This window comes from Aythya fuligula, chromosome 6 (assembly GCF_009819795.1).
Source record: "Aythya fuligula isolate bAytFul2 chromosome 6, bAytFul2.pri, whole genome shotgun sequence".
NCBI lineage: Eukaryota > Metazoa > Chordata > Aves > Anseriformes > Anatidae > Aythya > Aythya fuligula.
In genome coordinates this window covers 15,144,169-15,205,116 of record NC_045564.1, presented here as the reverse complement: position 1 = coordinate 15,205,116, position 60,948 = coordinate 15,144,169, and the positions used below count along the sequence as shown (strand labels likewise).

At 38.5% G+C, this 60,948-nt stretch overlaps 1 protein-coding gene across 4 annotated transcripts; it reads right to left on the bottom strand.

The window, feature by feature from the left end:
* Nucleotides 1–8,755: 8,755 nt before the first annotated feature.
* On the bottom strand, nucleotides 8,756–33,242 carry CWC22 (CWC22 spliceosome associated protein homolog). Of its 4 annotated transcripts, none has more exons than XM_032190232.1 (20): nucleotides 33,213–33,242; nucleotides 32,701–32,796; nucleotides 31,484–31,551; nucleotides 30,542–30,661; nucleotides 30,175–30,432; nucleotides 29,465–29,593; nucleotides 27,726–27,894; nucleotides 27,276–27,329; nucleotides 26,174–26,309; nucleotides 25,878–26,084; nucleotides 25,696–25,758; nucleotides 25,170–25,265; nucleotides 23,802–23,883; nucleotides 23,404–23,464; nucleotides 15,585–15,662; nucleotides 14,341–14,493; nucleotides 13,303–13,430; nucleotides 12,302–12,403; nucleotides 12,002–12,198; nucleotides 8,756–9,593 (listed from the first exon to the last, which is right to left on the bottom strand). In XM_032190232.1, exons 2-20 carry the CDS (start codon nucleotides 32,725–32,727, stop codon nucleotides 9,007–9,009), a joined length of 2,715 nt encoding a protein of 904 aa, XP_032046123.1. In that variant the 5' UTR covers nucleotides 32,728–32,796; nucleotides 33,213–33,242; the 3' UTR covers nucleotides 8,756–9,006. The 4 variants fall into 4 exon arrangements, with proteins under 4 accessions (XP_032046123.1, XP_032046126.1, XP_032046125.1 ...); XM_032190235.1 differs by having other exon boundaries at nucleotides 30,175–30,429; XM_032190234.1 differs by having other exon boundaries at nucleotides 33,209–33,233.
* Nucleotides 33,243–60,948: the final 27,706 nt, after the last annotated feature.

The following is a 60,948-nucleotide window of genomic DNA, read 5'->3' as shown; positions in this document are numbered from 1 at the left end:
ATGCAGAGAAGAATGAATGAATATTCAGCTCAGACTGAGAGGAAGACAACGTGATGCTCTACTTTGAGCTACACCTACACAAAGTCCCTCTCACACAATTTTAGATCATTAGGGACAACTTTCCATATTTATTTTCCCAACAGTCACAGGAAATAGACTGTTTTGGAAATACATGGCAATCTAGCAACTGCATGGCACAGACAGGCTGTTTTGTCTCAGCAAATGAAATGATGTATGACACGGCTGTCTCAACTGTCAGCTATCATGCCATAAAACTGCACAACCCTCACTCATTCCTTTTGAAACCTTAAATCTAGTCAGCAGACTCAGTGTGGAGAGTGGCTGGCCATGATAGCCTGCCTTTAGTCTGCCTCTGCAGTAGAATGAGGAATACTAAATGAGCAAGTAAAAAGCAATTTTATCAAGAGCTCTTTGTAGCTGCCCACTGGCAGCTCTTGTTGCGTGGGCTGGTGGTTATGGAAGTGAGGGGTGTCTGTGTGTGAACCTACCACCATGTTCTCCCTTCCCATTGAATAATATAGGTCCTTAACAAAATAACCCCCCACCCCAATCTCTTTAGAACTTTGCAAAGGCAAAGCATTTCAAAGCATAATCATTGTTCTGCCTCCTCCTATAAGAGAAAACTGTTCCTTACTGGTGGACATGTCCCCCTCTCCACATGAAATCAGGCTATATTTTGAGGAGGCTCCATACCACTTGCAATTATGAATGTGTTTCCTCACACCACATGCAACCATTCAGATTACTGACAAGAGAAAGTGATACGAAACGAAAGAGCCTGAATTAGTTGAAAGGAGACCACATTGACAGCTGAAAGTCTTTGTTGACAACAACATAGTAATGAACATTAGAAGCAATCTGGTGAATTAGTCATACACATTTTTGGGTAGCAACTGTGGAAGAAATACCAGAGTTTCACTGTGGACAGCTCAGTGAACTTCCCTGGCCAACATGCAGTGACTGGCAGCAAGCAAATACACAGACTGCCACGAAGTACAAGGGAAAAAAAAAAAAAAAAAAAAAAAAAAAAAGACTGAAAATACAATGTCATTTTGAAAATTAGTGGTATGGTCCCGTCAACTGGAATGCCACGTTTGATGACCCTAGAGAATGCAGCAGAATCACAAAGGCCAGAGTGAAAGAAAGGAGAAGAAATAAAACTGATAATAGGCTGTAGAGGCTTTCCCTCTGAAGGGAAGGGAGCTGTGAAGAAGTGTTTACAGAACAGATGAATAGAAATGCACTTAGCACTGGACATCTACAATAATGAATATTATATGGAAGAGAAAATGAGCACTTCTTACCCTATTTCTTAACAGGAGAGACACTCAATGAAAATGAAAACACATTTAAAACAGATTGCAGCTTTTTTTCTCTTAATGTTGTGGATGATCCCATAATAATAGTCTGAGAGATTTGTGGCATCTTCTTCTGAAACACTGGCCCATAATGAACTAAATATTTCAGAAGTCATTCAAAACAGGGTGGAGCAGAAAGTGCATTAATATAAATAAAAGGGGCCTGCTAGCAATGGGAGACATCCTTCCTTCCCCCTTTAATTTATTTTCATAGAAAAAGATTACAATGGCCTTAAAAGAACAAGGAGAGACTGGAGTCATTAGGAACAAGGAAGAAGATGGAGTAAAAGCCAATGATAGGGTTCAAGTGCAAATTAAATTTGTCATGCAAAATGAGAATTTCAGACTGATGACAGCTGCCATGCAAGTAACCTTGAAAAGGTCTCCTTCAACTGATATATGGATCGTTAAAATGATTGGTCTTCACTCTATTTTCTTCATAAACTACAGTAAAACTGTAATTATGGAAATAAAGCCTTCCTATAAATACTGTGAAATGAAGAAAGTGTTTGATTATGTACGCGCCTGCGAGGCAGACCTTGAGCCATAGGTTTCTGCCCTCTGCACTAAAAACAGGCAGAGCTGCTTACCACATCTGCGGTCCCAGCCATGCAGACCACAGGATGCGCCACCCGTCAGCTATTGCCTCTCCCCAGCAGCCTTGTCTTGAGCATGCTGTTCTGGTTAAGCTTAAACTTAAATAACTCCTGGAAAGGAAAGTATAATTGCATATATACACACACACACACACGTACGATGTCAGAATGTGACTAAAACATACACTAACATTGCTGGTATCTGTAATCCTACCTGTTGAAATGTCTGTCATTAAGTACAATAAAAATAAACAACTTTCCAATTTAGCAGCATTATGTTATATCATACATCACAGAAAAACCATAGCTAACGTACCACATGCACTTTGTTTTCCCCAGGTGGACTTTGCAATATTAAAAATTATGAATATTTTGCACTAACACAGTATAGATAAAAAATACCATTTGGGATCTATTCAGATAGTATGGCGATGAAGCTCTTTATAAATAGGTGAAATTTATTGCAGTGAACTGTCTTAATTGACACATACAACTCATCTTAAGCTCTTATATAAAAAGAGAATGAAAATAGAAGACTTGGTATGCACCTGTGTGTATTTATGCATACATACAAAACTAAAAACCAAAACACATTTTTCCAGTATTTTTTTATTTGCCTCTCCGTAAATAGAGCACTAAAAATGAAATTAGAGGAAAGAATCACTTTGCTAAAATGAAACAAACTGACTTGGTGTAACCAGGGATGAATTTAGCCTGAGGAACACTGCGGCTGGGTCCTTCCCTGCAATGGGCATAGCAGCTGACTGATCCTCCCACTTTCTCTACATAGCCATAATCATATAAATGGGCTCAGCAAGAGAGGAGGAAATGATGGGCTGTGAGGCACTTCTGGATGGCATCTCAAAGAATTGCTGTTTCAAACAGGTACAATGATCAAAACAGGCTGATGCACCACCTTTCTTCTACAAAGAATTATAACTTTTATTTTATTTTATTTTATTTTATTTTTTCCTGTGAGGGGAAGAGAGGACAGGAAGGAACAGAGCTGCAAAGGGGCATTTTTTTTTTTTTTTCCTTTTCTAAATGCACCTTTTCAGTCTCTCATTTCAATTACTGATCAAGTAAGTCATTTGGCTCCAGTTTTTCTTAAGCACTTTTGTGTCTCACCTCTGGTGACTCACAATAGAGCGTGCAGCACCAGAAGAAGGTGCCCTGTGAACCTCAAAGAGCGGCAGCCTGCAGACCAGACACCCAACCTCAACGCCTGAACAAAGGAAGCATATTCATTACAAGTATGTGTCCCCTTTGAGGTAGTCCTCTCTTCAGTATTCTTTCCTCCCACGGAGCCACAAAAGCTGCCTGCACCCCTGCATAATGACATAAAATGTTAAGAAATCTTTCAGCTGGCTATTTCTTTCCCAAGATTAATGCAACTTTCTGTCCACCATCCAAGTCCCCTGACACTGATGAGCATTCACACAGGCTAGCAGAGGAGAGCAGGGTGCAGGGACACGTAGAACCATAGAATGGTTTGGGTTGGAAGGGACCTTAAAGTTCCAACTCCCCTGGCCACCTCCCACTAGACCACGTTGCTCAAAGGCCCATCCAGCCTGGCCTTGAACACTTCCAAGAATGGGACATCCACAGCTTCTCTGGGCAACCTGTTCTAGTGCCTTACCATCTTCACAGTAAAGAGTATCTTCCAAGTATCTAGTCTAAATCCACCCTCTTTCAGTTTAAAGCCACTGCCCCCTGCCCTATCACTACACTCCATGACAAAGAGTCCCTGTCCAGCTTTCCTGTAGGCCCCCACTGTGTACTGGAAGGCCGCAATATGATCTCCACAGAGCCTTCCATTCTCCCAGCTGAACAACCCTGGCTCCCTCAGCCTGTCTTCATAGGAGAGGGTGCTCCAGGCCTCTGATCATCCTTGGGGCTCTCCTCTGGGCTAGTTCTAACAGGTCCATGTCCTTGGCACAGCGTGTCTCACTTTATGCTACACAAGAAGTTAGCCATGCCACTTGGCCGACCATAGGCCTTTTCAGCCAGCCATTGCGCTTCCCGAAGGACCTCTCTTGGGTTGAACACAGGTCCACCCCTGCCAAGGTAACACATACTGTCTTCTGAAACTGAAACATGAGGCAGCATAGCCTCTGTCTGCCCTGAGGTGGTTATGGGTGTGCTGACAGACATGGCCTCTGAGGTGCTGCTCCGGTGGCCAGAACCACCCAGAAGACAACCTTACATCTTGTTCCTTTGGGGCCACTGAAGAACCAACAAGCCAAGGCCCATCAGCATTGCACCCACACCCCTATGGCAGCAGCACCCCCAGTGAGCACAGCACAGGCCTTACTCTGCCACCAGCACACTGCCATTGATCACCACTTCTCCAGGGAACTGGAGCCTCCTCTCCCAGCCCCTACTTCATAGAAATGGTGCAGCTTATTTTCCTCATGACAAAAAGTTACAGTCCCCACTTTATTTTATAGAAGAGTGAAAAAAAAAGAGAACATACAAAGGACAGAGTTTAAAAATAGAGTCAACATGTGACAGGTTATTATTTTTTTTTTTCTTAATGGACTTGTCTGTTTACAGTTTAACAAACCGGTTTGCCAACACAGTGCAAGGTTTTAATTTGTCATTCTCCTCCCCCCCCCCTTTTTTTTTTGTTAAAAGAAGTTAGAAGAAAGTGCTTAATGATAGTCATAAGGAGTAGAAAAGAATATTTCTAACTCCAGTCACAGCCAAATTATAGACTTGCTTGAGGAAAATATGCAAGAGAAAACTAAATATAAAAACCAAAGCATCTCCAAGTGACCTTGTTTTTCCAATGTATAAAGCAATATTTTGCTTGTGCCACTTTTAACCTTGTAATACATGTGTTATGTGGTTTTAATTAAAATGCTCCCTTGTTTTGCATTTTGACTCCATTTCTTAGAAAAATATTTTGACTAATAAAAAGTTTTTAAAAGTAATACTAGTTTCTCTAATTGAAAATATATTCAAGGACAAGCCTCCCTGTTTGCTGCACGTTATTAGAGTAACTGAAGTCAATTGTCTCTGTTGACATAATGGATTCCTGCTTTTTTAAATTCTCCAAGAAAATTAGCCTTCTGCTTAGGCACGTTTCCTTAATATTGAAGTATAATTCAAAGTAGTTTAAGAATAGTCAATGAAGATGAAATAGCATCTTTCTTCATTTTCATAACACTGTAAAAATATAATGATAGGGAGGCTCTTAAATTGCGCCCAGAGCTTAACAAAATCGTCCACCCTACCTTCCTTATTTATTAGGTGGCTGACATGTGCTAAGCTATTTTAGATTATTTCCTGCATTAAAACATTAAGAAAAGTTATGTTATTGCAGCCTTAAGTAAATTAAATAAACATCATACTCTTAGGTTAAAAGAATGCACTTTATCTAATTAGCATTGTGAGTAATTTTCAAAACTGAATGTAACATTCAGTATGTATGTGATCTGTTTTTGAACTTCAGTTAATAGGAGCAAAGCAAAAAGAAAAACATCTTTGTAGTCAAGTTCACATTCTCATGCAGTATGTTGGAGATGAACTAACTACAATTTAAGATGGCAATACTGCTTTAAATATCAACTAAAACCACTTTAGGAACCGTGACACGTTAATGACTCCTCTAAAAATATTTTTAACAAACAGCAGATATTTTTGTCACAAAAATTTATCTAACTGCTCTTATACTATTAGATTGCATTTTGGTGATTTGTGTAACAAGACTATCTAAACAGTCTGGCATTTTCACTCTTCTTTGGGTGAAGAGCACTTGAGACTGAACCTTGCGGCTCAGTAAGACTGAAGTACCTCAGCATTCAGGTTACCTGTGAGGCAGTCAGGCAGCTATCAGAACACAACCCAGATGTACCTGAATTAGGTGACTGCTGATAGCCGCAGTCTCTATACAAAGTCATAACCAGATCCACCTGCACAAAGCCACAGCTAAACTAATTCAATCCCACTTTCAAGTAACTTGGAATAGAACAGTTGAGCATAACAGTTAATACAACACAATCTATACTTCTTGAAGTCTTTTGGCCAAAATTGCTGTTGAAATACAACGTTGCACTCTAATACAGACTAGAGACATGAGTCACTTCATCACTGTGAATGGCCTAGTTAGCTAAAGAAAGAAATCCCAGGATCACTGTGGATCATTCAGCTTTACAACAGTTGAAAGGAGAGACTAAAAACAAGCAAACCCAATGGCAACTTTTACATCACTATGCATCTCCTGGAACACCTCATTTTGAATACCACAGAGCATTTTGAGTTCTTTACCTTTGTAAAGAATGTAGTAGAATATTATTAATAATAATAATTTTTAAAAAGGTAGGAAGAATGATCAGGCCTATGGAGCAGTCCCACATGAGAGATTAATCAGATTAATTTTAACTTCTGGAAAAGAAATGGCAGAGAATAAACAGCTTTAGGTCTTAAAAATCACAAGTGAGATGGCAAACAGGAAACCATTACACACTTATTCACAAAACAAATCAGAAGGAACCAAATAAAAGTGATCAAACAGAAGCAATGAGACCTACTTTTACCTGTACTGTACAGGTAAAACACTAAGTCTGTCACAGGATGCTGCTGTCACAGGGATGAGTCCTCCCTGCAAAAGCATTAAGTTAAGACACTTCATAGATGAGGTTTTATTCAGAGATGGACATAGAGCCTCTGGCTCAGGAAACAGTAGCCCGCTACAAAGTGGGAATGCCTTCTGTATACTGACCCGTGTCAAGACCACGGTGGGGCTGGGGACACGTGCGGCCTTGCTACAGCCCAGCCATTCTTCTGAACACCTATCTGTCACCAGGCATGTGTCGGAAACACTGCTCTGTTGCTGCTTTTAGGTAACTTTAAGCTGCTGATAGAAGCAATGGTAAAAACTACAGCTATTGTCAATAGCTCATTCTATTATGCATCTATTAATATTTCGGGGAATTAAAACAAAAACACAATAAATTGTGTATGCAGCAGAGACCCCAGCTCAAGCCCTAATGTCACTCTCTCCCTTTTTTTCCTCCCTTAGAGAGCACAGTATCTTTATTAGCTATATGAAACAAACCAGAAAAAAAAAAAAAAGGAAATGTTGTTTAAGCTGCCATCTCCTGATCAGCATCCCAAAGATCAAATGAGTATATTTTAAGTAAATGAGGTTTTATATTTTCACAAATACTGTTTTAATGCATTTCCATTTATTACAGATGTAATTAACAAGCTTTTGTAACTTGTACAGAGTATTTGAAAAAGCTATGGCTTCATAAAGGTTATGCTATTAAACCCATGATATAGTAAGGGAAGTATTAGTCTAGATGAATTAGAAGTCTACAATTATTAAAACATTATGAAATACAGGTAATTTTGAATAACACTACTGAACAACTATCAGAGAAACAATTATCAGCATAATTTTTGTTTTTAAAAAGCATTCTCTCATATTAACTTTCCTTGGAATTTGCACACATTTAGAAAAACGCACAAGTCATTTTGAAAATGAGAAGCATAACAGGGAAAAAAAAAAACAAAAAAAACGCACTACAGTTTAAATAAGAGATGCCACTAAAGCATTTATAGCTATGTGATTCAGCATGATGGAAACTTTGATTTTTCTCTGCAGCATGAATTTATTTTCTGTGCTAATCTGTTTGACTGGAAATGTTTTACTACACGAAAACTGGCAGAAATAAATTCTGTTAAATACAGAATAAAATAAAAAGTGTCATTTTTCTTAGAAAAAAACGTTGTGACAAGCTTTACTCCAAACTAATCTATTTCCTTAGGAATTGTTTTGATTTCTGTTATTAAACAGCTCAAATGCATTTCTATGATGTTACAGATGATGAAATGATTTACACATGAAATGTGCAGATTTTCATACACCCAGCAATTGCGTTCATTTTGCTGAGTGAAAAAATGCAGTCTTATGGCACCAATTGTATAATATACGACTATCACTTTCCTATTAACCATGTCTACACAATTTTCTATTTCACTCTAAAAGACTTTCTGAATTTTCCTTAGCTAGTGATGAAATCTAGTCTTAATTGGATGATTTTGATTCTTTACTCAATGAATGTTAGTTGCTTCAAGTGACTCCAGATAGAACAATTTTGTTATAAACTGCTGCAACTGATTTTTTGGGGCAAACGTTGCTTCCAATAAAGTTTTGCACTTCAGGCCACACAGTTCAAAGTGAAAATAAGATTTAGAACACCTTTTGTTTCCTTTTTTTCTTTTAAATATATACACTGGGAATTACTTTCCTTAAACACTTCCCTTGTAGAGCTAGAGTTGAAGTCTATATAACTTGAAATCAAATTCATACTTGAAATTTACCCCCCCCCCCCCCCCCCGTAAGATCACAAGTATAACTAGCTCAGGATGTTACAGTATTAAAAAACACTGTGAAAAGTAACACAGAACAAGTTGACACACTTTCAAATGTGACATTTAAAACAACAATATTGGTTTTCCAATTTTAACTCCTCAAGAAAAAAATAAATCAATTGAAGTTCTTCATGAAAATTTTGGCCAAACTTGCTTCCGTGTTTATGAAGATGAAAGAATATATAACCCTAGAAATCATGAAGTGTTCATGCTGATATTTCTAATATTCTTAAAAAATCCTCCTTGTATAACATTCATATTGTAATCCTAGATTTTTACGTTCATCACACTAGCCTCAGTATTTCTAATGTTTATTTAAACAAGGTTAAAACCCAACATTTTTATACTATAAAAGTTAAAAGCCAAATACTTGAAACTAAGTGACAAAAACACCCATTTCACTGAGATATTAACTGTTTTATTCACAAAATAAACAACTTCATCTTTCCAAAGGAGAAATTTAACAGAAAGACTCAATGCGATAGCTATAAAAAAAAAAAGCAGTATGGAAAATTTGAAAAAGTCTGATAAAATTTACAAATGCGAACTATCACTTTGTACAAAGTCTTCTTCTTAAGAAAGTTCATAGTTTTTAAAATAGTTTTTAACAGCCCAGAAATGCACATTTATTTCAAAATGGTTAGGTATTATTTTCGTCTGTGTGGGGAATTCTCTCTACGTCTGTCCTCATTTTTTCTTGATTCTCTGTACTGGTCAGAATAACGGTTGTGCTTCTCTCTGTGTTTCTCTGAACCATTCCTGTATCTGTCATCTTGTTCTTCCTCTCTTGGACTTGAATTATTACAGGGTCTCTCTACAGATTTAGATCTCTCTCTTTTTCTACTCCGATATCCATTATCTTTGCTCCAGTGTCTATAACTTTCATCATCAGATAAAGAAGCTCTTCTCTCTGCTTTCTTCAGTTTTGAATCACTGTATTTATTTTCTAGATCCTTACTTCTTTCATGGCTCCTATCCTTTCCACTATGGTAACTGTCTCTGCCATTGGACTCATCTCTGTGATAGTATTTTGGTACATCATCCCTCCTATGTGCTTCTCTGGGATTTCGGTGATTTCTTTCTGACTTGCTCTCAGTATCGCTTCTATCCTCACGCTGTCTCCTTCCGATTTTCTTCTCAATGGATTTCCTTTTCCTTCCTTGTTTTTTCCTGGAAGCTTTATCAGATTCTCTATTTTTCTTTTGTGTTCTCTTTCTTTTAGCTTTCGGAGCATCTGAAATTATAACAAGTCTTGTGAATAAGGTTGTATTTTAATTAACTTCAGTCAATTTATTGAACTACATAAAGAACATTGTACACATTGTAAACTTAAGTTTAAAACGTTAAAGTACATGCTTAGCTAAAAGCTTTAATAGTCCTAAATATATGTATGTTACAATTTCTGAATGAAATCAAAGTGTGCAACTGCTAAAAACCAGCAAAGATTACTTGATTTGCTTTCAATTAGAAGTTATATTTGTCTAATACTTTCTTTTCAAAAGCCGAGATTTACAATTACCTCTGAAACCATCTAGATTATGAACTAACATCTGTATTTCTGAATATACAGTAGTGCTTATCTCTATGGAAGAGATTTTACTCCTCCTGCTTGCTCTTTATAAAGAACCACTAGATTTCACTCAACAGATGTGACGAGCCTTGTAAATAAATAATGAACACCAAAGTTACAGCCATTTAGAGAATAACCATTACTATGGCTTATTGTATGAACTATGGTATCATATCATTTAACTGTTCCTAATTGCCTTTTGAAAATACTGTAGTCATAAATTGATTTAATAGTACATCAAATACCTGAGTTTTAGAGTAGCTGGCTAATCTGTTTGAAACTAAGGCTAACTGGCACTCTGATAATGTGCAAAGGTGGATCACTTCACATAGATTTTGGTAGATAGAGATTTTCTTCTCCAACAGTGTTTTCCCTACCATTTTATATCTACCAGAATGCAGAAAGACTCCAGAAAATAAGTAAAAACAAATATGAGTCTTTCACTACAAATTTCATCCTCTGGTAGCTCAGTTTTGGTTGTAACGGCCTGTCCAGAGCAGTGCAAAACCAGACAGTGAAGTTCCACACTAAATGTCAGTAAGGATCAATCTCCCGTTTAGCTGGATGCTCTATTTCTGATCAGCAGTTTTTCTGTTTTCTCATACGTTGTACTGCTGAAAAACTTAAATACTGTATAATACACTTACGAAAAATTCCTTTTTATCTCTACCAAGTTATTTTAGATTTAAAAAGTTGCAAACACAGTTATAACCAGTAATGGACCCTCACTTTATAGCAAGCCTGAATGAAGCTTACCATTACAGAATATAGTTATCTCAAATTATTGTTCCAACCACTGTATTTAAGTAGACAAGAAAAAAGTAGAACAAGAAAAAAGGTGAAACCAGGCTGCTAAGGTATCAGAAGTCTTAATGAATGTGTGTTCCTGAATGGAGGAAAGACAAGTAGTAAAAGAGAAGGTCCTAAGATTACAAAAATTAAGTGTTTGTACTAGCAGATTGCAGACTCAGTTGGTTTGTCACTAAGGACTTACCTCTTTGGTTCCTATCAAGCAGCTCAGTAGAGCTGCAGCTGTCTTTGCAGGAGCCATCTGGCTCTTTGCTGAACTAACGCCTTCTCTGACCCTGTTTAACTGTGCCCTCCTCTAGTGCTTTATCGTCATTAATGTGATAGCTTCATAATGACACCCAAATCAGATTTTGTACAGTAACATTGCAACAGAGGAAAGAAATGCAATTCCAAAGCATGAGCAGCTCACACTGCTTTTATTTTATTAATCTATATTTTTGTTTCCGAGGCACACAATAAATCAAATTAACTTTGAATCACCGAGCTTGTGAACTATAGGAAGTCATGCTGTGTTATCACCTGCTCACGTTACACAGGAGAGACTGTACACACTAATTCATACTAGCATGTACTTCGCAGAATAAGCAACATTTATGACACTTCATGCTAAACAGAATGCTATATATGAGCAGGATGATACGAGATGCTAAATAGCGATTATGATACAAAACTATAAAATATGAAGTTGTAAGTGAAAGCTGATTCTTCCTTAGAGATTTCTCTCAAGACTAGAACCTTCACAGTATCAACACACAAACTCTTTTTGAGGAAAGCTAATTAGGAAATGAAAATTAAGACGGAGAATAAAATTAAACACACTGCTAGAACTGAGTAACGTCTTGTCTGATCCATGAAGAGACGCATTTACAGAGGACATAGTTCACCAGTAGGCACCCCACAGAGATATTAATAGGGAACTATTCTAACCCCTCCTTCCTCCACCGAACTGAAATGATAACTCTGTGTAACAGGTATCAACTGTTTAAGAAAGCCCTCGATAACAGTGTTCCTCAAATACTTAAGTGTCTAAAAATAGAGTGTAGTTTTTCTGATTTCTAAAGTAAGTTTCCATGAGCAAGAGGTAGTATTTTGAAACACATAAGTTAAAGAAATTTTACATATATTTATTCCTATATACGTTTTAAACAAAAAACAGTAACACCTTCTATAGCTAGTTTGTCAAAACAAGCATATGTAGCAAGAGCAGTAAATAGAAGTATAGCAACAAATAAAAGGGAAATGAATAGTTAGTGTTTAAATACCTGAGTCACTGCTGTTGCTGCTGCTAGATGAGGAGTCACTGCTGCTGGATGACTCTGAGCTGCTGCTACTGCTGTCAGAATCAGAATCTGAAGAGGAGTCTGTTTCTGAAGATGAAGAGGAATCTGATGACTCAACATCTTGTTTTTGTGTCATTATCATCTTTGGTGCATTTTTCAGATGTTCTCGTAATTCATCCCTAATTTAAAAGAGGAAAAAAGTTAACTTTTTCCCCCTTCTCAGGGGGAGGCACAGGAAAAGAAAATAAGAATCAAATAGAAACAAAAAAACATGTTCCTCACGTTAGTCCTCCAAGGCCAATAGAAGTGAAGAAGTTGATGGCAAAGCGAGTGTTTCTTGGGTTATCCCGAGGCAATAATCCTTCAAAGAAAGGCTGCAATGTTCTGTTGAAAACAAACATCTAAATCAAGCGCTATGCCAGTTTAGCACTAATTCTCATTGACATTAATAAACTGAAAAAGGAACTGCACACAACTTCATAGCACGGCAAAAGTTTTCTCTTCGTGCATTTTTCAGCACTTCCATTATATCTGTGGCATATATTAACAAAATTCTTCTGTTGGTCTAATAAAAAAAATACTGGCAGGTTCTGACAAAATCAAGAGCCTAATTTTGCGAAGCCCTGAAGAGACCTCTGAAATCTAGCTTGTGATAGCAATGGATATTACTTGATGACCAAGAAGGTCAAAGATCTAGGTACCTATGACAAAGTTCCATCAAACAGGGCCCTAAGTATAAACATCTACTAAGTTCTGTTAATACACAGAGTTAATTCCTGTAATTGGGATTTCTTCTAGTAACAAAGATCAGTGTTGCCAAAATACAGTGTATTAAAAACATACATCCTTAAAAGAATATGTTATTCATATCAGATTGAAGGACAAGCAACTAATCCAAGAAAAACTAGAATTAGATGCTTTTTTCTAAGTTTTGCCAGAAGAGAAGTCACAGCAACTTTTATTACATTGCCATATAGCTGACAGTATCACAGAATCACATTGTCTAGGTTGGAAGAGACCTCAAGATCATCGAGTCCAACCTCTGACCTAACACTAACAAGTCCTTCACTAAAATATATATAAATGCACATACTTGAACCCAAGTAAATGGTAGGTAGCACTCAATTTAACAGGACTCTTGAAATAAATGAAGTTATACACACACTTACTCTTGAATACTACAGCTACAAAACTATGGTCTTGTTTGAATTTGAAAATAGAGTTCTCATTTTTACTTTTTCATAATAATCCAATGTACAGTTTTGAAATAGATTTCAACTTACTCATCTTTTAATCTTGCATTTAGATTTGGAAGTCCCATATATTCACTAAGCTCCTGAAAGAATATTTTGACAAAAATCCTACTGGAGGATGTGGTGGTTTCTTCACTCAGTATTATACACTCAAGGACCTGAAAATGTTTAGAGGGGGAAAAAACACACACTAAAACATACATTCTTTCATTTCTCTTAAAACCCATTGACCTGAAATAACTAACAGCCTGATTTTTATTTATTTATTTTTGTTCACAAATATAAATGCTAAATCTTGGTCAAGACTTTTTCAACCTTGAGAATTCTGTTCTACTACCTGCAGAAAGTTTCTGATCACTTCTATGCTAGTAATTGTTTTAGAATTTATTTTAAGAAAAACCCATGAAAGAAAAAAAAAGTCAGATGTGTGAACTTCTGGAAAGTTAAAGATTTGAAACTTCAGTTCTAAACAGATGAAATACTTGAACTGTGTGTGACAATTCACAACTGACTTGTGAATGACAATTAGATTAGGTTGTGTACTAAGAATAAAAGTGCATGAAAAGTTACCTTATAATTATTTTTTTAATGTTGTATTGTTATATAGCAGAATGTAAGATTGCCTTTATTCTTCCTAAAAGAAATCTTAAATAACAGAAATGCAGCATTTTTAAATTTATTATACATTAAAATGAAAAGCTTTATGTAATTATAAGCATAATTTCTCATTTTTTTAGACTTATTTTCAAGAGACAGTTCTACTACTTACACTGTGGATTAGCTAAAAAAAAAAGTACATTTTAATCAATCAATTCCAGCTGAGCTCTATAAAATAATAGCGCGAATCAACTAATTAAGAACTGCAGGGGACAGGGATAGGTTAGGAAGAAGAGATGATCAACACAATTGTTCAACAGTTTGCTTGAGAATATATTTAAATATATTATTTAAAATAGTAATAGCTCCAAAGTGCAGAAAACAGTAAAACTGACGCTTTACCTACCATTTCAAAATACTAGGCATTAATAATTAAATAAAAAGGATATGACAATAGACTGTTCTACTTACACTCCAGGGAATTGAATCAGTGTACAGTAGATGAGCAAACATCTTGGCAACATTCCTCAATTTGTTTGTTTCCAAACGATGGATAGTATCATACTGTTCTTTGAAAATAGCTTCAAATGATTCCATATACTCTTTTTTTAGCATGCAGAAACGCTGAAACAGTATTTTATAATTTAAACAGATTAAACAAAATATTAAACACACACATAACCTACATATAAATGACCTGTGCAATGTAAATGTAATGGTGCTAATATTTACTGCAAGATTTTCCTTTAAAGTAATACTTAAAGGAGAAGAAAACACCTTCAAATTGATATATTTTATTGCTTTTGGCAGTTTGTCAGAGCAAGAAACTCATCTGCATTGCAGAAGTAGTAATAATTGATTTTGACCTGCAGCAAATTATCCAGCAATTTATTTTACTTCCATACATCCAGTATTCTCACTGGATGTAACCCGTCAAATATAACTTTTTCATGACATCACTGAATGGGTATTCAAAATTAGAGAGGCAGCAGGGAACACAGCCAGAGGTAAGACATTTTGGACATAAACATTTCAAGGAAGATGGAAATTGACAATTATATTCTACTGCTTTTGAATATGCAGATTTATATGGTTAGTGCTTCACAATAGAATGTCAGCAGAAATATTGGATAAAAAAGTAGAAATGGAAAAAAACAAACCCTGTCAGTGTAACTGCTCGCTCCCTTAGGGCAACTATTTGAACTTAACTAGTCAGCTCTGTCAATACAAGACAGGGAAAGCTTGAACTAAGAAATAACTGCAACTATTAATTACTTACACATACAAAAAAAAGCCAACAAGGAGCTAGCAGTTTACTGAAAGACAAAACAAAAGAACAGGACTGAAATGACGGTTTTGTCCTCTAAAGACAATCTGAAGCATCTGGAAAAGAGGAGTCTCTAAAGTCAGTCTTTAGCGCCATGGAAAGGATTCTTCTAGTAACTCATAGTACATTTAACTTTTAGTACCATGCCTTGGCCTACAATTTACCTTTCTACAGTAATGAAAAAAGGGAGACAAAAAGTAATAACCTAAGGAGAGAATAAGTTCTTGTATTGCATTCACTGTGCTTATTACGATCAAAATGTTAATTCAATCAATTAGCATAACATTTTCAGAATAAAGACTATTAGTTTTACTTATCTATTAAAATTTAAGTTTGACACAAGAACTAAAGTAAAGCATACAGTATAAAATCTGAAATTAGAACTCACCCCTGCCAGTAACCCAAAGAACTTCTCATACGTTCTTTGCTGAGCACAGCAGTCAAGTATCATATTGCAGAGTTCTTTCTGATTTAAAATAAAATTTTCACTAGATAAATTCACTGTAGCAGTAAAAATATCATTATGAAGTACCAAAACATTGAAGAAATCCATACACTGATGATAGCTTTAAAACAAGACTATTTACATAAAACACATTAGAAACATCAGCACTCTTCTGAATTTCTTGTTTCTGAGGTTATTGGGGGCCTAAACATTAACTTTTTGCCATTTGTATTTCTTCTTCTGCTTAAGCTAAAGTTTTTGAGCTAACACACCATACAATGCAATAACGAAGTCAAATCTAATTTACCAACTGTCTTTACCACAGTGAGGAAAAGGAGTTATCACAAATTTTTTTTTTTTTTTTTTTTTTTTTTTTTTAAGATAAATAGCACCAATCCCCTACATCTATAGAAAATGAAGGTAAGAAAATCCACACTAAAGTATATCGTCCCCCTGTTCTCGGCTCTGGTGAGGCCGCACCTCGAGTACTGTGTTCAGTTTTGGGCCCCTCGCTACAAGAAGGACATGGAGATGCTTGAGCGGGTGCAGAGAAGGGCGACGAAGCTGGTGAGGGGCCTGGAGAACAAGTCCTACGAGGAGCGGCTGAGGGAGCTGGGCTTGTTCAGCCTGGAGAAGAGGAGGCTCAGGGGCGACCTTATCGCTCTCTATAGGTACCTCAAGGGAGGCTGTAGCGAGGTGGGGGTTGGCCTGTTCTCCCACGTGCCTAGTGACAGAACGAGGGGGAATGGGCTAAAGTTGCGCCAGGGGAGTTTTAGGTTGGATCTTAGGAAGAACTTCTTTACCGAGAGGGTTGTTGGACATTGGAACAGGCTGCCCAGGGAAGTGGTGGAGTCACCATCCCTGGAGGTCTTTAAAAGACCTTTAGATGTAGAGCTTAGTGATATGGTGTAGTGGAGGACTTGTTAGTGTTAGGTCAGAGGTTGGACTCGATGATCTTGAGGTTCTTTCCAACCTAGAAATTCTGTGATTCTCTGATATCACAGGAAAGCCCAGAAAAAATAATACTTAAGTATGGTTAGTACTTGTTTGTTACCTTAATTTCAGAACTCTAGGCTTTGAAACTAGGAAGTTGCATGTATGTACCCATCTTTATGAGCAGGAACTGGCAGCTCATGAATGGGAGGAACGTTAAGCATATATACATTTATACACATCTTAAAACAACTATTTCAATTTTAAACCACAAGATTTCTGTATGTAATTGTTATAATTATTCATATACATACATATATGTGTGTGTATATATACATATATATATATGTATATGTAAAATCATAAAGTGACCATCTGGTAGTTCAAGCTAAAGTCACGTTTTTAAATCCTACTGCTGGCAAGAATGAGAAAAAAGCTGTAATTTTGTGCGGGGTGGGAGGAAAAGCCAAACAAATGTAAAAAACAAATTCAATCCAACAAGAGCACTTTTACCATTCTGGATTTTGTTTTTTGTTTTTAAATAAGCTTTGGGCTATTTCAGGTACATTAGAAATTATTCAGGAAGCCTAAATTTAAGCCTCCTGAGGCTGATTTGCCTAGACTTCCTCCTTTATACTGAAGGAACGGAGAGAAACTCTTCTAAAGGAAACTGCTTTAGGCTCCTGCTTGGAATCACCCTCTAAACGAGCATCTCCCATTCATGGCTAGGAAGGAGCAGGGGAATCGGAGATAGATTAGCCTCTCAAAGCTTTTACACACACTCCATCACTGACAGTCTACCTTACACTTTCCTCCTGTCTGAGCGCACGTGGATATAAGTATCAATTACAGCAATCCCACTAAGTATCAGTTACAGCAATCCCACTGAAGATGCTCTCCTGCCACTGTTACCAACTATTTTAAACAACCAGCTCTGACCCCAAACTCTCTCCGCCCCCCCCCCCCCTTTTGTGTGCACCAACACCAGCAGGGATTCTGGATCAAAACCCAGAGGGAAATGTGATTGTCACCTCTAGGATCAGAGCACTTCACCAGCTGACAACCAGTGGTATAGGCAATAAACATACAGGATTTTTTTATATTATACATATACACACACACACACGTATATACATATATATATATATAAATAGAAAACTTAATTTCCTAGCTATGTGAACTGAGCAGATTGTGATACAGCTATGAACTGGCTCAGGGCACAATTTGAAACAGTAATTAAGACAACTGAAGCAAACATTTTTATGTAAATTAAGAGCCATGAAATATATAGCACAAACAGGACTGCAGTATTTCCCCCATTAACTTTATTTTAGTATTTTCTAATGTGACCTACTTCATACTATAAACTAGTTTATGGCATTCCCAAACAGGTTTTAGGCTATCAGTCAAGTATTTTTCATCATTAGTTCAGATAAATTTATATTTAAACTAACAATCCCATAAAAATATCGCTTAACTGAGGAAAAAATAAAATGAAGTTTTGCCTGAGCTGTCATAATTTCAATCATGTTATTTATTCTCTTTGTATCTGAAACCAGTTTAGTGTAACATCTACCAGACTCAGTATTCTCCCACTTGTGCCATTCTTCCAAGTACACATACCTAAAAGAAACATTTTGCCCATCACACACTGTACTCACGACAAACAAAAAGCCAACTATGTTTAACAAGAAATAATCCCTTCTAAATACTGAGACAGTAATGTATCAAACAGAAGCTTGCAAGTGTGTTTAAAGGCATTCCTATCAACACTGTCGCATTGTGTTAGCTTGGTATATTAAAATGCATATTAACTTTTTATATTATCCCGTTTTACAGTAATGCTGCAGTTAATCAGTTTTTAAACAATCAACAGGGGTAAAGTGCTGATGCCATTGCTAATAAAGTCAGCAAGACTTGAAAAAACAAATTACTTCTCTTCCTCATCTTAAATGCAATTACAACATTGGTATCCCCTGTGGTTTACAGTAATTAAATATTTTAACATTTTAATTAAATATTACAATGATTTCTAAGAGGGTATCTCAAATAACCACATGCATGAAAATAGACTTGCCCACAGATATTCTTGCTAGTGTTATCACAACAACTCAAGGTTAGGTCTAGAGTAACCGTCTTCCAGATTAAAAATTAATAAACTTTAAAATGATTTAATTGTTTTTTGAGAGATGTGACAAGTTCACATCGCAATTCTAGCTTCATTTATAGCTTTAAAAGGTTAGTTAACTCATTTCTTTGCTTCCAATGATAACACTTCTGATGATGTTTATGGCAAGTAGAATCTGTGGGTCTTAGCCCTTCATTTGCTTTAGAGAACACAATGAACTTGTTTCCCAGTTTTAATTAAGATATTGTGCTGTTTAAAGACTTCCATACAATGCTGAACAAATGACTATGAAGCTTAGCTCCGAAAGCACAGCTATCCAATCACGAGGTAAATAAATACTTTAAAAATATCTGATGTTCCATACAGATGAAGTGAACGATCTTTTGTAGATGTCTTGAATTCAATATTATACCATGGAAAAATAGCACTTCCCAAAACTGCTGACACAGATAAGGAGATATGTCTCTAAATACATGGCATTTCTTTCAGTTCTCCCTAAAGAACTAGTTCTTATCTAAAAAGTATAATGAGTTGGATGGACCTTGGTACAAAGCATCTAGTTCATTCACACCTAATGAACTCTGTTTAGAAACTGTTTTCATTTCTAAATACGTAACTTATATGATTAACTCAAAAGAAAGTAAACTGGTTCCTCTAAGGGGCTTTCTGATTTTTAACTCAAGATCCAGATTCTACAGTTTATCTTCAGTGATTATACTGATGTCAACAGTACTGCATGTTACACACATTAAAGCCACTGAATGAGTAAGACCTTGCCTATTAAGATTTTATATTCTAACTACAATGTTTAGAAGTAGTTTTTTTTTTTTGCTGTTATAGTTTTGAGGCTCCTACTATGCATGTAAAAATGTATCAAAATACTATGCAATTTATAAGAACTTCAATTAGTATAAAATGGTCAGACTAACCTAACATTATCCTTCAGATAGCAAATTTAGCAAATTCTTTAATATAAAAGTAAGGCAAGTTTTGTTTTGCTTTGTTTTTTGTTTTTGTTTTTTAGTTTTACTGTTCTTCACCCTACTACATTATCTTGAAACTAAGAGAGCTACTAACGTCTTGACCCAGGCAGATGCCTAGAAGAGTGGTTCAAGAATAAGATTGCTTTGATTTTGATTAAACTTGCAGATTTAAGGCAATGTATTTAAAAAGAATTAGTTAGATTTCATTAGAAGCCTGAATTAAATGATATGATCGAGTCCAAGCTGATATAGTACATGTTTCATACAATTAAGTATATTCAAGTATGGAAGTGTAAGTCTATTAACAACACTGATATTAACGAAAGAACGAGGGAAATACTACATGTATGTTATACTGCACTTATGCATTAACAGAACGCCAATTAAACATATAAAACTCAGTTTCATTTACTGTTTGGGTATGTACTATTTTTAAAATGGAAGTTCTGAAAGTTTACATTGATTCAGCATCTAGGGCTCACAAAAATATCTTCATACGGAAGACAGAAGAACCACTTGAGGATAATCATGTTTTACAGACAGCAGCAAGTCTGTGAAGTAATCACTGTGCAGTTGCCAAACCTATGTGTTGCAATGCCTTGTAGTGAGAAAGGAAAGCAATGCATTTAAGAAATCATCTACTTGACCAGAAGACAATTATCAGCTTTAGACCATCCCACTCCATACCAGCTTCCTGGACTACATTTTCAGTGAATGTCAAGTCAAAATTAGTACTCCTGTTATCTTCAAACACTAAATGCAGAAATAGCACAACAGAGACACTCACAACTCCCTCCACCCCAAAGTAGGACTGATTTGAAGAAGTGTGACACCATTCCGTAAAAATGCAAATGTGTCAAAAGCATGCATAATTCTTTCAAGAAGGCTGTGCCTAGAACAAGTTTTCTCCTTTCAAGTAAAAAATAAATGAATAAATAACAATCTTGTGACACATTATTTTTGAGATAGCTGTATTGAAGATGATACTCTTACAGATGAGGCTAATTTACTGAAGTTCCAAACTTTGCTGTAAACCAATGTTCACATCACATCACAACCACTGAAAAGAACAAACAGAAGCCAAATCTATTTTAGCCAAACTTCTAAAGAGCAAGAATGAGGTGTTTTTTTTTCCCACCGCAGTGGGCTGAGCAACAAGGGAAGAACACTTTATGCTCTCAGCTTGAACAATGCTTAAATCCTTTTGAAATTAAGTATTTTGTATGCAGTAAGATCTTTCAGAAAAAGCTCTGCATTCCTCATGCACTAAAGAAGGAATGATTCTCTAGTTAAGTGCTTCTTTCTTTCTGTCTAGATCTGTACTACCATGAAGATTCTCAAATCCTTTTAACTAAAACCACCAGAAACTGAAACATGCTCGTCCAAGAGCAGAGGCAACAAAAATCTCTTAAGGGAAAGCAAACTGAAAAGCCTATTTCTGACATTTTAAACAGGCTTGCTTTTTGCTTTCGTTGTAGTTCAGAAGCCAGCAAACTGGTAATATCATATTCCTCTACTAGTTTTAGTTTATTTTTCTTTGGCAATGCATTACATTAATGCAGTTTTAACACAGATAATAACAGTACTTTTTAAGAACAGAAATAGCACTCTGTGCCAAGACCAAACATATGCTTAAGAACTAACTGAAAGGCTTGTTTAGAACACCTTGTCACAGGCTCTAGAAGAGACTACAACAAAGCTCTTCAACTTCTGATCTGCAGGCAGCAGTTGGTCCCTTAGTACTTAAGAAAAGCAAGTCTCTTATTAGATTTACTGTAAAGAATATCAGTTATGATTTTTTCCCTTACAAGCCAAACAAAAAAGAAAAAAATAAAATTCTGAATATTTTACATACTAAGTACTTCAGTGCTACTGCTAAACGGTGAAGAGCAGAGCATACCAAAATGCATCAAATCAACAACAACAACAAAAAAAAAACCTTAAAACCCTATGTTAAAGATCAAAAAAGGAAAAACTGCCTGTAAACTTGCAATACAAAATTGTAGAAAGAAAAGGTGGTTTAGATAAAGAATAATAGACACTGAGGCATAGAAACTTTGCATCCCAAAAAAAGGAGCATTAAAAAAAAAAGATGAGGTTTAGGTGAGTAGTCTGAGGAAGGAGAATATACAGCTGAAGAAGACTAAAAATGAAATGCATGCAAATCAGACAGGAAATAGAAGACTGATGCTTCTGTTTAACAGCATTATTTATTTCTGAAAAAGCAGCATTTCATAGCAAAAATAAGAAGTGTCTCCATCTCAAGTCAGAGAAAAACAGCTTACTAAATAAAAACAAAAAAAAATTGTTGACATTCTCATCACTATCCTGTAGTACACTGCAGTGCCAAGGAGTATTCTGTTGTTCTTGTATGTTAAATTTTGATTAGCAGGGGAAATACCAAGTTTCTCAAAGCCCAAACTTCTGTTTTTATTTCTATAAAGCACTTCATACAATTATGTAATGTAAAAAGATTCACATTCAGTAAATTAGTACCCTATAGATTAGTCCTACATGGAAAGTAACACCTTCATTGCATTTGTGCATCTTGGGATATTTTATTTTCAGCAAGTAAGGCATTCACAGAAAGTAAAAGCAAGTATCCTGGTAGCAAATATTAAGTCTCAAAAACACCTAGTCTTCCCAAATTAAGTGGTGAAAAAAGAGTCTGTTTTATATACCTAAGATTCTGACTTATGTTGTGGTGGTATTTTTTTTGTTGTTGTTGTTGTTTTCTTTTTAAATACATTTACTTTGTAGATCTTGATCACAGAATAGCTGGTAGTTGATAGACTGCAGTGGTATTAAACACCAACATTTGAGAAGTATTTTGCAAAGCAATTACTCAATCAGCAGTATTACTCAATTTATATCTTCATTGTATGATGTAGTGTGTATATTCTAGATTGTTCTCTCTATAGCTGAACTGATTTGCTGCAAAACAGGACTTCTTTCCTCTACTTAGAATCCTTCAGGTTATGGTTTCATGGGAAGCCATAATCCTATGCGTGCTTAGTATTTCATTTAGGTAGGCTTGAAATACTCCATGCACAGAATTAAATAAGAAAATACACAGCAGTCATCTGAATTCTTCATATGCTTTCATGTAAATTACTTACTGACTGAGGAACAATTTCCTTTACTTGAAAATATACCAATTGATCTTAAACAGTGTCTGCAAACAATTTCTTTCTGAGAAGATGGCAATAAATCATCCATACCCAAGTTGTTTTAAATCAATACACACTATTATTCAAAACACTGTAGAAGCAAAAACACAATTCATTCTTTTAGTACTAGCCTATATTCCTAGCTCCACTGGACAAAGTTCACAGCTGCCTTCAAGTATTATCTCCAACTCCTCTTTCAGGAACAAAATGCTGAGAATGTGTGCCATGCTACAGTACTTTTGTTAGAGCTTAACTCTTCCAACAGTCCAACCGACCAGCATTTTCAAATACGCCTTATACATTTAAGCTGCTTGATATAAAGTAGAAACTGTGTGAAAAAAAAAAAAAAAAAAGCATTTTAAGAAACAGGTATCAGCCTATTTGCTCTAACAGTTTAAAGACATTATGAGAAACACCTGCAAGGAGACTGCCTGTTCATCCGCTCTTCATAGCAACTGGGTCTCAGGACAAGGAAGTATTCCATATACTACCACAGGACTACTTTATAATCATGTTAATAACAAAAAAGAATAAAAAGCAAGGCTTACAGTTTGACTTTCGGGGAAGTCCATCTTCAGCAATTTGTGAGCACATTCTTCAAAGTCTAAGCTATAATAAGATAAAAAAAAAATTCTCCTTATCCATGCAATGTAACTACAATAAAAAACACTGACCTTTGTTCACTAGAACAATTTTAATTACAGCAATATTCATAGAAAAGTCCCAGCACACTAATTTCATAAACACTTTAAGCAAAATGAATTTATCTTAGGATGATAATTCATCTACCTATGTGTCAAACAATAGTCTGCTTTACACTATCAGATCGGGCTCTATATTGAACTTGTTAAATCCTGATTTAACATACAATTTAAAGAAAAAAGAATATTTAACTTCAACCACGTCAAAAGAAACGCACTTGAATATAAATTACATAAACATTTACCTTGACTGAATAGCAAGATAAATTGTACGACGGAAGGAGACCAGGTTAATTTCTGTTTTGTCATGGACTGTAACTTTCTGGCCTGGGAAAGAAAAGCAGTTTGAAATAGTAAAACATCAAGGCAGGTCTAAGTAATCTCTTATAACACATCTGTTTTTATTAGGTCTGTAACACACTATGCAATACTTTTTATAGTCTTTAATATTTGTAATTAGCAACTTTGTGTGTGATATATATATTTTTTCTTTTACAGGGGGGAAAATAAAAAAGCAGTGTTTGTATGATTATTGACCAACAGGTAAATATTTAGAGATAAAATGTTAAGAGTTTGATTCCTTTGAAATCCTAAAACCTGATTTAGCAATTGCACCACTGGGTTTAACATTCTTTGCTTACGTTATTAACAAGGTATTTTCTGAATAATGTAACTACACAATGCTTTACATAGGTCTTCCTGTATTTTACAAGAGAATTTTTATTTCCACTACATGTAGAATACATTCTGCAAAGTCCTTTTTTCTCCTGAATCAAGAGCAGAAAAATCTATTATTCCAAACCACAACCATTCCAGAAACACCTTTATTCACTATTCCTTCAGTCTTTAAAGTTTAGCAATAGCATAAACATCCTGTGAATTCTCATGCTCTTCCCTTCCTTGACCCCTCCAGTCAACCAGAGGTTCTGTGGAAGTTCTGCTCTACTGTAAAATACTCTGCTAAAGTAGTGAGGAAATTCATTCTAAGTATTCTACAAGAATAGCACTTTGCTTGCTTTTCAGTTACAGACTCTGCACTAAGGTATATAATACAACGGAACTGAAACAACGTATATATGTATATACAACAGTATCTGAAAACACATGAATAGAGGACTGGCGCAGATCAAGCAAGGGGGCTGAACAGAGCTGAGATATAAACAAAAGATGTACATACATTTTTAAGAAAACCCAATCTGATTTCAAAAGCAAGTTAATAACAAGATATAACACTAGACATGACAATAAAGTTTTTGTTTATTTGTTTAAGTTGGCGTTTTCATGTAAGTTAGTTTTAAGATTTTAGGTCTGCAAGGATCTTCTTGAATTAAATTGATAAGGTCAAGAACAATCAAGCAAAGATCTCTCTCGTTTTGTCTATGCTGAATGCTTCCTTTTAAAGGGAAGGAATACTGGATGGAATGGAATACTACTTCCTAGTATTAAATACTTAGATCTAGGAATAAGTTTGGATTAAAACCTCCCTCAATATTGCAACATTCTTAGTTTTGGAAAGCGTGTAACAGAAGTTAAGGTCTCCTTTCCTGTTTCACCTACAAAAAAAAAAAAAACACACGCACAATAGGTCTCCAAGTTGCCAGTCACACACTTACCATCTTCATCCTCCTCTTCATCTTCCTCTTCATCTTCCTCACTACTTCCAGCTTCTTGATCTGGTTCAGATTCACTGTCACCTTCATCAAGGATTTCTGAAAGAGCAGTATCCCAGATTAAAGAAATGTAGAATCACAGTAGTTTCACCATTAATGAACACCTGTTCCAACACCTAAGAGTGAAGGAGTGTCTCAGGTGGACAAGGGATGTCACAACTGAATGATACATAGCTGCAGAAACAACACTGAAGAAGATAGCAGTAATACACTGTAAAGGTGTACCATGAACTAAAAGACAGTTATTTGGGATACAGATACCACCTGCTGTTAAATAATAAAATTGGTAACAGTTGAATAATTAAATGAATTATTAATTATTAAATGAATTATTAAATGAATAATTAAATAAATTAAATAGTTTACATTTATAAACGTATATAAATATATATAGACATAAATATGCACACATTATACATGTAAAATACATAATACCTCTGTTATATATAAGATGTGTATACACACCTACCTTTCTTGAGCATTTTGTATTTCTCTTCATTTTCTATAAAGTTTGGATCCATCTTGAAAACATCTTTAAAATAAAAAGAGAATCTTTAAACTACATCAATGAAGAAAAATACTGCAAATTACATCTCCAGTTTATATTCTTGAGGAATACAATCACAGAAGTATCTCCCATTTCTAACTTACTAAGAATATCCTCTGGGTTGTATTCATCCTCTAATGGCAACATATGAGTAAACTGATCCTCCTCTTCCACTAGATCTAATCCCTCTGGAATGATTGGATGATCCTTGAAGCCATCTTTCCGTACAGCAAACATGACTTCTATCATGTACTGAACACGCATGTCAATTTTAGACTCATGCAGGATGTGTCGAAGACGGTCAAAGATCGCTTTCAAAATAGACAGAAATGTTAATGTGAAAAAGGACTTTCTAATACAAACAAAAACAAACCCTAACGTTATTGCTAATTATACTTACCATTAATACCTCTAGGAGAAACTTCGGTTAATTTGAGCCCACTCTCCTTAAGAAACCCAATTGCTACTTCAATACTGTCATCAGTAGGCCTTTCAAGAAGCAAGGTGAGCATTTCCAAACATAAAACCTCATGAGCCTTTAAAAAGAATATCAGTAAATAACATGAGTTTACAATGTTCCACAATTAGTAGTGATTTACTTGACTGAGAAGTCTAGCCTTTGAGGATGTCACATGACTCTTGTTTAATCATGCATACACAAAACAACACGCTGGACAAAGCTAATTAAGATGTAGTCAACATTTCAAATACAATTTTGCTATCTGTACATACACCATCTCCATAGTCAATGACTATACTACCGAAATGTGGCTACACTCTGGTGAGCAAGCAATGAAAAACATTTTGCCACTAAGAAAAACAGAATGTATTTCCAACAAGCAAATAAAATAACACGTTACTAAAACTACCTGGATGTAAAATACTAGTTTTGGAAGTGAATCGTGTCTATAATCAAGCCAATCTTCCAGGCTCATGTATATAAGCAAATGGCATATATGAGATTGTTTCTTTCAGTCTTTTAGAAAACCATTGGGAATATACATAATTTTATTAAAGAAGAAACTAATGTTTTAAACTGGGGTATCGCATTTAACTGGGGTAGAAATCCTGGTATTTATAACACAGAAGATAGTGGCATACAGATAGATTCAAATTTGATTTAAATGCAACTGAGTCTAATTCTGCCTACAAAGATGCTTAAGCCTGCGTGAGATTACAGCGTTGCGAGAAAACTATGTTTAAGATCTGTGGGACAGAGCCGCAGACTCAGCCTTTGATAAAAAGTGAACTATTGGAATACTAGCCTACAAACATACATGAGGTTTTGGGAAACTCTGAAGCATAAATGCAATGGCAAGTGAAAACATCATAGCCAAATTACCAGATAGAACCTTTTTTTCTAAAAAAAGTCCTAAGCACTTACAGCAAATACTGTAACCTTTAGAATAGAGAAAACATCTTCACTTGGGCTACCATTGTCTTGAAACTAAAAAATAAATACAAGAATAGCCATACAAAGTATGGATCAAATAGTAACATACCACATTCTGATTCATCAGATGTGCAACAAACTTTGAAGATGTTAGACAGAGTTGCTGCAAAAAAATAAAGCAGGAAATTACAATGCGTCAGGAAATTACAATGCATCTTATACAGAAGAAAAAGTTACAACTCAGACACTCTTACTAAAGATTTGTGCATATCAGTCAAATTAAGTAATGAAAATAAATATTTTGGTATGTTCTACAATTAGGACTACATATTTTCAAACAAAAAACATCACAGTTCCAACATAAAATAGGTTGTCAAGCTTTCATGATACTCTAATACTACTGTGCTTCATGTACTTATGTTAAGTCAAATATAATGATGGGTCCCAACCCACAGGTCTCAGCTGTGTTCCTTTCAAGTACACCATTTGAATGTACACGGTAGAAGTTCAGCACAGAAGAACTGTATGTCAGAATGCTGCTTCTTGACATTTTACATACCTTATCATTTCTGCGATATCCTTTGCGAAAATTTAGTATCAACCTCTTGAGAATCAATTCACCAATATTTGGAAACTTGGAATTGATAATTGCCACAAGAGCTGCATAAACATGGGTAAAAATTGGAGAGGCACCTTGAGCTTGCAGAATGGATCTAGACAGCAACCCCCTGTAAAAATACATAAATGTTTTATTACAAGAAAAAACTTCTATGCAGTACTTATCATAAAATAGGATTGCATTGTTAGAACAGTTTGAAAATGACAGTCTGGTATCCTTCTATCAGTTGTTTATTGTGCAACAAATGGAGTTCTGCAGAAGTCAGGTTTCCCAAACATGACTGAACCCAGAAACTGTTAAACTAACACCATATCATTCAAATATTATGCCTATTAAAGGTATTTTTTTTAAGTGGTAAGCACTTAAAAAGTCTCTATCTTGTCACCTGCAATTATCCTATTTTTAACCACACTGCAGGCTCTTAAGCTTTTAAATTTGTATGACTGTGCTGTTTCTTCCGCAGCCCCCTCATTGGAAATAGCAAAAATCGCTTTGTGACAGAAAAAACATCTGCTCTGAAACTATTTACAATGAAGAATTATGATCCAAAATACTGAATAACATAAGCAAGCAAAACTAGATGGGAAATCAAAATTATATTTTCATGAAAGATCCTTAAAAGATCTACCTAGGAATAATAAAACTGAATGCTTAGCAAAGCCAGAATATGCAAAATAATACTTTTCAATGCTTTTCTCAGATGAACCTGCATTCTTCAGCATCGTAAATATGTTTTAGAACACAAGTCACCTTTTTAGAACTGAAATAAATAAAAGCAGAGGGCTTATAAGTTATTACATCATCCTAAGTATATTTCAATAATCAAGTCTGAAAAGAGTCTTCTGAGACCTCTCAGATATACTTTTTCTAGCGCAATAGTAGATAAGCTAATGCAACAACATGCAAATTCTATAACAAAAGGGAGACAAGAAAAAAACCCTCGCAACATAAATCTTTAAAGTACATATTTGAAAAACAACTGTCTTGTCTATGGTCAATTGAAATCCAACTGTCTTTCAAAATAAACCCTACACGGATCTAAATTCAAACTGCATCAGCTTATTTGTACTTAAATCGGAAGTCATCAGTTGGAAATAATCACTTTATACTGGTGTACAGGAACAGAATATTTTGTTTTGAAACTTAGATGCTCTCAGATGCAAGTGAAAATAGTCTAGTTCAGACCGCATTTACTTATGCGGTTGCCATGACTTAGTAGTGATCTCAAAGAGCACAGTAATCGTTTCTCCACATTACAATGGCAAAGATAAAGGTGGAAAACAATCTAGTCTAACAGCTGTAGTAAAAAGTGTGTTTTCAGACAATATTTAGCTCCAGATAAAATCTGGAAATACAGAAGTAAATAGACACAGACATATGTAAGTTTCAAAACATTCAAGAAAAATGAGCAGGTTAAACTACTGTGAAAAGGAAAGCTATCATCTGTTGTACTGTCTTATTCCTCCAAGCATACAGTACTTCCTCTACCTCTCCCACTCCCAGTCCCTTTTCCCAAGTAGGGAGCTCCTCTACACTGGACGATACAGCCTAAGGTATTTAAGGAATTTTAAAAATCAGACCAGTATCCATATACTAAGCACACAGAGTGATGCACAAGTGAACGATATACCTATTAACACAAAAACAAGAGAGATTCTTTAAAATATTTTATCGCTTACCTTCCCCGAACAATATTTTCCTGAAGGAGCTCATGAATGATATTTTCTATATTAGAAACGTTCACTTTATTGACAAGACCATTGATCGACTTCTTCAAGGCTTCCCAACTCATCCTCTGATATGCCAAGCTATTACAAAGGTATCACAAATTATTAATATGTAAGTTTGAAGCAGTATTGTTGTAGAGTGTTATATAAAAGCATGAAGGCAAGCTGTATTAAATAACACAGCAAAGAAAACATTCACTGCATAAATGCGAAGGTCAGCTCACAGTTACACATTTAACTACCAGGAACCTACAAAACCAACATGATATACCAAGATGTAGTTCTCCACAGATATGGTATTAACCCAGCATGTTTGGTTTTCTGCGGTATTACAAAAAAAAAAACAAAAAAAAAAAACAAAAAAAAAAACCCTGTTTATGCTCTGTATTCTACTTCTCCATTAACAGCAGAAGTGCATATAGTCATAATGTTTTTTTTTTTGTTTGTTTGTTTTTGTTATTGTTTGCTTTTTTTTTTCCTTTGTCTTGTTTGACTGGTTGGTGTTATACTGTTTTCCCAAGAGACAAGAAGGAAGAAGACTACAAGGAGACAGCTCTCAGCTGTTTTTCTGAGAAAACTGTACCTTCAGAAGAATCATTACAGCCCACAAAAGGTATCCTGTTTTCACCAACATTTCCTAACATCTTTTACCATCAACTCACCTATTTTTATCAGTGATTTGTTCTTGCATCATCCTGAGCTTGGCAGGTGGAATATATGCACCACCTGTGCGAGTAAGGATTGGATCCACTTCTTCTTTCTTTTTCTTTGATGTGGCCTCATCATGAGCAAGCGAGCTCTGAACTGTTGATCTCTCTGGACTTCTACGATCAGGGGAAGAGAGTCTTCTCTGCTTCCTTCGATCAGATTCTCTTTCCTCCCACTTCTCATAATGTCTGTCTCTCCCTCTTTCCGTCCTTCTAAGGAGACAGAAAAAAGGCAATGAAAATGTTTGTGAGAAGTTTTCACCTTTTAGTCTTTAAAAATCAGTACTTCCATTCTGATTAAAAAACAGGGATTGGTATTCACCTTCCTTCTGAAGTTCTGTCATCATAGTAGTCCCTTCTCGAATATTCCTGATCATATCTGCTGTCATCAGAGTATCTTCTTCTTCTTCTGGGAGATGGAGACCTGTCATGCTCTATATGCCTATTCACAACCCAAAAAAAACAAAGTTCTCAGTAAAAGGCTATGCTATTAATATCTACTTGAAAATAATCTGTTACATATATGCCAACAAGTCCACCTCTGCACTCTGGGTCTTAATACATACATCACTCAAATAGAAGATGCTCCCTTTTTAACAACATGTTGACAGCCAGCGAATAATTTTATATGTTTCACATATTTATATTTCTTAATCAAGAAAATCACTGTAAAAGGAAGCACCTCCTACAACTTATATGTATGTGCCAAACGGTAATAGCATCAAATACCAAAGGCAAATGTTGCATGTGGTGTTTCTTAAGATGTATGCATTCGTTTCGCCTACTTTTACTCGTGTTGCGTGAAACAGAAAACACACTATTGAAAATGACATTCTGTTTGGTACAAGATGTTTTATACCAATTAAAACATGAAATTAAATTGCTAGCAGTTCATCTCCTGCCTCAGTAGACTGCCCTTCAAACGATATTTCTGCTGGCTTTCATAAGCTTGCTCTAAAGCAACAGTTGTAGTATCAGCAATGAGTCAAAGAAAGAAGCTGGCATCTGATTTCCATTTTCGAGACCCTTGAGATTTTAACTAAATGAAAAAGGAATTTTTAAATAATTAGTTATAACAAGAAGTCTATTTAATTACCTCTTTCTTGGCATGCAGTATTTTATTAAACCTGCAGTTTTTTTTCACTGCTCAGTTATGGTAATAAATAAAAAGATAAAAAGCACGGAGTTTTTTTTGTTTTGGACTCATCTCTCTATGGGAGGTACATAAATGAAATAATACATTATATAAATCAGTCATTTCTACCTGTCCTCTGGAGACAAACTTCTGTGGCGTGAACTATATTCCTCTTTCTTTTCATGACTGGAGCCATGCTTTAAAGAAGACAGGAAAAAAAAAAAAAAAAATCAAGCCCCAATGTTATAATATACTCAGTGTGAACATATGTATTTTGACATCAAGGCGTATCATGGCTTTAGTTTCCTACTCCCTTACAAGAAGCAAAGGCCATCAAATAAAGCTTATAGCAGTCAGACTCATGACAAGGAGAGTTAGATCCAACTAACGCCTGCTTAAGCAGCTGAATTCCCTGCTAAAGGATGACCCAGATTTTAAGATTGGGCATAGGTTCACGACTCTCAGACTGAACAAAGAAAAACAAAAATCACACGGGTTACCAAAGAAACTATCTGGCTCAGGAAACCGCAAGTAGGTGGAGACTGGGAGTGCACTTGTGAAGAGCAGGGCAGCCATTAAAGTACTTTCCCGAGGCATCTACTGTTGATTGCTACCAGAGACTAGGGTAGGCTGATCTTCAGTCTCCCTTTGATCCTTCACTGCTTTCTTCCTCTACACATTACTGTACACTTTGTCACATCATATCCAATACTATTAACAGAATTCTACCACTTTGGTGTCTTTTCCCTCTTCTAAGAATCCTCTTTATTACATGTTTTTTGTTACACCTTTCTCTTTTTTTTCTAACCATAATTTGTTTTCTTACTAAATCATTTCCAACTTCATAAATCATATATATATATCATAAATACAATATGTATTTAACACATGGGTAGAGCCAGGTCTTTTTAGGACTCCATTCTCCAGTTCTACAGCATGTGCCTTTGCACAAGCAGACCCTAACAGATAAGTGAACATTCGTAGGAGTAAAACAATACTGGGGATGCTGCTGAAACTGCAAGTTCCCATGTCTCCATGCAAAAGCCAGCTATATTTGCTGAAGTCACCTGCAACTCTTGGCCAGGCTTCCTGCCACAGCCACCATAGTCAATTTCCAAACGGCATGCCTCTCCTAACTGGCGTATTTGATAGATGAGGGAGCACTACTATAATCACATGACTGGAAAGATACAAGAAGATATCAACCTATCCCTTAAGCACCCCTATCAAAAGCCACATCAATCAGAAAGGCCAGGACAAACCTAAGAGCAAGGAAGTCCATGCGGGGTTCTAACCACCAGTAACAGAATAACCAACCCCCACAATTCAGGCTTAAGAGCACTTACATTTATTTGTGTCACCCTGCTCTTCATCTCGATTTCTATTTTACGAAGCTCTGAACATGCAGCAAAGTGGAGATCAGTGCATCAATAATATTTCATCTACAACACACAAAACACAATCAGGTTTTTTCTACCGCGTAAAGTGGAGGAACCTGAATTCCTAGTTTGCTGTTTTCATACGCTCGAATGTTAAATTCGAACAAACAGCCCCACCACAGGTACGCACCCAACCCCCTCTTAGGGCTGCGCAGCACAGGCACAAGGCCGTGCGGGGCACACAACGGCAGCTGCACTTGGCCAGCGCCCCGCCACAGCCGGACCGGGCCCGGCCACACGGCCCCGAGCCGCCTCGGCGCTGCGCCACCGCCCACGGCAGAGACCGCGACCACCGCACCGCAGCGGCCGGGAGACCCAGCGGGGGCTGCCCCGCTCCCGGGGCAGTGTGCGGGGCATGGCCGCCCCGCTCCCCTCCGGTCCCCCCCCGAGCCGCCCGCAGCGCCTGGGCCCGCACCTACCGCCCGCCGCCGCGGCAGTTCCGGCGGAACGCGACGCACAATGAGGGCGCCGGGCTCGGCGCCGCCCCGCTGGGCCGGCGCCATGTTCCGGGCAGCGCGGCGCCACGGGAAAAGTAGTCCTGCGGCCACGCGGCGCGGCCGCCATCTTGAGGGCCATGCGGGCGGGCGGGCGGGCTGCGGGCAGGGCGGAGGGTGGCTGAGGGGGTTAGCGACGTGCGCTTGTTGTTCAGGCTGTTCTTTTGAATAAAAAGCGGTGGCAGGGAGTGTTACAGGAAGAAACATCAATAGCAAAATGGGAAGTAAACTTGATCCAGCACTTCCTGAGTTCGTTCCTCCATAGCAGGCCTGTTGCTCCTGTCAGCCCGGCTGGGTCTTTGGCAGTGCTGATGTGAATGAGTCAGAATCACAGAATCACAGAATTTCCTAGGTTGGAAGAGACCTCAAGGTCATCGAGTCCAACCTCCAACCTAACGCTAACAGCCCTCCACTAAACCATATCACTAAGCTCTACATCTAAACGTCTTTTGAAGACTTCCAGGGAGTCACAGAAAAAAAAGAAAAGAAAAGAAAAAATAAAAAACATAGAATCATTAAGGTTGAAAAGACCAGGACAAACCTAAGAGTAGAGGGGGACAATCACCTCCCTGGACCTTCTGGTGGCCACACTATTCCTGATATAATCCAGGATGCCGTTGGCCTTAGCTAACTGGGCACGTTGCTGCGAGCGTCAACCAGTACCCCCAGATCTTTTTACTCTGCGCAGCTTTCGAGCCACTCTGCCCCAAGCCTGTAGCATTGCCTGGGGTTGTTGTGGCCAAAGTGGAGGACCCAGCCCCTTGCCATTTTGAACCTCATCCCATTGCTCTCTGTCCATTGATCCAACCTCGTCAGGTCCCCGTGCAGGGCCTTCTTACCGTCTGGCAGATCAATGCTTCCCCCAGCTTGGTGTTGTGTGCAAACTTCCTGAGGGTGTGCTCAATTCCCTCATCCAACTGATCAATAAAGATATTAAAAAGGATGGGCCACAACACTGACCCCTGGGAAACACCACTGGTGGCCGGTTGTCAACTGGCTTTCACTCTGTTCACCACTACTCTCTGGGCCTGGCCATCCAGCCAGTTTTTAACCCAGCAAAGAGTGTACCTGTCCAAGCCATGGGCTACCGGGTTATCCAGGACAATACTGTGGGGGACCGTGTCAAAGGCCTTGCTGAAGTATAGGCCTTTTCTCTCATCCACCAGGAGGGTCACCCAGTCTTAGAAGAAGATGAGGTTGGTCAGGCAGGACTTGCCTTTCATGAACCCATGCTGACTGGGCCTGATCCCACGGTTGTCCCACAAACGTTACGTGATTGCATTTGAGATGACCTATTATATCACTTCCTGGCACCAAGGTCAGGCTGACATGCCTATAGTTCCCTGTGTCCTCTTTACGACCCGTCTGTCACATTAGCAAGTCTCCAGTCATCTGGGACCTCCCCGGATGACTGTGGCTGCTGATAGATGATGGAAAGGAGCCCAGCAATCAAATCTGCCAACTCCTTCAGCACACTTGGGTGGATCCCATTGGCTCCACAGACTTGTGACAGTCCAGGTGGAGCAGCAGGTCTCTAACTTTCCACCTGAATTGTGGGGGGTTTCTTCTGCTCCCCATCCCAGACTTCCAGGTCAGGAGGCTGAGACTTGACCACCTTCCTGGGCAAACCATTCTAATGCCTATCCAGTCTTCCTGAGAAGAAATGTCTCCTGATTTCCAACCTAAACCTCCCCTGGCACAACTGGAGGCCATTCCCTCTAGTACTATCACTGGTTATCTGTGAGAAGAGGCCGACCCCAAGATCCACACATCTTCCTTTCAGGTAGCTGTAGAGAGCAGTAAGGTCTCCCTTGAGCCTTCTCTCCTCCAGACTAAACAACCCAAGTTCCCTCAGCTGCTCCTCACAGGACTTGTGTTCCAGGCCCTTCCCCAGCTTCGCAGCCCTTCTCTGGGCACGCTCCAGGGCCTCGATGTCCTTCTTGTAGTGAGGCACCCAAAACTGAGCACAGTACTCAAGGTGCGGCCTCACCAGAGCAGAGTACAGGGGAATGATCACCTCCCTGGTCCTGCTGGCCACACTATTCCTGATACAAGCCAGGATGCCGTTGGCCATCTTGGCCACCTGGGCACCCTGCTGGCTCATGTTCAGGCAAGCATCGACCAACACCCCCAGATCCTTTTCCTCTGCAGAGCTTCCAGTCACTCTGCCCCAAGCCTGTAGCGTTGTCTGGGGTTGTTGCGGCCAAAGTGCAGGGCCCGGCCCTTTGCCATGTTGAACCTCATCGCTTTGGCCTTTGCTCATTGATCCAACCTGTCCAGGTCCCTCTGCAGGGCCTTCCTACCCTCTGGCAGATCACCACTTCCCCCCAACTTGGTGTTGTCTGCAAACTTCACGAGGGTACACTCAACTCCCTCTTCCAAATCATCAATAAATATACTAAAAAGGGCAGGCCCCAATACTGACCCCTGGGGAACAAGAGTCAAAGAAATTTACAGGATATCTGTCTGTACAAATAAAGTACAAGTAAAAAAAATAAATTAAAATAAACTGAAAAGAAACAAGCAAAAACAAAACAAAACAAACAAACAAACAAAAAAACACAAAACAAAAACAAAACCAAAAAAACTTCCCCTAAGGGGAAGAGAATCGCTCCAAAATGTTTCATCATCACTGTGAAATGTGCGGCAGTGTGGTACATCCATCCTTCCAACAAAACCTGTACCTGCAGCATGCATGTCTGTCACTTCAATAGGAGCTGTGGGTGAAACACTACCTGAAATACGTCAAGGACGTGCACTACGTAATACATTATACCATTTTGAGTGCTTTTGAGTGCTGTTCATTAGGGGGGTTTTTTGGCCGCTGAAAGTTTGAAGTAGCAGAGCACCACTGATTGACACTAAAGGGGAGTCTGGCTCATTATAGGCCCAAGTTTGTTTGGACTGTAAAAAGTAATTAAAGGTATAGGGGTGAAAAATAGGAAAATGCTATGTAAGGTCTTAAAATGCTTACAGTTCATTTTCAGCTCATGTGAGATAATGAAAACAAACTCTTAGAGGACACAGCAGATCAGGGTCAGAAAGGCATTAATTCAGCAGAGCCAGATGGTTTCTGCAGGGACATCTGGAAGTGAGCAGTGTGCCGGGAGCCAGCAGGGCAGGAGCTCTGTGGCAGCACTGCTTACGTGCAGCCTGCCAGCTCTGGTGTGTGTGCCCCTCTGTGTGCACACCTGGTGGGGTGCAGTATTTTGTAAGGTGGAGACAGTGGCAATGAGGTGGGAGTCATGTTGGCAAAGCACATGATTTCCTCCTTCAAACAAAATGAAGAAACATATCAACAACAGAGTAATTCTGGTGATCATTTGTGTACTTTGGCCTCATGGTTACAGCCAAGAATAGCGATGGTACTCTCTGCTAGCGCATCGCTCCAGCTGAAATTTGTTTGGTCATAATATCCATAGACCAGTCTACAAGAGCTGCAGATATTAGCATGCAATATCCCTGTGATGTGTTGGGAAAGCATGTCATTTTACATGCCTTATTCACATTCCCCCTTTCCTCCTGTTAGAATTGTGCCCACAGTCACGCACTGTGGTTGAGGCTGCAGGAGAAGGGATCACTCTCTTGTGTCTGGGTAGTTAAGAAGGCTGTGTCCTCCCCTTTACTGTAGGGTCCTTGTTCTGTCCCAAACACTCTGGGGCAGCTTAGGGCTTCATTTCCACTTTGTTACATGATGCTGGAAAGTCTTACATACCAGACAGCAACAGTATGGATAAACAGCATGCATGGAGAAAGAAAATAGAGATGCATTACTTCCTGAAACATTTGGGAAACGTTACTGAAATGGTGCAGAAAGCCAACTAATTCAAAGTGCTCCAAAGTACCAAATAAACACTGAAATCAAAATGGTTAACTAAAGAAAAATAGAAGTTTAATTAAAAAAAAAAAATACTGCAAGAAAAACAACACTTTTAAAAGTACCACTTGGTGCTTATTTCTAATGAAAATCCCTTTAATAGATAGTTTGACATCCTAATACTTATAGTTTAGGTAGCAAATTCAAAGCTCCCTACTTTTTTTTTTTTTTTTTTTTTTTTTGAATGTGTATTTCTCTTTATTTTTTTTTTTTTTGCTAGTTTCTAAAACCAATTTACCCTCAGGAATCCCAGAATTTTTTCATGTTCACGAGAGGTCTGATTGCTGGAATATCTAACTTTTTTTTTTTTAAAATGACCTTTCATGACATTCATTTGCTTCTTTTGTTATTCAGCAGCCTTATTCTTCCGTTAACACATGTAATTCAGTACTTGGCTTGTTGTGGGAATGGTGCAAGGCATCCGCTTTTCAAGAATGGGACGTTGATTAAGAAAAGATAGTTACTGAAAAGATGGGGATGTTTGTTGCTCTTAATAACAAAGCATTCTTAATTTGTGCATGCTCTGTTATATTTGTCATTGCTTAAGTACATGTGTACAGACCACTGGATAAGAGTATTAAAAATTAATTGTGCTTACATATTTAACACTTCACATTTTATTCATTCTCATTAATATGGAAATATAGTATTTATTTTGTGAGAATTCTCTCAAGACAAAGCTATTTGTACTACAACAAAAATACTTTTTAAATCCCAGTGATGAACGCAACCTCCTCATTGTGCCCTGAGGATTGCTTTGCAAAATCAGGACTGCAACATGCTCTACATCCAACAGGGGTGTTCTCCTACTTGAAGTATGGTGTGGAGCTGGTGAGTTTGCAGAGCTGGCGCCAAATAGTTGTGAATTTGTGAACAGCATGGGCTTAGGATGATGACTTTGAGTGGAGCCTAAATTGCACATTTTATTTATTTTTAATGATTGTCTTGCATATTTTCTAAAAATAAATATGTTTAGTTATATAACTAGCAAATGCGACCATAATTATGATTCACTTTAAATAAGGCTTGATTCTACTACCAGGTTCTGTCATGTCAGATGATTGCCACTGATATTAGGACATTATATCACATCAACAAATATTCTGAAGTGCTGTAATTTGGAAGAACCATTCATGTGTGGTATTTATGGTCACATTGAGTATACATACACACACAAAAAATATGAAGCAGCTATGTTTTGATTCAAGTACAGGAAAATGTTTTAGTCATGCCAACTTTCATATAGTTGCACCCTGTAGTTAAAAGACAAGTAAAAGGCCAATAGCAGGAATGAAGGCTACTTTTTAAATAGATATTACTTTATGGAAATGAGAATTTCCATTTTAGACGTAATTGGCTGCAACTTCATTATCTGAAACCTGCAGTGTGGCGTACCATATCTCACAGTATTGCTAGAAGAAGTCTGCTTTACCAGCAGCCATCCCTCAAAAATTAGCTAAGTCCTTATTCAAGTCCAATTTTAAAAATGTCTGCTGATACAGCTATAATATGCAATTACAGCTGAAAGCAGGAAAGACACATTCATGCCTATGCCCTGTGCTCAATTCAAAGACAGGTTCCAAGACATTTTGATGAAAACACGCATCTGTAGCAAATGTTATATCGTCATACACATAGAACTGGTAATTCCCATTTCTTAATTATCAAAATTGTGAAGTAACTCAGGAAAGAAAACTGATCAGATAATGAATTATCAGGTGTAATCTCAGTCAGAAAATCTACCTATACCAGTGAGGCACCTGTTGGGCCAGACTTACAACTTTATGACCAGCATTGAGTAGTTTGTCAAACATCTGATTCATACAGATACTGTATATGATGTGGAACACCTGCTATTCTGCTTTCATTTTAACAGACATTACAGGCTTCAGACCTCAGCATTCAACACACAAAATCGTGACGTAGTGAGTGGGGGACACTCATTAAATAATAATTATACTGGTCAAAGTCTAGTTAATTTACTGCAGCAGTTTAAGACTTAGCCCCCAAAGTGTAAGCTGGCTGTCCTGCCAAAGAATACAATCCCACACAAGAATCAGGGAAATGGAACATCAGGCCATGCCTGAGATGGCACAGCATGTATGCAGCATTTAACTCAAACCACTTTAATTTAAACAGTCTTTGCTCTTGAAGACTTGAAGAACTTGAACACTTTAACATACTTGAAGAACATTTTAACACACACAAATCCATGGGCCCCGATGGGATGCATCCATGTGTGCTGAGGGAACTGGTGGAGGTGATCGCCGAACCACTCTATCATCTTTGAAAGGTCCTGGAGAACAGATGTGCCTGAAGACTGGAGGAAAGCCAATGTCACTCTGGTCTTCAAGAAGGGCAAGAAGGAGTAGCTGGGAAACTACAGGTGAGTAAGTCTCACCTCTGTCCCTGGAAAGGTATTGGAGCAAATTCTTGGGGGGGACCAGGAGCGGGGACCAGAACTGGGGACCAGCTGAGAATCCATCAAAGTAAGTTCACTGGAAACAGACAAGGTGAAAGAAGTCCTCAAGCTCCCTAACCCAAATCAAATTTTTAACCCAGGAACACTTACCTCACTTACCTGCCAGCTTCTGAAGTTGACTCACTGCTGAACAACTTCACGGGGAAGTAGCACCACCAGGGTTTTCCTGTTCTGAGTAGTCACCACCGATGTTACTAGCTCACAGAGTCTCCAAAACTATTTCACAGAGATGGTAGAAAACACAAAGAAAAAGCAGCCTACTTGGGAACACTGAGTCCATTTCACCAGGACAGTAGAAAAGCACCCTAAGTAACCTGAACCTCAAACTCCCCTGGAGTGGCAATTCTTCCCATAACTCCTCATGCTTCCTATATAGGAAAGGTCAAATGATCCCCACCTGGCAGATTTCACTTCATATGTGTGGAGTCATGAGACCTTGTGGAATAGGCTCATCCACCTGGTTTCAATGTTTTAGGTTCAATTGCTCCTTATCACTAACAGAAATAACCTGACAAGGGACTTAGTGGTTAAGAGTTGACCTAATGAATTAAATACAAAAGGCATGTAAGGGTCATATTTCTGCTAGTCATTCTGTGAGGAAAATTAGTACAGAGCCTGTTAAAATAAGATAAATAAACATAAATAAAATAAATAAAAGAAAAAAGAAAATGACCTAAAAGGCAAAATTGCCATCATAGATTTTCATCTGTCTAGTCACAACAGATAAAGAATATAGCAATCAGAAAGACTTTACTTGACATTAATGTTGCTTAAATTTGCTTTTCTGAGATCTCTCCTTTATGCCGGACTTTTCAAAATCTAGCACCATGACCTCCGACTGCAGTATTTACTTTGGCTGCATATAAACTATCATGTATAAATGCCAGGATCCGGATCCTCACTCCCTATTCAGGTCAAGGACCGGGCTGAAAGTTTTGGCTTTAATTTGGTTACATGACTACATTGCTGTCGTCGTGGTTTCCCCCAGCCGGCAGCTAAGCACCACACAGCCGTTCGCACAGCTGTTCGTTCGCTCAAGGCTTGTTGGAGCAACATGTGTAGGAGCAGTTTAATATTTTATGCATGCAAGGGATTGAAGTGTAAATATGGCCTCATGGCTGAACAATGGGTATTATTAAGTTTCCATTGGTCTTTGTGGAAGAACAGCACACAGGAAATCAGCAGGAAACAGCTAAAAGATACTTCATCACAATTCATAGTGGTTCTAAAAATTACATTTTATTAAGAGAAGTTATTTTATTAAGGAAAGGTTACACATAGACAAGTTCATATAGCAAGTGTGGCGTGTTGCAGAATTCTGGTCCGCAGCTGATGGCACCATCTGCTCCTCCGTAGGACTGTCCCGTAGGATGTTGATGCGTCTCCAGTGGTGTGTCAAGGAGAGGCGGCCAGGAGCGTGGTATCATGGGCTCGTGTCCTTGTCCAGCGCCGAGGCTGGCAGAGAAGCAAAAGCACTAACAAGCGAACCCCTGTGTGTTGTGCCACCCATCTCCTGGGCCCACCCTGTCACCAGCCCCACTGTGATGTGGCCGTGACATCAGTGGGGCTGGTACCAGCAGCACAATGTGGGAAGGGAATGGGTGTTGACCTTCCTTAGCAAGTGGCCATGGAGTCCAGGGATCTCTCCTGTAGAACGTTGACGTGTCATGGGCTCGTGTCTGTGTCCAGCGCTGAGGCTAGCAGAGAAGCAAGTACGGACAACAAGAGAACCGCCATGTCTAATACCAGGCATCTCCTGGGTCCACCATGTCACCAGCCCCACTGTGATGTGGCTGTGACATCAGTGGGGTCGGTGCCAGTGGCACAATATGGGAAGGGACTGGGTGTTGACCTTCCTTATCATGTGGCCATGGAGTCCAGGGATCTCTCCTGTAGAATGTTGACACGTCTCCAGAGGAGTGCTGGAAGAAGGCTGTAGCCATGGTCTTGCTCTGTCCTTTTCCAGGATTCTATCTGTAATAATAAATAATTTAAAAAAAAAAACAGCTGGAGGGGAGCAGCTGCCCTTCATTGCAATGGAGGGCCTCTCCTCTCCCTTCTCAGCCCACACTCATCTGGCTACTCCTTGGCTGGACCGGCCGGAATGGCCTGCTGTGGCCCTTTTATAGCCGCCAGGGATGGCCGCATCACGGACTCCCCCTGTGACATGGCCACCGCCAACATTCTGTCCCCTGTGACATGGCCGTGGCATCACCAGGACCAGTGCCCACTGAGCAGAAGAAGCGGTTAAATAAAATAAAGTAAAATAAAGTAAAATAAAAGTATAACAACAAACAACAACCACTTGTGATTCTGGGGAGAGAAATTCAGCAGCTGGAAGATCGGTTTGAAGATCAGCAGCTCAGCAAAGGTTAAAAGAGCATCAAATCCTGCAGGTACTGCCTACCCACTGCCACATTTTAAAGATTTGTGTGGTACTTGCTGCTGAGATTTGTGGGCTTGAAGGCTCAATTGCAGCAGAAAAATGTTTGCTGTCTGGAGGTGATGCTTCACACTTTGGGTATGAAAGATGTCCAGAAATTCTGTGATTCTGTGTTCATCCTAATCCACAACATAGCACCCTACCAGCTCCTAGGAGGAAAATTAACTCTATCCTAGCTGAAACCAGGACAGCTGTTTTCTGGCAGGTCACAGGGAGAAGATTGGCTGGCTTGGGGGAGCTTCCGTACATGTGGCTTTTAAGCTGCAGACAAAACGTTCCACTAGATCTGGAAGTTTGAAGATTTGCTGAGTGGTTAGAAAGCTGCCTGGCAGAGAAGACCTGGGAGTATTGGTGGATAGTCAGCTGAATATGAGCCAGCAGTGTGCTCAGGTGGACAAGAAGGCCAACGGTATCCTGGCTTGTATAAGAAGCAGTGTGGCCAGCAGGTCTAGAGAAGTGATATTCCCCCTGTACTTGGCTCTGGTGAGGCTGCGCCTCGAGTACTGTGTTCAGTTTTGGGCCCCTGGCTACAAGAAGGACATGGAGGTGCTTGAGCAAGTCCAGAGAAGGGCGACGAAGCTGGTGAGGGGTCTGGAGAACAAGTCCTACGAGGAGCAGCTGAAGGAGCTGGGATTGTTCAGCCTGGAAAAGAGAAGGCTCAGGGGCGGCCTTATCGCACTCTAGGGGTACCTTAAAGGAAGCTGTAGTGAGGTGGAGTTGGTCTATTTTCCCATGTGCTTGGTGACAGGATGAGGAGAAATGGGCTAAAGTTGTGCCAGGTTTAGGTTGTTTAGGTTGGATATTAGGAAGAACTTCTTTACTGATAGGGTTGTTAGACATTGGAACAGGCTGCCCAGGGAAGTGGTGGAGTCACCATCCCTGGAAGTCTTCAAAAGACGTTTAGATGTAGAGCTTAGCGATATGGTTTAGTGGGGACTGTTAGCGTTAGGTCAGAGGTTGGACTCGATGATCTTGAGGTCTCTTCCAACCTAGAAATTCTGTGATTCTGTGACTCTGTGGGAGGCTGAGTCTCCCTGGCTGTTCACGTAACAGACAAGAGCCTCAGCTTTTAGCCCTAAGCAACGATTTGTACTGCCAGGCGGGGAACTAGTTCTTCTTAAGCCAGGGACCATTTCAGCATCTTTAAAGCTACAGAAAGGCTTGAAGGCTCTGTGGAATCATGTTCCTGGTGCAAAAATCTGGGGACCAGGACTGGGTAAGTGGGGCGCAAGTGTGTTGGGGAGCAAGCTCTCTGGGCTGATTACCAGGGCTTTAAACTAGGTTTGATGGGGGAAGGGAGGGGAGCTAAAGGTGACAGAGAAGGGCTAGGGGAAGTCGTCACTGTTATAAATGGCTCAATCTTCAAAATAGGACTATAATCAAAGTTTACAATTTATTAAAGGAATAGAGATAAGCAAACAGTGCTGGGTGCGCTGGGAGTCTCTGCTCCACCAAGATGCACACCAGTTACATCAAGCAGCTGATTTTTATGCTCCTAGGCTACTAAACATATTAATTACTACTTCTAAAAAAAAATGGGGTTCTTATAATTAGTTTCCAGAATCTAAACCCTCCTACTGGAGCATGCGTATCAGTCTCTGGTGGTCCCTCTGGGGGGGTCTCTCATGCTGAAGGCTCATAGTCTTCCTCCCTCTTGTCCTTCTCCTTTGTCCAACTTGGCTGTATGTCAGAGACTTGTGCAGCTTTGTCTTTTAGTTGTTCTTCAGCTCTCCCCATCTCCTTAGTCTCCTGGCCATATATCAGAGACTTGCATAGTGTCCCACGCAATAGTCATAACAGTTAGCAGCTATTCTGAACCTCTCCCCCCCCCCCCCCCCCCCCACCAGATATCAGAGACTTCAAGGAAAAGCCTACAAATACATTTCCCTTCAAGCTCTCTAGTGACACGAATTGCTAAAACATTTCTTTGCAAGATACGAGAACTATATACATTAACCACTCTGTTTTTCTTAGACTTATGGTTATACAAGGGTATGTAAGACAGAAGGTCACATTCATTGTACCATGCAGCCCTAGCATTGTTCCATATTGACACGAATCAGATGAACACATTTCACACTACTGTCACTGTTGAAGACGGGAAAAACTTCTGAGCTCTCCCATAGGACTGTCTGGCTGACTGGCTGAGCTCAGAGGGTGGTGATTGGTGGCGCAGAGTCTGGCTGGAGTCCTGTGACTAGCGGTGTTCACTAGGGGTCGGTGCTGGGTCCAGTCTTGTTCAATATCTTCATTGACAACCTTGATAAAGGAATAGCGTCTGCCCTCAGCAAGTACACTGATGATACAAAGCTGGGAGGAGTGGCTGACACTCCAGAAGGCTGTGCTGCCATTCAGCGAGACCTGGACAGGCTGGAGAGCAGGGCAGGAAGACACCAAATGAGGTTTAAAAACAGCAAGTGGAGAGTCCTGCACCTGGGAAGGAACAACCACATGTATCAGTACAGGCTGGGGGACGACCTCCTGGAGAGGAGCTCTGAGGAGAAGGACCTGGGGGTCCTGGCAGACGACAGGTTGACAATGAGCCAGCAGTGTGCCCTGATGGCCAAGAGGGCTAATGGGATCTGGGTGTGCATTAAAAGGAGCGTGGCCAGCAGGTCAAGGGAGGTGATCCTCCCCCTCTTCTCTGCCCTGGTCAGAGACTCCAGTCACCTGGAGTACTGTGTCCAGTTTGGGCTCCCTGGTACAAAAAAGACAGGGATCTTCTGGAGAGAGTCCAGCAGAGGGCCACAAAGATGATACGGGGCCTGGAGCATCTTCCCTGTGAAGAAAGGCTGAGAGACCTGGGTCTGTTCAGCCTTAAAAAGACTGAGAGGGGAATTCATCAATGTGTATAAATACCTGAGGGGTGGAAGACAAAGGGATTTGGCCAACCTCTTTTCAGTGGTTTGTGGGGACAGGACAAGAGGCAATGGCCACAAAATGGAGGACAGAAAATTCCACACTGACATGCAAAATAACTTCTTCACAGTGAGGGTGACGGAGCAGTAGGACAGGCTGCCCAGGGAGATTCTGGAGTCTCCTTTTCTAGAGATATTCAAGGCCCATCTGGACGCCTACCTGGGCAGCCTGTTCTGAGGAACCTGCTTTGGCAGGGGGGTTGGACCCGATGATCTCTTGAGGTCCCTTCCAACCCCTACAGTTCTGTGATTCTGTGAAGTGCTTACAAAGTGAATGCAAACCTGTTTGCATTTTTTTTCCCCAAAGACCAGTATCTTTAAACTGTGAATCATACCAGGTATAAGCATTCTTCACTGCAGAGGGAATAGCTGCTTTTAGTTAATGTCATAAAAGTCAACTCTTTCATTTACTTTGTAATTCTAAGAAGAAAAATTAATAAAATAAGAAAACCCTAATGGAAAACAAACACAGGGATAAGATATTTTAAAAATAATAATTGGAAAAGTACGTGTGTGTGTTTCTGCTTACAGCTAACTATTAATCAAATAATTTGATTCTTTGGCTTTTGAATTGATTCACAACTGTGGTGCCTACACAGTATAGTGAGAACACAATGTTATTTGGGTGGTTATACAGACTCCGACAATATGAATTATTAAATGCTTTCACTAGATATACCATGAACTCACTGCAAATACATCACCTGCTGGCAGGGACTAGTACCCGTGAGCTCTCTCTGATTTCCCATTCTGCTGGGAAAGGAATCTTTTTTCCTGACTCACGCTGTGTAAACAGGTGCTATCAAATAAAAAGGCATATGGCATCAACGTGACAGCACCATCTCACAAGAAGGGCTTCCCGTGGCTGGTGGCATATGTACCATCACTCAGGCTGTCCCTCTGAATGTGCTGAGAGAGAGCAAACAACGAGACCTAAGCATCCCTGTCAGAGGGAGTCTGAGGATGAGACCAGGAAACAAACAGTCTGCTTTGAGGTGCAGCCACCGGGAGACAAATAATTACCCCTGAGAAATGAGCTTATGTTTTGAAAGCAGCTGAATGACACGGGGAGACTGTGTCCTCCCATGAATTGTACTATTCAATTTGTCTGCTTAAGTGTGGAAAGCAGAGCAGGGACCAGAAGGATGGAATTCATTGAACAAGAAAGGGAAAGGACAGGTTAATACTGAATAACTGCAGTGCAGTGAGGTTTCCATTTTTCTTTTCCCACATTGATGCTCTTATTATCAGATTACAGAACGAAGCCACCATCTGCTCATTACTTTTCTGGCCTTCTCATCTTGCAGTCCCTTTTCTGTAGAGTGTCACCCTTGAATTCTTCATCAGGATGAGTGGAGAACACCTTCAGTTTTATAGAGGGTCTCGTCTTTTGTTTGGGGACATGCTTTAGGAGATGCATGTCGTTTCACCTTCCTAGAATTGAAACCTACATATCCCAAGCCTGCACTTCCCCAGTAAAGGCTTGAAAGAGCAGACAGCAGCACAGGCTGAATATCAGAGACCAGCTTTTTCAAAGCCCCTACACTCAAGGTCCCAAGCATACAGAGCTTGAGGTAGGGTCAAGGCCCTGGTTTCTGACTTCTAGAAAGGAGCAGGAGTTCATCCGTCTCTTCTTGCTTGGTGTCTTTCACAGCTTCTTGCTCAGTGCGTGGGCCTCTTCAATTGCTTGGAAAGCATTTGGTTTTCTGTGCTGGTGGACAAAGCCATGTAGCTAACTGTAGCAGCCCTGATCACCCTGCTGGAGCCAAGCAGCTAGTCCATAAGTGCACGAGGTGGATGGGATCTCTTATCTCTATCCCAACGTAAATCACAATCCTTGCAACTCTAATGGAGCATGGTTATGGAAAGTCTGGCAATTGAAAACAAACAGAAAAAAAGAACTTATAACCTAGTGACTCTATATACCTTAAAAACAAAAACAAACAACAAAAAAAAAACACACTCAAAACACTGGTGAAACTCATGAACATTATTATGTAAACATACATTGGAAGAAACTGCATGAGCATGCTTTATCTAGAGCTCTCTTTGGAGACTTATCATATGTGTTTATATGCATTTCTGAGATACCTCAGGGCATGTCTGCTGCACAGTGCAGTGGAGATGCACAAGCTAAAGGTAACTCTAAATGAACTAAATCTGGTACCAGAAACCATACAGCCACTCTAAGGGTAAATCTGCTCTGTTATACCTTGTTTCATCAGGTTAACACAGCTCTGTGGATGGGCTAACATGATCACATTGCTTCTGCTACCTGAATTAACTCATGTCAATTAGCTTTGTGTATATCAACATTGAATGCTTCTGTCTTCTTCTTCTTCTTTTTTTTTTTTTTTTTTTTTTTTAAATATATGCCCCAAATGATATCTTAGACCTCAGAATAAAATAACATTCAATTCACACAAAATTAAATCAACTTGAGAAGTTGTACCTTCAGATAAGGCAAATTTAAAATATAGATTTCTACATACTGAAAATACAGAAACCAGTGACAATTCAACTGAGACTAATAGCAATTAAGCCAAACATAATTATATCTTTGAAACTTGCACAAAGGGAGAAAGGATAATGTGCCCAACACATTCATATTCAGCAGCTTAATGTTGTGCATGAATACGCCATTAGTAAGCCACAGGAAAAATAGTCACGTTGTTTTCCCTTAGCAGTTTTTGTTAGTGTGCTTGAAATAACACAAGTTAAAAATCATCTGCATGCTGCATTCCCTGGACTGGCTCCTCACCTGGTGTGAACAGTCACAGCTCCATCAGCTCCTATTTTTCTACAAGCAAATAACAGAGGTTTGCATGTAGATGCTTACTGAAAGTATCCAATACTACTGAAAAAGCAAATGTAGCAGCCCCAATACCTTACCCAGTAGCTGATTCTTAGTACAAAAACCATTTGCAGTTAACACTACTTTATTAATTAATCATAGAATGATGAATTGGATACTGGTTTCCCTACCTGCTTTATTTGGAATAAGACATCTACACACAAGTAGCTCCCATTAAAGCTAATCAGTGTGACCTTTTAGGATGCTGTAGAATTACAATTTTGTGCAAGGCTCAGATGGTAACTCCAGGCAGCTGCCATAGTGCACCAGCTGTAGGATGTTACTCCACACCTCAGTGACACAAGAAATACACCCACTGAGTTTTCAGTACAAGGTCAGATAAGTTAGCGGGGCCTAGCCATCCAAAGAGGTTTCAGAAAATGAACCGGGATTTGTTCTGAAGCAGAGCAGGATATGGCCATGCAATACCTTCTGCTACCAACTTTTTGTTATTATTCCTTGTGGCAGCAGCAATGCCTGCTACAGGACGTTAAGAATCAATAGGTAGGATAGAGAGAGAAAGAAAGAAGGAAACTCTAACATCACATATACAAACCTGTTTCAGAGAGATCTAACTAATGCTGTCACCATTACTTTTTAATAAGTGCTAGAAGATCAGGGATTTACAATAGTAATTGAATAATATACCTCATTTTAGTACCACAAGTGAGTGATATTCACAAGGCTCCACCACAAATTTTATTTTGTCCATGGAGGCACCAGCAGACTCCCAGCTTGGTTTGAAGGCTCATCAAGCAGAGCTATCCCCAGGGGCTCAGTGAGTAGGGATGAGCAGACTGAGAACTTATGCACAGTTTTCTGCCATGTGAAAAACACATCACACTTATTTTCTATTATTTTTAATGTCAGTTTCTCAGCTGTTTCTCACAGTAGTAAAAAATGTACCCAGGTCCTGTTTAAAGCAGGGTCCTAGTCTCTACGCTAGGATTTCCTTTCCTTTAATTTTGTGACAATGATGTCTTGTAACAGATTTTTGGGATTGTAAACAATGCCTATCCCTTCAGGCACCTCCTACTCTTAAATTAATATATACACAAACATTCAGAAAATGGACAAGCAGAAAATGCAAATTTGCCTTTATTTATTTATTTATTTATTTATTTATTTAACTGTCAGGTTTTGGTCATCTGTATTGCTAATGTTTGTCTGTTTGCTTGTTTTTTAAAGTCATTCCTACTAAGTGGTGGGGACTGAAGGCAGAGTCAGTACTGTAGGCACAGCTCACCCTGCTCCGTGTCACCTGGTGTTTTCATGTCCTTATTTCACCTCGTACCTACGTACCTCAGAGGAACACTGGGGCTTTTCCACAGTGATGGGAGTTCACCAAACCAAGGTGGCACACTACAGCCAACTCCTGAAGTTAGAATAAACGTGCATGAAATGTTGAGGCGCTACCATCAATTCAACTGTGTAATCATTTGGCAGCTTTAGCTTATTTAGCAACTAAAATCCATTTTTAGCAACTAAAACCCTTTCAATTATGTTTTTATTCCTTTTTTTTTTTTTTTTTTTTTTTTTAATTAAAAACCTCCTCTAAGAAAAAAGAAAATCTCCATTGCTCTCCAGAGCTGTGGCAGCAGAGCCCCTCAGTGGGGCCACCACGCATGGTGCCAGGTGATGGCTTTGTGCCCAGAAACTGCAGCAGGGTGTGAGGAGCGCACATTTCTCCTTCCCTGCCTGCCTCAATCAGGTGACCGTGTTGTGGGATGGGTTGGGTGGTGGCTGGGGGGCTCTGTCTGCATTCTTTGATAAGCATACAAAGGTTTTTTGTGGATTTGATAAACTTCTCCTACTTAACTCTTGATATATACTTCTACCCAAGTTTTATTCTTTGAACAAAACATGACTGTAAAGATATCAGAAACAAAAATACTCTATTCATATCATAAATTCAAGCTACATTTTATCCTGTGTTAAGGACCAATGTGTTAATTGTTGCATGCTTCTAAAAATGTGGCTAGGTGGACAGGCCATTCAACTTGCTTTTTCAAGCTTTTCCCCATAGTTTATCTTTCTAAATAGTTAACCTAAAAGAAAAGGAAATATATATATATATATATCCCCTCTTCTTTCTTTTGCTTTCCTGTTGTACTTTATCTGATTACTTCATCAGGCAGAAGCAGCCACACAAGCCTTTAACTAAAGGACAAGTTAGTACAATGGTTTCACAGCTGCTGAATTGGCATTTGGGTGTTGTGCTCATCTTTCACCCCCTCAGCAATGGAGAGGAAGAGATGCTGTCTGAGTGCTCACAAAGAATCTCATGTGAGACTGAAGCATAAATACTTCAGCGCAGATGTTATCATCATAATGTACTGGGTAGGACCTGGCCATATACAGTTTACCTTATGCTTAATACATGTACAATTAAACATGTATTAATTAATTCTTCTGAATTTCTTCATTGTGTTGATAAACCTTTTGGTTCTAATGCCATCACAGAACATCCAGCACTTGGCAGGATAGTGAGCACCCCTTGGAGCTCAGGGATCTTGGGGCTTATTCAGCTATGGGAATTCATCTCAACAGAGATTAAAAAGTTTAGAAGGTTGTTTGAAAATATCATATCTTCTGAGTTTAAACACAGTAACAATGCTGGGAAGAACCCCTGCAGAATTTCACAGAGAACTTTATTATAAACAGAACAGTTATCTAATCAAAAAATAAAATAAAAAATTATAGTAACAAGAAAAGTAGCAATGAAATTCTAAGCTTAGGCATCTTTGTATTAAAATATTTAATTCCTTTGTAACAGCTAACTAGTGTTGTAGTATGTATTAGGATTTGTGCAAAATGTGATACAAACGTTCTTTAATATAGTAAAGAGCATCTCTTCACTATGTGAAATCAACATTTGTGTTCAGGGTGGCAGTGATCCAAGGGAGATCAAAATAAAGGAGGATGGCAAAAACAGAAACAAAACCAACCAAACAAAAACCAAGAACAACAACAAAACCCAAAGTCAAAACCCTAAACCCAACAAACAAGCAGACATTACAGCAAAACATAGACCTTGAAAGAAGACAGTCAGAAAGGCTTTAACAGTTAAGCAGCAAGTATAGAGGGAACTGACTTAATTGGAAAGCAGCAACGTTATGGACAATGCATCTGTGGGTATTCTTAGTATCAGAATGTGTGGCCCACTTCAAAACATTAATCAGCATTTTCCAGATAGGTGCTGTAAGTTTTCCGCTAAATTAAAATATTTAGTAGGCATTTTATTACCATTGAAAATCACCTATAAATTTAATATGGTTGAACTGTGAGCTGCTTCCTTTAACCAAAGACTAATTTACTTGCAATCAATGTTTTTGAGAGAAAAAACGTATTGAAAACAGTAAAGCAGCTTGCATATAGCCATCTTCCCTGACTTGTAATTCTTACTGGTCCAAGTCCTTGCAGAACCTTTGGGCTGTCTCTGGGGCAGAACTGAGAAATATAGACAATGTAATCCCTGGACACTTCGAAAAATCTTTTCCAAATATATAACTTCATCTAAAGTGAGAGTTAGTGGTCATTTCCAGTTAGTTAGTTTGTACTGGAAAGGCAGTCTCCAAAGCAGTTTTCTCTTTCCCAATATAAATAGCCTCCTCTCTCAGAAGGATTCACAAAACATTTCAGGGAGTGTTCTTTCAGAAACTTTTGAATCCTCTTCTCAAATTTTCATTTAAATCTTTTTAATCTTAGTTCATATCATATCAACAGTTCCTTAATACCACCCAGATGACTGGATGACTGTCTTTTTTCTTCCTATATCAAAACTTCTTCAGGTGGTATGTAATGAACAGACAGCACTTTAATCTAGAAAAGAAGATATTTCAGTCAATAAATAGAGTTGCTGTAAATAAATAAAAACAAGGACTTTGTAATGGCAGTGACAGTACGTATGTAAGTTGGTATGATTTTAAATAAAATTTAGTGGACTTGGCATGTTTAAAAATATATATTATTTAAAAACAAAACAAAACACAGTAATTGGCAAAATTGTGCGTTCAAAATAATGAAAATAAATGCCAAAATGTTGATGCTCCTTTGATAGTTTTAGCAGTTGTAGTGTTTTTGCACACTGCATATTCCATAGCAAGATCTCTTGTCCTTACCTAAAGAGAGAGATAAGATCTGTTAACATTTTTTGCCCTTTAAATTACTATGATATATTGTCTAAATTTTTACTTAGAACAGTATTATCCAGAAGAAGACATCATAACAAGCCCCTTTAGAAATATGTTCATCATGTCACAAATTGTTACATTTTTTAATTACCTTTTCTTAGCACTACAGCAGACCTTCAAATTAATAGCTATTGCAAATTATAGGCAAGCAGTAGGTGCCTGACTTAATTAACTCTGACTCTGTGTGATGTGATTTGTATCTCAGCATTGCTTGTGCTAAAAATGGGCACTGGCTTTCCTATGGCATATGGCTCTGTTTCTCCAAAGGGCTGTGATATAGCTGCTTTAGGATCTAGAATATTTTATTGGTATTTGATGATTTAGTTTCATTATGGCCTGCAAATTAGAAGATCTGTGAGAACCAGGACAAATATGCAGAACAGGGAGTAACGCAAAACTGAATGCACTATTGTATTCATGAAGGCCTTTTACAAATAACAAATTGAAAACATTTTTTAATAGGAATACAAGAATAGATTTGCTGTATGGTCTAAATACATACAGACTGTATGATGACATGGGCAGGATCTTCAGAAGGGCAGAATCCCTTCTCAGTGGGATGGGAGAATCCCTTCAGAATGGGAACATACTTGATTTTTTTTTTTTTTTTTAATAAATATGTAAAAACAGAAAATTGAGATTTTGTTTGTTTGTTTCAAAATGCACAGTCGTGAAGGTCCCTTTCTGATCATGGTGAAAAGACTTCTACATTTTCAGGCTTAAAATGAGGCACTAAAGCATGGTAGCTTCTGTAACATTTTGCTGCAGAATATGAAGTCAGGTCCATTCCAGAAAATGTTATGTAGAACAGCTAACAAGCAACATTATATCATTATAAGCAACAAAATTATAAGCAACAGTTATATCAATACCTAGAGTCATGCTATGCTTTAATACCTGATATATATCAATATATATATATGATTTCTCCTAACATGTTAAATTTGAAGGGAGGCAAAAAAGTCATCTTGCAGTTATTAGCTGTACTTTCTATTTTGAGTTGAGTCCTTACAATTTTTGCAAAGTACAAATGTTCATATCTCCTATGAAAAAGGTTTCCAAATAAGCCTTTGGCAATATTTCTGAACAAAGAGCGGCCACTGTAGAAATAAACTGGCTTTGTGTCTCAAATCTCCATGGGTTTTAAGAGGCAAAATGACTTCAGCAGAGAAAGTAGGTTAAAGCAAGGACAGACAGCCTCCTCAATTAGTGTAACTGAAAATAAGCACAAACATTCACCCTGTTCAATGCACCTAAGATTCAGTAGTTCTAAAAAAAAGAGCATAGGTCAAAACAATAAAATTATTCAGCTTTGCAAACACATTTTCCTTAATTCTTACCTGGAGAAGGAGTCCTTCAAACTTTGACTCAGCTTTAAACTGGGTTTACTTTGCAGATGTCTTTTAAAAAATCTTTTTTGATATGATCTTAAAATGTGAAGGTGGTCTTATTTTGAACATTTTGAACCTTTTTGAAGGTGGTCTGGTTTTGTTAGTTTATTTGTTTATTTTTGTTGTTGTTTAAAGCATTTGATCATTGTTAATTTGCTTGTATAATAATTAATAGGTTAAATAATGTCTTGTTAATCAGTTATTTTTAGAATTTCTTCTTTCAGGCACAGATATTCTAAGAAATGAAATGTATTCCTATTTTTTCCTACTCCTCCCTAAGCGAAAAACGTTCCTATTTCCTACCACACCACTTGTTAGGAATATGGATTTTTCTTCCTTACTTCCCATCTACAGCTATAATAAGATGTTACTTGTTGAAATCCTTTCGTGAGTTCCCTAATACATTGTTCCACTGCATCCCAGCTTCATTTATGAATTACCTTGACTGTTTCAGTTTTGAAACTGAGGAGTTTTCATAGCTAAAAACATGCTGATAATGCTTCTGTCACTTCTGTGTCATTCTCTACAGTATCACTGTGTATCGCTGTTGGAAACTAAATTCTGAGAACAGAAGTCTCTTCAGAAGTCTTTTGCTTCTCTTGGCTTTTCTCCTTTTCTAGAGGAAACAGTGCCTCCAAGAGCTCCTATTTAGGGAGGGGCAGTTTAAGACAATTAAGTCAATTATCTTATTCACTGTTGCATTAATCTCTAAAAAAAAGTCTTCTCAGCATTGCTACTAGAGATGTTGGTTTGAAGGACAGGTGAAAGACAGTTTGTTTTCCTTATTTTATGCCCACTAATAAAAAGTTAGCTAAATGACTGAATTCTTCCAGTATTTCCCATATGGAGACCTCTGCTGAAGTGAATGTCTTTGCTGGCATCTTGAAGGAACGAAGGATGCACTGTCTGCCGGGGCTGCAGAACGTTGTTTCTTTATGAGCTTCTTCATTGCCGGGCTGGTTTTTTCATTTGCCAGTTGACATCAGGACAACTGGTGGCAGTCCAGGAGACAGCAGGAAGCAATGGTTGTTTGTTTGTTTGTGGATAAGCAGAGAAGAAAGATGGCATGAAGTGATGAAGAACAAAGAGAGAATAATCAAGAAACAGCATTAGCTACAGCATAGCCATAAAAATATGTGTAACAAGCCTCTTAACCATTTTTCCTAAAATACATAAACACACACGCAAATAATCATGAATACTCTCTAAATCTCACAGAGGCAGAATTAATAACCTGAAGTGATATAATACTTTTTTTTTTTTTGTTTGTTTGTTTTTTAAAGTATGAAGAGTCATCACAACTTTTTAGAAGTAATACATAAAAGTTGGAGAGCAGCACCACAACTGCTAAAAAGTGAGGAATCATCATCATATTATCTAGTAAATTTGTCATCCTCAAGGGTAGCTTTTTAAAAGCATAGTTTTGAAACTACAAAATGATAGTTTGTCAATGAGCCTTTACATTCAAAGAGAACATGAAAGAGAGGGGAAAGTTAAGACAGAGAGGGCATGAGAACAGAACAGGATGCCACTTGGAAAAAAAAAAAAAAGAATTCCTTGACTAACCTTCATATTCGGTGCAGTATTTAATTTAATATATTATTAGTACTACAGAGAGCAAGCAGTCATGAATAAAAAGGAAAGAAAATAAAAGAATGGAGAAATCACCATGGCTAGCTACATACAAAATGCAGGAATCAGCAGAACCAAGCAAAAATGGACAAAGAGATGCATATTGATGGGAAATCTAAGGATTTCCTTTCCTTCTTGATGGAGACTGGATGGTCAACTCCTTGATGGAGAAAGAAGTAGTTGCATGCACTTGTCCAAAGATATCATTTTACTTTTGTACTGCAATACAGTGCTCCATATTTAGCACTAGTTTTAGGGGAGGTTGTGGAAAATTAATCACTGGTTTTAGTCTGCAAGCTAGTTTTGTAAGTGTAGTTAATTATAATCAAAAGCTACCAGTGGATTACTCACCACATACAGCCAGAACAATTCCAACTACAGATCTTCCTGGAAATGATGATACTCAGTCCAATCTGATGGCTGGATAATTTATCATATTATCTAAGGAAAAGTAGAAATTGTTATGGTTCCCTAAAAGGTGCTAAAAAGGTGCATGATAGTTATGCTACAGTTTTTTGAGTGAAAGGAACATTTTTTGCATGAAAGTCTTCAGAGCAGAGAAATTTCCCACTATTTGTTTGTTGTGCTTCAGAAAATGAGGATTTCTCAATAAATTGAACACTACTGAAGAACTATTTGACTGACATCAACAGCTAAATTTCTTTCCCTGATGGTAATGATCCTCCAGTTCCACACGTTGACTTGTTGTCCTCGGAAGATCACTTCAAATGCATATAAACACATAAAAAAGGGCAAAAAATATATTCTTATCAGTGAACTCCATGCCCATGACAAGTAATTCAAAATAATTTCAAACAAGGGGTAACAGCATCTGCCTTGCATAGCAGCTCCCTTATGCAGTAGTGACAAATTAAATTCACAAAATGGAAAGGAAGAGCTCCCTCCCCAGTCCTCTGTACCACAGTCACTAACATGGGCTTTGCAGTGTGGTGTGGTCTGGAAATTTGTTCCTTTTAGCACTGACCCCTTTAAACATGAAACTTGACCAAGTGTGTAAAGTATGCTATCTGGTTTTCTGGTGGAACAAATAGTTGTGCTCATCTTTAAATTTCTTGCCCTTGACAATAGTAGTCAACATTTACCATCGTGAGTTGGTTTCACCAAAATGTGATCCCACACAGCAAGTCACTTGCTGCAAAAATTTGCAAGCATCTCTCTAGTATTACTCCTTCTTGAAACTAAAGTATTCCATTTTTTTATTTTTTATTTGATGGGAAGAGGTCTTTGTATCTTTTCCTTTTCCTTCTGTTAGGAATAATTATAAATAATTTCCCTGTCTCTAGAAGTAATTTCTCCTGGTCAACTGCAAAAAGCAGACACTGCTTTTTCTCCCTCTTGACTTCATTTCTATGTGACAGTAAACTTGCCAAAGACAAAATGATGTGGAAGAAAAGGAGATAATGGCTGGGTTTGTAACTGCTATGGAATGAATATTACAAAATATGGGAGAAAGATGACCTCTGCTTAGAAGACTGCCTTATCATTAACAGATGGCTGTAGTTCAATGATTCCACTGTGGTGTAAAGAAGGAATCAAATTAGATGTGTGAAACTGTCATTGCACTGTGTGTTTCTCTGCATAGTTCCAGCTTAAAGCATGTTGTTCCTTTTATACAGTCCCTCAGATTGCTGCGTCTCATCCTTTCCACATCAAAGTACTGTCAGCACTTTTATAGTATAAAAAGGACATAGAGATAATGTTACATTACATTCTCTTCAAACAGCAATGATTTGTACACTTGCAGCATTTCTTCTTTTCTGGGAGTTGTAAAAGAAGATGCATTAAGATGAGCAGCATCTTAAAACTGAACAACACGAGAAATATCTATTTAAATCTAGACCAAAGCAGCTCTGGAGGGATGGTGGAGATTTCAGAAAGTCAGTTCTTCTCAGGTGCTATCTGAATTATATTTCAGTCTTCCTAGACACTCGTTAAGCAGCTATGCATAAATGATCTGCAAATGTTTCACATTGCATTTACTAGCCATGTTTGTTTGCCATCATCTATGTAAGAGGTTGTCACAAAGGGATAAGGCTTGATCAGCATGTGGAATCTGAATTTTTCTTTCACAAAGAAATTATATAATTTATTTTTTATTTCAAATTTCAAAGATTTCAGATATTTTCACAATAGGAAATAGAGTGACAAATCAAATTCTCAAAATGTTGCATTTCATTTTCAAGATTATACAATATTTCAGACATTTTTTCAAATTAAAAAAGCAAATCATTGCTGTGAAAGAAGGTGAGCACATTCTCATAGAAACAAAGTTCAATGAGACAGAAAAATGACTATTTGGATAACAGTTTTTTGATCTCAATGGAAAAATGAAATCATGGGTATAAATGTCTAGGTCTACATGTATATATAGTATGTCTGTCAGATCCATCTCTGTCTAAATACTGTCCACTTTCTTATAATTATAGAAGATTTGTGCTCACAACTATTTCTTCCTTCCTCAGTTATCTTTCTTTCCCTTACCTCATTAGCATAGGACTGTCCATCATGGGCCTTTGGTTCTGGATGAACGCAAGGGAGGAACACTCAAACAGTAATGTTTCATCTCACACAGAGGTCACACCTGATCTTGGCTGCATCAGCATGAACTGGAGAAACGCAGCTGAGGTCAGTGGGCTTACTTGGGTCTGAATTCAGTCGTTACTCTGGTGCAAGTGCGATGGAGGCCAGCCCATAGGCCCGGTCCTACCATTGACATGCAAAAGGCAGCTGTGGGGGACCTCTGCTGCTGGCCGGCTATCTCGGAGGCCGCCTGGTGCACACGGTTCTCCTTGGCGTGGCCATGCAGAACGAGCATGCAATAAGGCCGTGGTGTGCTGGGTACTGCGCCGTGTGTTGCTACATGGCCAGGGCATTCGGCAGAGGTCGATATTGTTACGCAGTGCTGCAAGAAATTAAACAAAATGCAGCTTAAATACAACTCTCCCAGCTCCCATCATTATGCCTCTGATAACCACACGGGCAGCTGGCACCCTGTTGGGGTAATCTCTGAGTCTAGTAGGAGTGCTCTCAAGTATTGCCAAGTCCCTTCGATAATCATTATGATACTTTTTGTATCTTTCATGTTTCTGGAATGGCTGTTGAGCCTTTTTGTTCTGTTTCAGTCTCTGGCATCTGTGGGCACTGGCACTGAAGCTGGCCCAGTGGGATGTCTGGAAGGCAGTGCTGTGCTAGGTTAAGGGCCACGTCAGCTTGGATAAACTGATGCTTCCCGGCACCCACCCTGGCACAGCCACCTCATCAGGGCAGGCTATGGACACACACTGCAGCCCCCTTTCTGTCTTCCTCTGTCTTACCTCCTACTGCCAACAGGAAATTAAGAACAAAAGTAATATACTCCAGCAGTGTAAAAATTACACTTCCCACCTTGTGTGTTGTTACATCACTTTTTACACAGATAATTTAACCCAAAGTTTCCCATACTTCCTACTAGTGGAAGTTCCCTCAATTGTTCTCATAAGGGTACCCTGTTAGCTGAACAGCACAGTATGCACCACCTTTAATAAAAGGCATAGCTTCTTACGAGTCTCCTCTCTTTTGCCATATCTATATTATTTCAGATAATGACTACCACTCTAAGACAAAATGGCACTGAAATAGATTTTTATCCTTGGTGCTCTGCTAGTGATTTTTCCTCTCCAGTAGCTGATGTAAGTAAATGTAAAGTGCAAAAGTATTGATTAGATGGCTAATCCTGAAGGCAAAGAGTGACATCAAATTTAACAAGCAAACTATTCCTCCATTTCTTTTTGTTCCATGTTTTTTTTACAACTATTTCTCCACTTACTGTGCTAAAGTTGGCCAATCTCTGAAAAAAAAAAAAGTAAATACATAAAACCAAGATAAACTCATTGATCTATGAGAAGCAGAGGATAAAGACTTGTTCAGATGGATCAACAATAAATATTAAGAATTGGTTGATTTTTTGAGGTTTGCTTTTTTTTTTTTTAATTATTATTTATTTATTCAAATGATCAAAATACTAACTCAACTTTGCTGTATATTGGAAGCAACTTAGCTCATTCATTGAAAAGGGGGGAATTCCATCATGGACAGTATTTTCTTCACTGCACTTGACACTTTTTTTGGAAAAATCTCTCAAGTAGGACAACTTTCCTATTCCTCATTTAGCTCCCCACTACAAATGCCATATGACATTACAAGCTGTTTTCCTGCCTGCCATATCAACATGCTGCTGCTACAACTGAGGGTGGTCATTTTCTTCATCTGTAATGCTTCTAGTCAACTTGAGCATATATCTGTTACACATGTTCTGCCTACTAGTTATGTAAAAATATTAAACCTAAATTCTAAAGAGAAAGCTGACAATTCATTTATTATCACCTCTTCATTAAGCTCTTCCAGTTAATAGATTTAATATAAATTATAAAGGTACCAAATTAAAGCCAATTTTTCAGGCACACCCAGTTTTGGTTAGAATCTTTGCTGAATACCCTGCTGGCAAGAATAACAAACAGCATAATAAACAATTGCCTTTGCTCTAGCCCAGGTACCCTGAAATATTCAGAGGAGTTACTATGTAATGTCTGAAGAGGGATTAGCACCTGTAGCTGGCAAAAAAAAAAAACAGATGTAAGAAGGAAGATCATTACTAGAGCCTCTGAAGAGTGGCTGGGGCTAATAGGTCAAAATGAAGGGAATTTCTTCACATCAATATTACAGACTGAAATTACATGAATTAATGGAAAACATACTGAGGACACTGAAGGTAGTTAGAAACCATTATACTTCTAGTGATGGTGTACAAAAGGCTGCATCACACCCATGCCCTCAGGGGTTGTTGTCACACTGTGGGCCATATGCTTTCAAGTGTATCAGGAATTAATAAAGCCCTGACTCTGCTTCCCCCCACACACCTCCACAGGTCAGCCAAATCATGGCATGCTCTCTCACAGTGGTGATACTTTGAAAATCAAGTCTAAATACATATTTTTCTAACGGGGCCACATAATAACTATCAACACATATCAAGGCAGTTTACATAGCAGCTTTGAGATACAAATATCCTAGCAGTTTCCACAAATCAGTGCACAATGAGTGAAAAATGTCGGAAAACTGCAGAGAACATCCTCAAAATAGCATTAGCTGTGACTAGTGAGCTAATCAGGCATGCAAGTGGAATTCCAGTTTTATGTATGGGTACACACTAAGTAATTTTGGGGCTACTTTGATCTAACTAACCTCCTTTCCACAGAACTTTACTCCATCCATCACCTACCAGATCTATAGCATTAATTTTCTCTTGCTAGGCACAAATCTGAGATGGTCCTGATACATGTCAGTCAAACTTCTTAGAATATTGTAAATCATCCTTTCAAGCTGCCTGTATTGACTGTACAAAAAATTAAGGAAATGTTCATATTTTGGACTTCTCACGTAGTGTCTGTGTCTTCTAGACCTGACCTGGCTAGCTTCAGCAAAGATACTATCACCATCAAGTGATATGCAGATCAGTTATTTATCTGAGGGCTGTTGTAGTGCTTAGAAGCAATACAACAAAGACTGCATTTATGGTCTTACCTCTCCCAAGCTGCTCAGTCACCTCACTTTCTGTAGATTCCTATAAGGAATGGAGCCAGAAGGCCTTCATGGAACAGTGCCTTTGGGGAGCAATGTTGTCTCACGACAGCCAGCAAAGCTGAGCTGGCAGTGGGGACCACTTTGATGCTCATTATATATTTGATATTACTCAAGTGAAATTACTTAGAATATTGTATAGTGCTGGTGTGTTGGAGCAGGAGGGCATTGTTGTTGCCAAATTCTGTACTTGTACTTACAGAAATAAAAGCTGTAATAGGATATCTACATATT

What these genes read in the sequence shown, in the direction of transcription:
- CWC22 (XM_032190232.1), bottom strand. Translation starts at nt 32,727, where the DNA reads ATGAAGAGCAGGGTGACACAAATAAAT. An exon ending in CAAATCACTGATAAAAATAG is followed by an intron (nt 29,594 to 30,174) that starts GTGAGTTGATGG and finishes CCTTTGTAATAG; the next exon opens with CTTGGCATATCAGAGGATGA. An exon ending in CAGCAACAGCAGTGACTCAG is followed by an intron (nt 9,594 to 12,001) that starts GTATTTAAACAC and finishes TTATAATTTCAG; the next exon opens with ATGCTCCGAAAGCTAAAAGA.